The 72,089-nt window shown below is 46.5% G+C and overlaps 1 protein-coding gene across 1 annotated transcript; it reads right to left on the bottom strand.

Moving 5' to 3' along the window:
* Positions 1 to 12,571: 12,571 nt before the first annotated feature.
* Positions 12,572 to 60,535, bottom strand: ZSWIM3 (zinc finger SWIM-type containing 3). Its single transcript, XM_078651899.1, has 2 exons — positions 60,201 to 60,535; positions 12,572 to 16,900 (listed from the first exon to the last, which is right to left on the bottom strand). The coding sequence occupies exons 1-2, from the start codon at positions 60,353 to 60,355 to the stop codon at positions 13,849 to 13,851; spliced, it is 3,207 nt and encodes a 1,068-aa protein (XP_078508025.1). The 5' UTR covers positions 60,356 to 60,535; the 3' UTR covers positions 12,572 to 13,848.
* Between the last annotated feature and the right edge of the window lie 11,554 nt (positions 60,536 to 72,089).

Genomic DNA, 72,089 nt, shown 5'->3' with positions numbered 1-72,089 from the left:
GCGGAAAAAAACAATCTATGGATGGAGCCGATGCCCATGCGCACTAACACCAAGAGGAGGAGTCATCTATGACGACAAAGACTTCTCCAGAAGAAAAACAAGTGCAATCATCCGAGCCCAACACCAGATGGCGATCTATTCATAAATGTACCATCTGCAGCCCATATGCCTCGAACCTTGAAATTTCAAACTAACTAGAGCACCCAAAAAGAGTTCTGTAAAAATTATGCTAAGCAAAGTCGTTACTATGGCTGGCAAGGCCCACGTGTGCTACTGTAGGATAAAGGGTCAGGGGAGGAAGGCAACTCTAATCTGATGCGCGGTACAGCGCTAAATGCCACGTCACAGAAGCTTTCATGTAATTTGAACTTCTGGCGTCAGGTAATATTGCCCAGCCTGTAATGTCGCAAACATGACAAAGGCTGTAACGTGTACTCTGACAAACCACATGCCACGGCTACAGCCTCTCCCTGAACAACAAGCCTGCATCTTATTTACCAAGACTATTTACAGGCATGAAATGGGAAACCTACGGACGGCCCTTTGTTACACCGATTTAAAAGTTGCATTTTCCTTGAATCGCAAGTATACTTCAAGTTGTCTTGCATGGAACAATGCGGTCTGCCTCATTCGCATGAAGTCAGAGCCCAGAATCTCTCAAACTATGTAGCGTCAGGTAATATTGCCCAGCATGTAATGTCGCAAACATGACAAAGCACACGGCCTGGTGGCCGTGAAAGTAAAAGTACCGCCGGCAGGCCGGCCGTGGGCAGTGAATAATTAGCGGAGGAGAAATGCGGCTGGTGGCACAGGCGGCGGGGCAGCGGAACCCTTTCATGTAGCTCACGGCCTGGCGGCCGTGAAAGTGCAAGCAATTAGGGGGGAGGAGAAGTGAGGCCAGCGCGCACTGCGCACGCTGGGGAAGTCTGTGGGAGGGAGGCTGATGGCTTTGATGTGGGAAAATGCGCGTGCTTGTGTTCACGTGATTTCACGTGAACTGTTTGAAATCCGGCCCTTGGTTTGAGAACTTATTTTGCACACTAAAATTCTCCCCTATCTCCATTCCTGCGGAATGGGATAGGCTCGACCTAAAAAAGAAGGACCTCTATACTACTACGTCGGTATGTTTGGTGAAAAGGGGTAGTTTTTAAAGCAAGTCACCCACATTGTCCATCTTTAAGCAACCCAGAATGGTGCTGTAACTGTCGAATGGCTTGTGATTGCCTTCTGTTAGCTCTCAGAGGCGTGAGGCGTCAGTAGGATACAGGCCACTGGGAGAGCTATGTTTAGCAGGTGAGGTTTTCAGTCACTGGTGTCTCCAACACTCCAAGCTGGTCATGTGGTATGACACCTGGTTTCTTTCACACTTCGACCTGGAAACATTTCATTATGTCTTGTTAGTGTCTGTAGTAGTTCTGACATAGGGAAATGTAATGTAGACCACCCAGGGGCATGATTTGGAGAGAGCAGGGCTTATTGGGTTAAACTATTGTTGGACTCTGGCAGGTGTTTCTCGACAGAGAGCACTGCAGAAATGCACCTTTGATGTTCCCGTTTGGCCAGGATGCGAGTAAAGAGCTGAAGGAATGGAGTCTGTTTACTTTGACGTCACATATTACAGCCCTAAGTCGCAAACTACTAAATATAGATAATAAAACCTAAACTAAACATACAAATTAAACAGAAATCACACAACAGAAGGGAAAAGAAAATACATGCAGTAGGAAACAAAAAGAACTAAACACATCAGGAAGAGAAGAAAAGTAGAAGGGAAACAAGGGCAGTAATGGAAATAAAAAGGAAATGCAACAAGAGTGTAAAACAAGAAATTAGGTAGAAATGAGACAATGGGGGAGAAAGCAAGAAAGGAAACTAGAAAGAAAACGCTTTGGTTTGTCAATAAAAATATTTTTTGCAAGCTTCATTACAGCACTGCACAGGTACAACATGGACAGCGGCAGCACAATCTTCCCTTTGTTGAACAGCAGCAAATGTGCCTAAGTAGCATCACACCGGTCAGTCCTTTTTAGATCTTGGTTCTAGACCACGCATGCGACGTCTCAAAGAGACATGTTGCATATACTTTGTGGGCTTCAGTCCACCCATAGGCTTCCCATTTGCTGGCTTCATCCTCGCTCTTATATTCTTTCACTATTTATCCATGGCATGCATGCGTCATGCCTCAATGTATTTCGCCCTCTCGGAGAGCATGGACTACTTACTACTAGACATCCACTGTTTCCATTTTAGGAAGTGTTTTAGGACCTACTTTTTTGGTTGTTTTGAACACTTAATACAAGAACCCATGTTTTCAGTCGTTCAGAGTTCCGTTTCTCTCAACACGCCTGTAAATCTTGTTCTCATCTCATCACATTTGCTCTGACTACAAACGGAGAGGTTTTTTTTTTGCTTATCTCCTGGTGTTGGTTGCCCGTCCCCAACCCCATCCCCTCCCTGGAATCACTTTAGATATGGAAACTATGTCCTCGTCTAGGCATGTTAAAACAGGGTGAATATCCATAACCAAACATAACCCAGACAGTGGGTGTAAATTAAGACTGCTTCCATTTAGCAATAAGTGCAGGAGGCAGCGCTAGGTTTAGGTTCTGCATTAGAATTTTTTTTTTTGCTGTAACAATACCTGCCAGAAATGCAGGAGACATTGATTAACAAAAAACGTTGCCACGGGCGCCATCATCATTGCTGTTTTAAGTCACTGTTTCTGCTCTATGGTAATGTTTTCCTATTATGGTGGCCATTGTTGCGTCCCCTGTAAATACAGCGCCAGTCAACTGTAATCCGAGGTTTACCCACATCTGTACACCATAAAACAAGAGAGGACTTTTACAGAACCCTGAAAGGAAGTGGCTCTTTTGAAAGCAATGTCTCACAAATTCTTAGAAACCAGTGTTGATAATGTGCACCTGAAATTAAACAGAAAAAAACAATATTGTCTTTTGTAATATAATGGTATTTTCAATTTAACTCCTTGAAATTTTAAAACCCAATTCTTTTATTTCTTTCATGATAGTTTCTGAAAAATAATAACCGAAAATCTCCAGTGTAGTGTAAAATATCCTTCACATTCTAAATGCAATGCAGAGCAATGCCACATTCTGCATTTTCTCTTTCAGAGGCCGGTCTAAGCATTGAAGTGGTTTCCATTCTAGGTATGGTCAGATCAATGGCTGAACCGTGACCCTTCCTGACCCACATTGCATACAACAATGCCAACACAGTTGGATTAACAGGGTTAAGGTGTTGAGCCGAAACCCAGATGATTATATGTCCTCATCCAGATTTGTGAACGTGTTTGCACTGAGCATTTATCTCAGAGGTTGTTGTGCTTTACCACTGCCTCCACTTTACAAAAATTCTCCCTGGCAGGCACGTACCTTAAATACAGTACAGAATTAGCTATTTGCGAAGCTGTCCTTATTGAGCACCATGCCCTTTCCTTGTGTGCGCCTCCGTTTAACTATACTTCGAGTATGTGGTATATATTAAGCCCCACGCCAGGTCCTTATTCGAGGCCTTGGATTTGAACATGCAGCCGTAACAGTCTTTTTTTTGGAGGAGGGATTAATCTATGCAGGGTCTGTTACGATTTTGCCCTATACAAAAAAATGTATTATATATGTAAGTGCCTTATTTTGCTATTCCTATGCTTGGTCAGCTTTGCATGTTTACTTAAAATTAATCAGTAAGGTTATTCAAAGGAATTTGTGCTTACTTATTGCCCTTCAGATACAAGGTGCCCAATTAGTGGTGGTTCAGTTTACATTTTTTACGTTGTATGCTTCAACATGTGTTTGAAGCATCCACTTTATTTCAGTAGAATAGGGTGGGGCAGGCAATTACTATGGTTGCTTCAGAGACCCCACCCAGGTTCTGACATTGTATTTTATTAGTGTATGTATACTAATGCTTTCCTACTCATTGCGTGGCCCAAAGCACCTTTTGAGTGGTTATGGAAGGTAGCAATGCAGTTTGTATCATCTACAGGCGTTTCCAACGAGTAGCTTGTGAGCTACCCGTAGCTCTTCATCTCCTTGTGAGTAGCTCTCCTGTGTACAGCCCAGCCTACTAATACAGAGCTATAGCTTGGTTGAGTTATTATATGTATACCAAGATTTAAAAGTACACACTCAAAATGAAAGTGCGAATTTTCAGAACTCAAAAGCCGATGTTTGGAGAAAAATAGTTGAATTTTAAAAATGTATTTAAAGCAATTATTTGAGCTGGAGAGACTACTCACATAATTTATTTGGTTTGCAAACTGCTGTTGAAATCACAATTGCAAAGTAGCCAATATAATGCATGCCTCAGTTTAACAGAACGCTACATGTTTTGTTAGTATTAGAATCAGCATCTGTATCAGCCAGATGCCTTGTGTAAATACCCTCGGCTTAAGGAATCCGTACATTTTGGTACTTATGCTCTCAGTTTAGTTTAGTTGAAAGGGAAAGTAACTGCCAATTTTTGGACCCTTTGTGTTGTTAAGTAACTATTTGCACCAGGATGCTGGGAGTATATTAAAGCACAGTGGTTCGATGTTCTCCAGTCACTTGCTCTATCCCCTTAGTGCAAAGGCTGCTGTGATTCCAGTGAGCACCATGTTGCGAGGTCGTGTACATCCAAAAATAGCATTTCCCTTTCCTTGTGTGCGAATGTGTAAAACATCTAGACACATACTTTCCCTAAATTTGGTGTATTGGCCATGTGTTGTTAAATACTCAGTAGAGGTCTCAAGTACACAGTGACATTGACAATGCCAATAGCTCTCAGATTGCCGAGAACTACAGGCTTTGCCGATGCTTGTGTTTTTTTTGTGTTTTTTTTTAAAGCCTAGGGCTTCCCATTGTGGTACTTACATTTGTTTTCCTTTAAACGTGGAAAGGATAGGCTCAAAGATTCCAGTGCTCCAGGTTAAAAATCTACTGCTGGCTGAAGGTTGAGGTGAGCAAGTAAGGCTTGTTCGTAATGTCAGACTTTGTTCTATGTGGATAGACGAGCCAAAGACACACAGTGTCCAACATTACAGATACTACTCTTTTCTAACGCCAATGCAAATAAAATAAAATTTAAAAAAACTACTAAGCCCAAACATGACAGATAAACACATGATCTGAAACAGTGCTTTCATAATATTTGGCTGCAGTAAGGCTGAGCCCCAATGTATGCGTCTCACAGCAGACCTGTAGCACAAGTTACTTACCATCTGTAACAATATATTTGTAAGAAACATTAGTAGTGATAGATTCCTTACCTTAGAATTACCTCCAGGCGTCCGACTGGATCCGGAAAGTTTTCATCAGCAGTACCTTTGCGCGTCAGAAGGTGGCGTTGTGCGACTGTGTCTGGCTTTGGCGCCATGGTCGCCGAAATGACGTTGCGCCAACTACTTAGACGCCGCTGTCAGTTCTGTACACGACTTTCAGCGCCAGGAACGCTGAGCCATGCATGATACTGACCACTGGTGCCATGAAACTAGGGCCCTGGAAGGGATGACCTTACCCCTAGAAATCAGTTTGCAGAACAGGGGGAAGATGAGTGGGGCAGTAAGGAATCTATCACTACTAATGTTTCTTACAGATATATCATTACCGAAGGTAAGTGACTTGTGCATCTTAAAGAAACACGTAGTGACAAAGATTCCTTACCTTAGAATAGATACCCCAGCAATACCAAACCCGGTGGTGGGTCTGCGAACCAAGATCACACCAGAAAGTCCTGGAGAACAAAACGGCCACAGAAGCCATATCTCCGGACTTGGCTGTCCAGGCAGTAGTGCTTGGTAAACGTGTGCAGCGAGGCCCATGTAGCTGCCTGACAGATGTCATGCAAGGGAACTCCCCGTCCCAAAGCAGTAGTGGCTACCGTTGCCCTGGTAGAATGGCCGCGTAGCCCCACCGGAAGCTCCTTTTGAGCCAAAGAATAACAAGCCTTTATGCACAGAACGACCCACTAAGAGAATGGTCCGCTTGTGCACGGCCCGACCTTTCTTGGCGCCCACGTAGCCAACAAAGAAATGGCCATCCACCTGGAACTGATGTGTACGGTTCAGGTAGAATGAGAGCACACGTTTTGGGTCCAGACGGTGGAGCCTCTTCCTCTTTCAAGGGATGCGAAGGCGGAAATAAGGTGGGCAAAGTGATGGTCTGCCCAATGTGAAAGGCAGTAACGACCTTTGGCAGAAAAGATGGACGAGTCTTTAGAACAACTTTGTCCGGATGGACAGAGAGAAAAGGAGGTTTAGAAGAAAGAGCCTGGAGCTCACTCACTCTTCTGGCAGAGGTGATGGCAACCAGGAAAGCAGTCTTTAAAGTGAGAAGATGAAGAGGACAGTTGTGAAGTGGCTCAAAGGGAGCATACATCAGATATGTCAGAACCAGGTTCAAGTCCCACTGAGGCATTATGAAAGGACAGGAGGGAAAAGATGAGTAATGCCTTTCAAGAATCTACTTACAACAGAGGACTTGAAAAGGGATGGCTGATCTGGAAGCCGTAAAAAGGCAGAAATGGCTGAGAGATAGCCCTTGATAGTGCCCAGAGTAGATCCCTGCTGGGCCAAAGAAAGGAGGAATAGAAGGACCTCTGAAAGAGGGGCAGAAAGGGGATCCACAGCCATTGCTGTGCACCATGCCACAAATTTGTTCCACCTGCAGGCGTATACCGTCTTAGTGGAAGGACGCCTGGCTGCCAAGATTACATCATAAACTTCAGTAGGCAGGTCAAAAGATGTCAACTGCTGCCACTCAATCTCCACGCAAGGAGGTGGAGGCTGGACAGGTTCGGGTGGAGGACCGTCCCCTGTTGCTGCGACAGAAGATCCTCCCAAAGAGGCAGTCGGATCGGGAGACCGATGGCCATGCTGAGTAGCTCGGGATACCATACTCTTCGAGCCCAGTCCGGAACCGCAAGAATGACTTGATCTTCTTCAGCACTCTGGGTAGAAGTGGAAAGGCGTATAGTAGACCGCAACTCCATTCGCGACTAAAAGAGTCGCCTGGCGAGTGCCGCCTTGGAAACGCGCATAACTGATGACATTACACATTTTCTTCAGTGGCGAATAGATCTAACCAAGGCTCTCCCCACTGCTGAAAGAGACCTTTTGCCACATCAGAGTTCAAACGCCATTCGTGATCCATCATGCACTGGCAGCTGAGTTAGTCTGCCCTGGCGTTCAGAGAACCTGCCAGGTGTTGAACCACCAGGGAAATGCCCTGGAGTTCCAGCCAAGTCCAGAGGCGCAGAGCCTCCCGACATAGGAGGCACGACCCCCACCCCGCCCTGTTTGTTGCAGTACCAAATGGCGGTGTTGTTGTCCGTGAACACCTGTACCACTCTTCCCCGAACAGAGGAAAGGAATGTCTTCAGTGCAAGCCAGATCGCCAGAAGCTCCAGAAGGTTGATGTGGAGCCCGGACTCCGCCGGAGACCAGAGGCCTCTGATCTCCGCCTCTCCCATGTGGCCACCCCATCCCAGAAGGGACGCGTCCTTCTCAACTGTGTGTTCTGGGTGGGGAAGGTTGAGGTATCTGCCATTGACCCAATCGCGATTCGTGAGCCATCACTGCAATTGTCGTGCAGTGCCCTCCAAGATCTGGACGTGATCGGACAGGTTGCCCGGATGCTGTGCCCACTGAAACTTCAGGTCCCACGGCAGAGCCTGCTTATGCCATCTGGCATGATCCACTAGCAGGATGCAGGAGGCCATCAGGCCCAGGAGCTGGAGGGTCATCCTGACCGAAACCCGGGATAGAGGCTGAAAGATCGGAATCCTAGCCTGAATATCCCAGACTCGCTGCTCGGGTGGATGAACCCGAAACTGCCCCGGGTCCAGAACCGCTCCGATGAAGAGGAGCTTCTGAGAGGGAATCAGGTGAGAATCGACATGTTGATGGAAAACCCCAGCAAATGCAGGAGGTTGCAGTCTACTGCCAGGGGCGAGCCCGCCTTCAATAACCAGTCATCGAGATAGGGGAAGACTGGAACACCTGATCTGCGCAGATGAGCTGCGACCACCGCCATCACTTTCGTGAACACCTGAGGGGCACTGGTAACCCCAAAGGGGAGCACGGTAAACTGAAAGTGCTCGTGGCCTACCGTGAACCATAGGTAACACCGGTAGGCCGGCCGGACGGGGATGTATAGGAGTCCTGCAAGTTCAAGGCTACCATCCAGTCTCCAGGGTCGATGGAAGACAAGACCTGAGCTAGCGTCAACATCTTGAACTTTTCCTTCCGGAGGAAGCGGTTGATGTTCATGTGGTCCAAGATAGGATGCAGGCCCTTGTCCTTCTTGGGGACCAGAAAGTAGTGGGAATAACATCCACAACCTATTTCTGGCCCAGGAATGCACTCGATGGCCCCCTTAGCCAAGAGGGCCAGGACTTCCAGCTGAAGAAGCGCAAGATGGTCCCCCAACATGCGGTGGCACTGAGGTGGCATGGCTGGAGGTGTAGTCTCGAAGGGGAGGGAGTAGCCCCTTCGGACTATTTGCAGCACCCACCTGTCCGAGGTGTTGTTGCGCCACTGGGGAGATGATGGCGAATCCTGCCACCCACTGGCGTTTGATGGGCCTGAAAGTTCAGACTAGGAAGGCTTTGAAGTGCATGCTGCGGGGGTGGAGGTGGACTGACCTGCCCGCTGGCCCCCGGAACCGCCTTGGCGGTTCCCACATCCGCACTGAGGTTGCTGTTGCGCAGGCCTGTGGCTTTGAAATGAAAGTGTTGGGGCGCCCCTTCCGTGGCCACGAATGGAGCGAAGCGCAGAAGGCGGAGGAGGGAGAGTGGCCAACAGGCCCAAGGTCTTGGCTGTAGCCTGTGCGTCCTTAAAACGCTCCGAACGCACTATCCTCTTTGTTGCCAAAAAGGCGAATGCCATCAAAGGGCATGTCCATAAGTGTTCTGGACATCCCCTGAGAAGCCAGTTGTCCTCAGTCAGGCGTGGCGCAGAAGCGCCACCATCATGGAAATTGCCATGCCCAGCGAGTCGGCGGTATCGAGGCCACAACTAATGGTGAACTTAGCTGCATCTCGCCCTGCTGCTATAGCTTGGGAGAGTACTGTTCGGGCTTCCTCCGGAGAGGCAGGCAGTACCTGCGCAACCGTGTCCCACACAGAGTGGGAATACCAGCCCAAGAGGCATGCAGTGTTTACCGACCGCAGCCCTAAGCTGGCAGATGAAAACAGCTTCTTGCCAAGCTGATCCAGCTTCTTGGATACCCTATCCGGAGGTGCGGAAGGGAACGTGCTCTGGGAAGCAGAGGCTTGGACGACCAAGCTCTCAGGAGTGGGATGTTGGGAGAGGAAGAGGGGGTCCCCCGGAGCCGGGCGATGGCGTCGGGCCAAGTTCCTGTTCACAGGAGCCCCTGTGTTGGGCCTGGACCAAGTACCCAAAAGAACGTCATTAAACTGCAGCAAGGGCACCGAAGAGGCTGCACCGGCTGAAGCACTTCTGTCAGTGGGTTAGTCCTGATGGCCACTGTAGGGGGTTCCATTTTGAGTGCCTCGGCTGCCCTAAGCAACTCCACTGTGCAACTTGCTCCCTCCTTCGTAGCCACGGTAAAAGACAGCATGCAGAGGACAGGTGCGGTCTCAAGACCGCTGGCATCCCCCAATTCCTCTGCCCAGTACAGATCATAGTCACACTGTTGTGTGAAAGGTCCTCAGACCCCTCCCAGCCCTCCCCTTCCTCCAAAGTCTGCGAAACAGGCTAAAAATAAGGTGGAAGGACATGGGGAATAATAACCCCATCGGCGTCGGAATCGGCATCAAGCGACGCCGATCCGGCACTGTGTCCGGTTCGGGGCTGAAACCAGGACAACGTCGGAGGTGGTGCTGCGGGGGGGGTCGATGTTGGTGGAGATGTTATGAGGTCAATCGGCGTTGACCGGGATCCAAGCCCGGATCGAAGGGGGTCCTGGGCTGCCGAACCCGCCGGCGATGGGAGGGCAGGACCCCAGTCGGGCCTGGAGGTGCACCGGCGGGGCCAGGTGGCCTAAAGAGTCGGCCCATGGCAGCAAGAAAGTCTTGCACCTGAGCAGGCGTTGCTGACAGACCCAGAAGTGGCAGGTAGGCCGGCAGCGATGTCGCAGGCTCCGCCGGAGCCGCGGCACCACCCACACCCTCAGCCGCAACGAGCGAGGAGAAGTTGAAGAGCGACAACGCTTCTGCGACTTCTTTTTGGAATGCTTCGACTTATCTGACCCAGAGTGCGAAGACTTAGAACCAGACGAACGATGGGGACAGCTCTACAACCGGTCCCTCGAACTCCCACGAGTCAGGGACCTTGAGCTGCGAGGAGCCGGGGAGAGACTTGGAGTCGTGGTTGCGCCCCAGACAGCAGAGACACACGCGCTGCGATGTCCGTCACCGACATCATGCGGTGACACTCCCCGCAGTTCTTGAAGCCGGGCATCCGTACGACACCTGGAGTCGATCGACTCAAAGAATTGAGACAAAAAGCCTCGAAAAACTCAGTCAAAAAGTGACTGGGGGTACTTGCTCTTCCCGGATCTGCGCTTGCTGGCGCGGAAAAAGAAAGAACTGACAGCGAGCGAGGGTGGCGGCTAAGTAGCTGTCGCGACGTCATCTCGGCAACCACAATGCCAACGACGGACGTGGAGCCGCACAACGCCACCTTCCGATGCGCAGGGGTACTGCTGACTAAACCTTTCCTGATCAAGTTTGACACCTGGGGGTAATTCTAAGATAAGGAATCTATCACTACGTGTTTCTTTCAGCTATTCTCAGCAGGATGTTGGTGTTTTTTTTGCTGATTGTTGTAATTGCAGGCAGTGTGGTGCTGACCAGTTCGCTTTACTGTTTGTTAAGCCAGAGAAAAGCAATGAGATTAACATAAACATTCTCTCCAGCATTCGCTTATATTGAACGTTGTACTTTTTTCAGGAAAGAAACTGAGTAATGTATGTATATCCTGTAATACTTTCACCCCACCCCTCTCAAATAATAATGTTCGTACCGACACCTGTCATGTGTGTTTATATTGTACTTTGAAATTCCGGTATACTCCCTGCTGTGATACATATTGTGCATATTTTATTTTTCTTTTGTAACACATTTTTCATGTTAATGCTGTTATGAATTCAATGCAATAAAATTGAACTATCTTGTACTTTGGGCTAATCATGGACGATTATCTGCGCTCCTCTGGTGCGGTCCACTTAGTCCTGTTCCCCGGGTCTGTACAATTGGTTGCTTGCCTGTGACGTTGTTGCACCGATCTTTTAATTCCTGCTTGATGTAGGAGCAAATCGTTTCCTTGTCTGTAACTATTAATTATAGATTATGTACTTATAATCATGACTCAAACATGCCAACATGCTTTTGCCACTAGCTTAATCAGGGCAAGTCTGTTGCGTACTATTGGTCTCACTCCTTGGAAGCGTCAGTGTCTAAAGAGACAATCACCACTGAATGGATGCCGACACTGAAGACAGATTTGTCTCCCTCGCTCATACAGTCTGTCCGTTGTGGTGCCCAGCTGCGCCCACCTTGGCATTTCACAGAACACGAACAGGAAATGCTGCTTCCAGCTCCCCAATCTTTGCTCTCACAGACACAACTCACTACTTTCACGTGTCACTTTAGCATGACACACCCATCCCCTTCCTGTATATGTGACTGAACACTTCACCACATTACAAGCTGCTTCTTTTACTACGTTTAACAGAGAGGTTGGGCACTGACAAAGCCAATAGGTATCGCTCTTTTTTCATGATAATATGAATTGTCAGCTTGGTGTAGCTGCAGGGATAATTATTCCTGTACAATTGCTCAGCGCATACATGAAACAAACTCTGTAAATAGTGCCTTTTGAGCTCAGTGCAGAAAAGTACTGCAGAATTTAAATAGTGCAGTTTTCATAGGGTGCTCTATTAAGTATGGTCAGGTATAGGCGACTAGGAGAGACAGACAAGACACTGTCCCGCTGCACCCACTTCCCTCAACCCATGGCTGCACAGCACCCAGTATAATGTGCTGCATGACCACACACATACGGTCTAAAAAGCAAGACCTATTGGCTATGCCAATGCTCATTATTGTTTTGTGACAGAGAAGTGGAACAACTTTGACCGAGTGTGAGAAGGGGAGCAAGTCCTCCTTCTGGAAGGCAAAGCAAGACTACCTTTCCATGAAAGCAGTCATGAGTTTGGTTTCCCTTTCTTTAATGGCATTAGAATTTTTTATTAAGACAGACTGTGTCTCACATTTTCAGCTCAAGTGAGGATGCAAAACCCCCATAAACACTGCTTGTGGAAATTCGCTACATATAGCTAAAATGTAGACATTACACAGGTTTTAAGTTCAATGACTTGAAAAGAGACCTGCTCCACAATTTTAAAGAAAAGATCCACGGGTACTGTGTGCCTTTCTCTGGACTCTGTGTGGTGCCAACTAGCAAGGTGACCAAGTATCGCTGAAAGAAATTCCAGATCCAGTCTGGCATAATATAAATTTAACAAAAGGTTATCCAGTTGAAATCCATCATACGAAAGGCTTGTAAATTCTAATCTTCAACAGAACAAGACACGGAAGCAAGAAATAATTTCTGTACTTCATTTTAAATCACTTGCTGGCACATCACATGCAGAAAAATGGGACACAGCGAATGAACGTAAGACAAATCAGAAAGATCAAGTGAATGAACAGTGGGGATGATTTACCACATTCACAGCCCAGTCCTAGGGAGGACTAGGATTCTACTGTTACTCCACCCATTTTTTCCGAAGTTGCTCATCCTGCAGTCTTTTGGCATGGGGTCATGCCTACAACCCCAACTGGCCCATTTCTCTGAAATTAATGCACAGGTGACAGCCAACAGTTAATAAATGTTACATCATTTTAAATGTACTTTGCAATATTTAAAACTTTGCTTACCAACAGTTCCAAAATACATTTGTTTGGTCAGCAAATACCAGAATAGAAGACTTGCCGTAGCCCAGTCCCCTAGGCAAAGAATATGGCTTTTCCGTATCCTTCACTACATTAAATAAAGATACAGTGTACAAAAACACATAATTGTCCTTTTATCCATGGGTATGACACAAGCTCACCAGCCCTCATTTTCAACAGGAACTTTCTTACTCGAAAACAACTGAAGACTTGTGTGGAGGGCCCTCCCAGCATGAGATGCACATCTGGCACCATATGGTAATCCATTTTTACAGCAGAACAGTAGGATTTCACAGTCATATGTAAAGTCAAAGTGCTGGATTGCAAAATGAGGAACTACACATCGGTAAAACTATGCAAAACTGCGTGGGAGGAAAGCAGAGCTGCAAGTTAAAAAACCTGTGAATAGAAAGCACAGTCCTGGTGTTTAATTTTCGGTGTATGGAATCAGAGAGATCACCGACATAATCTATAGAAGGCATGTTGTGATGCATCCCTAATTTTAATTCAAAATCTTCTGAAAAACAAGTCTTTGCAAGTGTGTCTATATAGAAACAGTGAGAACGGCAGTGAAAAGGGTTAGAGAGTAACAGCACATTTTCAGGGGGATGGGGAATAAAATATGGTCCATCCAATAGGCAGGGAGCCGTAGAGTAAAAAAAAAAAGGGGATAAGACTTGCCATCCCTTAGGTGCCATGGCCCACACATCATTGCTTGTCTAACAAATACCCTCAAAAATCCATTCTAGTGGAGTCTTTATATTAAAGATGTGAATGCCACGTCTCCTTGGCATTTATGAAACATGTACTTTGGTCATCTGAAGGCATGTTTATCTTTCCCCACCAGTGCCTTCTATCAGAAATAAAACAGGCTCACCATTTCAGTGCAGAGATGTCCGCCCCTATTCAGGCCTGATCTGCAGGTCATTACCCAACCTTTCCATAATCCTGTATCCTCCAGAGCAGAGGTAGCTCCCCAAGATTGTTCATCTTCTTCTCCTCCTCCTCCTCCACCGCAACACCATTTTCTACTGGTTTTTGGGATTTCTTCCACATGGCCAGTATTGAATGAAGGGTGGAGCACCTTTCCTTCAGCTCAGGTCCCTCACATTGCATCAGCAGGTTTTCTAGCTCCTTACTCAAGCTCTTAATCTTGGAAAAACGTGCCTCACCTGCCTTTTGATTGATGGCAGAACACCTGATGTGGCCTAGAATATCCTGGTCTGCCAAAGTGGGATGCTGATACTTTCTCTGCCATCGTGGGCACACCATATCATCTTCCACTGGACGATTATGAACGTGCAGGATGGTCAGAATATGGCGGCAGGGAAGTCTATACCGTTTGTTGAAGTAGCAGCTGCATGTTTGACAGTCACGGCTAACCTCATGTATGTCCTCGACAAGCTTTACAGAAGTGGCAGCTTCGAACATTTTAATAATGCGACTGGACGTCTTCACCACCTCCCACTCACTTAGACATAGTTGATATGCCACCTCTGTGCAGGTTTCCTTTAGGGCATTAAGCACAGAATCATCATCTCTGAGCAATTGTTGATGGGGAAAGTGAGAGGGCACGGGGCTGTGCAGCAGTTTTGGTTGATGGCATTCTGGTTCGGGCAACTGGGTGTCCAGTTTTAGCTGCATGGATTCTTGTTCTGGTAGCAAGGGTTCCTGTCTGGGATGAAGAGGTTCCCATTCAGGTGGCATCAGTTCTTGTTGAGGCAACCGAGGTTCTGGTTTGGACAGGAATTTTCCCAGCAAGGGATCCCAATCGTTCAGTAGTGGCTCTAGTTTAGGTAACAAGGGTTCTGGCTGGGGCAGAGGCTCTGATTTGGGCAGCAGAGAGCTCGATTCAGGCAGAAAGGGGTCCCATTGCCTTAAGGAAGGTTCCAGTTTGGGGAGCAGACCTTCTGATTCAGATAGTAACGGTTCTGTTTTGGGCAGCAAAGGTTCCAGTAGCGGGGATTCTCTTTTCGGCTGCAGGGAATTGGTCTCAGGTAGAACAGGTTCTTGTTTTACTAGAACAGTGGGTTCTGATTCTGCAAGCATGGGGGAATCTTGTTCGGGCTGCAGAGTGTATTCTGGTTCAGGCTGCGCTGAGGTTTGTGATTTAGGCTGCAGTGGCTGTTCTGGTCTGGACATTGATGATGCAGACTTTGGCAACAGCTGTGCCAGTTTAGGCAGCAGCACAGAAGGGGAAGGTAAAGAGGAAATTCTCGTGCTAGACTTTGGTGGCAGGACATCAGGGGAAGGTGAAGATTTGGTTGTACTACTGTCCTTGGGTTTCCGGCCTACTTTCTTGGGAACTAAGTTTCTATGAATTAATTTTGTACTGTATAATGAACCCTGATTAAAATTCTCTAAACCTCTGGAGTTGAAGCAATCTGCATATTCCACAATGTATAAGATACTGTTTTCCAAGGATGATTGTTTGCTGTAGACACTAGTGATTTTGTGAGTAATCATCTGCAGACTGTCCATGTAGGTGCTGCAAGAATGGAGTCCCTTCTTGACATGCATGTACCAGAGCATTTCACAGGAGATCCAATGTGTCTCTATGAACTGGTGAAACTGAGGATCTAACAACTGTTTTAGCATCCTAGATAGGCTCTGTCGGTTCTCATTAGAGGGAGAGAAGACTACATCTCTCAGAGTTATCTCTAGGTATTCCCGGAAACCTGACAGCGCCCTGACCTTCTTCTCAATAAGCTGCACTGTGTGATAAACTGAAAGCAGAACTTGTGATGCTGGGAATATTTCTTGTAAAGTAGATTTGTGAGCAAAGGTTGCATCTGTAAAAATAACTTTTACTTTCCAATACTCCGGGTTGAATTGAGCGAAGACATTTAGCATTTTGGACATACTTTCTGCAGTCTCTTCTTTGAGCACTGCAAAGTGCACTACCTTGCCGACTCGCTCCTTACTCTCCACTAAGAATGCATAAAGTATGTAACCACACTTACTGTGAACACGGTGCAGCAACAGGCTCTCTGGAAATTTTGTGAAAAGGGCACACATTTTGCTGGTCTGGAAGCTAAGCATATCAAGGTTTTCCATGGTATCCGTACTAAATGAGGCAAGGGAGCCACTGTCAATTCGCAATAATTCTTTAACGCCATTTGTTACCCGTTCAAGCGAGAAGCTAGAGACCTTTTCCTTTGAAGACAAAGAGACGGTATTTGATTCAACTGGAGAAGCTGGGCGGTTACCAGATGGAAGAAGCTTTACTTTTTGCTCAATACAAGTGGTTTCCAAACATAGGTTTTGCCCATTCCTCTTCCTTAGTAGTCTTTGAGGTGGGCTTTTGTCTGGCCCCAGTGCACAGTCCCATAAAGGAGAAGATGCACTACCATTTAGGGACTCCTTCTGATCAATAGGAGCATGAATGCTGTTGTGCTCTTTGTTCACCTGGTTGTCCACAGGCCCAGGTGACCGTTCTTGTATTGAAGAAAAAATGCTGCTTTCAAAAAGGTTATCACCTAAGTCCTCGTATGTGCTGTTGCACTTAAGTTCTTTGATCGGTAGAGGGTCCACAGGATCCTTCGGCAGAAGTTTCCTTTTAGTTGATTTTTGAGAAAAGGTTGAGTTGCGTCTTGATGTACTTTCTTCATTTGCAGTAGTAGATCTTTTCCTGGTCTGCAACACCCCTAAACCTGCATGAATACCAATGCGATTACGTTTTTTGATAAGACAATGTTTCACGGGTGTTCTTTGTCGCAGCCTCTGAATGGGTAATTTCCGAGGTGAGCTGCTGTGGAGCTGGTGTGAAATTTTTCGTACTTTTGAAGTTGCTTCATTCAATTTTGGAGAATCCTTCAGGCCAAGGTGGACATGGTTGCTGTTCTGTTCCTTGATCACCAGACGATCCAATTCCTCACTGTACTCCAGAACAAGATAAGCTGGACAGCCATTAGAGAGCTGCTTTTTCTTCTTATTGTTGCTCTGTGGCTCAACACATATATATTTCACATGAGTAAACCTGTAGGACAAACCAAAAGAAAGATTAAAAATGCAAATTTGCAGCATTTAATCCTACAACTTGCTCAAGTGATGCTTTGCATAGCCCTCCTATCGCTTCCCAGTACATGAAACAATACTACTCCTATGACATACTTTTCAAAGCAATTTATTACACCTTTCAAGTCTTGACATTTAAAAGTAAAAAATATGGCAAGTAGAAAGTTGAAAAGTGGAATTCTCTTTTTATTAAAATGATAATGTAACATTATTACCCAGAATTCAGATATACACAGGAATTTTACTGTGCGGGGGAGTGGATTTTCTAGTATACATGCTATGATGTTATGACAGGAAATGGTGATTAGGACCTTCTGTCTCTACCAGGAAGGACACTTTTCTACTTGTTTAAAAAATGGCACACAATACTTTGATAGGAAAAGTATGAGCTAGGGTTGTAAAACTAGTAACACATCTTAGTGTTACTAATACCAATCTGCTCTGTTTTACATTTTGTCTTTTTGCCTCTGGCTTCCATCAATGGTAGCTCTAGTTGCTGAGTAAGGGGCAGAGGAATAAAGACTAATGGGTGTGATAACAGTATAGTCAAGCGCCACAGTAGCCCCTCACCCAAAAGTTATACCACCATAGAGCCAATAGAACGCCTGCCTGTGCCCATCTGGGCTAGGTATGGCCCCTATTTATACAGTTAGACCCATCTATGACTGGAATTTGTAGCATTATGGTTAATCTTAGTCTTTAGATAGCTCAGAGGACTGAAAGATTCAACTAGCTACGATTCACGAGCATTTACACACCAGAACAGGAGAAATAAATAAAAACCAACTGTCCCCAAAGGGGAACTGCCCATCATACTCTTTTACAGCGTTTCCAGTTTTTTGAAACAACTTGACCACTAAGCCAAGTGAATGTTTAGTAACCCCTTTATAATACATTTCTACACCTGCAAGTGTACTTTTTATTCCAGCCTTGTTGAACATTGAACACAACAGTCTTTCTGTGTATAAACAGTTCGGAACATGTACATAACTTGTGTTCAACTGCCTTCCTAAACTGGTCACCGAGATGTACAATTGTGTCTCACTGGAAGTTTGGAGGCATACACTTTCGAACTGAAGGCTAGGGGAACCAAATAGCCAAAAAATCCAGCTGCCTAACCGTAGGTGTAAAAGTTCAAGGTATATTACTACTGTTTTTAGGTCTCGCCGAGCCAGCGCATGCACTGCTCCAAGACATTTAGCATTGGGGTTTTCAAAGTGCTGCCACAGCAGGCTTTTGGTGGCCTAGTGCTAGCGTGCACGCGAGCAGCCGCCATCTGCCTCCCTTCCAGCGCTTCTCGACTGACTGCACTTAGCTGTGTATGATTCCCAATGAAGCTCCCGCAGGTGCACATCACCATCCTATCTCCCTCAATTATAATATACGTTTTTCTGTTGTGATGTCATGAATTGATGGGTCTTTCATGGTTTATGTCCCTTAGCACATATTACCGAAAGACATACAATCTTTAATTATTTATGCAACTTCAGTGATTGTTTTTGCGTGATTACTTGGTGATTTTCGCTAATTGAGTTCTCAATAGCAATCTTGAGCACTACCTGCTTTTGGGCATGGTCATATTGCACTCAGGGTTTCCATCTATTACTGTTAATTAAATCCTGACCCTACTCGCCACTAAAGAGCTTCTCTCTCTTGCAGACACTCTCACACAGACACTCTCTCACGCAGACAGACTCTCGCTCACAGACTCTTTCACTCACTGACTCTTTCACTCACTGACTCACTCTCTTTCACTCACTCTCTTTCACTCACTGACTCTCTCACTGACTGACTGACTCGCTCACTCTCTCACTGACTGACTGACTCGCTCACTCTCTCACTGACTGACTGACTCTCTCACTGACTGACGGACGGACTGACTCTCTCACTGACTGACGGACGGACTGACTCTCTCACTGACTGACTGACGGACTGACTCTCACTGACTGACGGACTGACTCTCACTGACTGACGGACTGACTCTCACTGACTGACGGACTGACTCTCACTGACTGACGGACTGACTCTCACTGACTGACGGACTGACTCTCACTGACTGACAGACTGACTCTCACTGACTGACAGACTGACTCTCACTGACTGACAGACTGACTCTCACTGACTGACAGACTGACTCTCACTGACTGACAGACTGACTCTCACTGACTGACAGACTGACTCTCACTGACTGACTGACTGACTCTCACTGACAGACTGACTCTCACTGACAGACTGACTCTCACTGACAGACTGACTCTCACTGACAGACTGACTCTCACTGACAGACTGACTCTCACTGACAGACTGACTCTCACTGACAGACTGACTCTCACTGACAGACTGACTCTCACTGACAGACTGACTCTCACTGACAGACTGACTCTCACTGACAGACTGACTCTCACTGACAGACTGACTCTCACTGACAGACTGACTCTCACTGACAGACTGACTCTCACTGACAGACTGACTCTCACTGACAGACTGACTCTCACTGACAGACTGACTCTCACTGACAGACTGACTCTCACTGACAGACTGACTCTCACTGACAGACTGACTCTCACTGACAGACTGACTCTCACTGACAGACTGACTCTCACTGACAGACTGACTCTCACTGACAGACTGACTCTCACTGACAGACTGACTCTCACTGACGGACTGACTCTCACTGACGGACTGACTCTCACTGACGGACTGACTCTCACTGACGGACTGACTCTCACTGACGGACTGACTCTCACTGACGGACTGACTCTCACTGACGGACTGACTCTCACTGATGGACTGACTCTCACTGATGGACTGACTCTCACTGATGGACTGACTCTCACTGATGGACTGACTCTCACTGATGGACTGACTCTCACTGATGGACTGACTCTCACTGATGGACTGACTCTCACTGATGGACTGACTCTCACGGACTGACTGACCTTCACCCTCCTGTTATTTATTCCCCCCATAACAACAAAAAACACAAACAAGCAACCAACCATTGGGACAGGCAGATACGAGTTGCCAGCATTGAAAGGACAAAAAAAACTCAAGGCATTGTTTTTAATATGGTCGTTTAGTTGTACATAATGCATTTTTGGTCATATCTAAGGTAACAAAAATGCTTCCGACACCTTTATTATAACTTTCCAGCATGCTGCAAACTTCTGTACCGGGTAGCTTAAAGACATAGGTAAAGTCAATATCTCTGGCTAAACACTTATAGGTTCTCAAAGATGAGACCTATTGGCTATGCCAATGCTGGTTTCCTTTTAAATTTCAGCCAAAATATCGGTTAAGTAATAGGAATCTTTCACAGGATTACTAAAGTACATCTTGGAGAAACCTAATGGAGGTGTATGTATGTGTGTGTATATATATATATATATATATATATATATATATATATATATATATATATATATTATTATTATTACAGCAAAAGTCCCAATATGAGAGGAGCGGCCACAAGCTGGTGCAGGCGGCGAGGTTCGGGACACCCTCGCAAATCACTGAATACAGCAAAGTTTCTTCAAAGGAAGACGCCGCACACCACCTCAATTATGTGACTTTTTTGTTTATTTCTTGTAGGTTCCCCACCTACGCGTTTCAGACAGGTAAACTGTCCTTGATCACGGTTACAGCAGGACGTTTCCGCGACCTGGACACGGCCGCTTTTAATTACAAACAATGAGGTTGCACTTTTACCGAACTGTGGCCGCTTCAATTAAAATGGAGTCAATCTTCTGTTGTGAGACGTTTCTTCAAAGGGCAACCTCATTGTTTGTAATTAAAAGCGGCCGTGTCCAGGTCGCGGAAACGTCCTGCTGCGACAAGCGGACTTGGTGTTTGAACTTTCCAACACCGTGGAACAGGAGAGCCAGGTTGAGCGGCATGTTAAAGAACAGCTTGGTGAGAGATGCGGCTTCTGCCCAAACCCACATGGGTAGTACGTTGGAACAATTTTGGGGACAACACGGCACCCACTGGGGATATCAACACAAGGAAACCACAGGTACCAGCATGCCTGTCGGCAGACGCCCACAAGGGCGGGACCTAGTATTCATTAAGGGTTCCTTTGAATTGCCGTCATGTTTTGTCTTCACTTTGCCCGTGATCAATAACACAGGAGTGTTCGAAACGCGTAGGGCTTTAGTGCATTGAACTGTGGGGGAGACTGCACTTTTACCGAACTGTGGCCGCTTCAATTAAAATGGAGTCAATCTTCTGTTGTGAGACGGTTCTTCAAAGGGCAACCTCATTGTTTGTAATATATATATATATATATATATATATATATATATATATATATATATATAATATATATATATATCCCGATTTAGATCTAGGGGGTATGGCGAGAGAATACTGAATAACACTCTCAATAGAGTCAGGAAAATAGAGAGACAGTCCCGTTTGAACAATAACCGTGAACAGGTCAATCGTAGAGGCTTGCCAGGTGAGAACAACAAGGGTAAGTTTAGAGTCATAACCCCCTATTCAGCAGGAGCGGAAAGCTTTAGAGCAATGCTACGGAAGAACTGGCATATTCTCTTAACTGATAGCGTGCTCAAAGAAGATCTTCCAACCCAGCCACTCCTAACCTTCAGCAAAGCCAGATCACTAGGCGACATACTGGTGAACAGTCATCTAGAGAAAGTGCCCCACAATACCCTAAGGGAGCAACGAGGCTTTTACCCCTGCGGCCGCTGCAAAGCGTGCGCGGGTAGTAAACGCGTCCTTTCCTATGTCATAACAGAAACTGGCAGGAAAATGTATATAAACAAATTCATTACCTGCAGCACACAGTATGCTGTCTATTGCCTACAGTGCCCCTGTGGCTTACGCTATATTGGGAGCACGATCAAGGAGACCAAGCTCAGAATACTAGAGCACATGCGAGCCATCGACAAAGTAGATCAGACCTATCCGGTGGCTCGCCATTTTGCGGAGGCCCACAATCGAGACCGGAACAAGCTTCAGTATTTCGGCCTTGATATTGTACCCCCGAACATACGTGGTGGTGACCGCTTACGCAGATGGAGGAGACTTGAGTCCCGATATATTATTGATCTCTGTACTAAACATCCCAAAGGTCTTAACAGTGGGGAGGAGATGGCCTTCCATCTGGGGAAATGAGTAGAGAATAATACCTGGTAGCCACTATTCCAAGATGATAGTCTATCCTAATGAACTGCAATGAGAACCTCTTATTATCATCGTATATGGAATAATTACATACCAATGTACATAATAGCTCTGGAACTTTTGTCTGAATTTTGTCATGTATATATTAATTATGTGAGAGACTCTTCACATTGCTATATGACTGACAGTATATGATTGTCTTACAACCTCTTATTATGAATTTAAGAGACATCGTATATGCTTTGTGATCCAGATCAAATGAATTTTTAATTTGACTGGGAACAATATATGGACATATTACAAGAGCCTCCTGCACATCTAGTTTCCACTGTATATAATAAGCACTTTTCACTACTTGTGTTCTACTATGGACTCACTTTATAATGTCAATATGAAATGTGAACTGCGTGTTGTGAATAACTACACATGTCTTTCTGCTGCTGCACGTGACGCATCTCACTGTACACATACCCCACTTTCCTCTCTTAAGTTACTTTGGAAGTCACTTATTCTTTTGTTTATAGGCGATTTGGACCATGTATCTTATATGGGGACATTAGCCGATCCACGGCTGTATGTTTTTGTCTTAATCATGACGTTTTATTCTGACACGCCACACATGGAATAATGCGTATGCCCATCTGTGGGCTTAACCACTTGATTACATTCTATGTATAATGTCAATCTGTGTTATATATATAACACACACTACAAGATGGCCGCACCTATTCCATGTGAGGTGAAAGTCCCCTTGTTTATGTCCATGCCTAATTGAATGTGGGAGTGATCATTATTTGTTTAAAACAATGTCGGAAGTTAACACAGTGCATCACACACTGACGAAGGCAGACCGCCGAAACGCGTCTGTGTGCACCCCTCCGCTAAATAAAATCTAGCGCGTTTAAAAACTTCATCCTCGAGTGCGGTCTTATTCTTTCCGTGAGTTGGAGGGATTTGGAGCGTTATATATATATATATATATATATATATATATATATCTATTACCCAGTGACAATCTCCACTGGATAGTTACAGTTAAGATCGTTTCCAAAGGAAAAGCATTGTTTTCCTAATAACTTTGGCGCTGTTTGACAAATCTACCAAACAAGCATTTGCAATGCAATAGGTCTCGCAGCATTAAAGTTTGAGTTACTGGCATTGTAAATTACAATGCTTTGCATTATTATTTTTTTTTAATTTGCAATTGGTATATAAACATTGTTTGTGAGTGGTTAGCTGTTGCTAACAGACACCCTCACAGACCTAGAGCACTGCACGGCTCATATAATCGAATATGCACTGAAATCGGAACGCTGCAATGCTGCAATGCTGATTGAATGCATAGGGCCCAGGGCCCAGGGCCCATGCACACCTGATGTGCAGCCGAGGCCTACCTTACAGAGGGCCCCACAGAAATTAATCAGTGATGCCACAGGCCATGGTGCCAAGTAACCCGAGAGCAAACATTGTTTCACATGAGTGGATGCCTGTCATCAGCTGTGGCCCAGCACCACACTGGCACGAAATACAGCACGCAGGCCTAGAATTCGGCATGGCCTCTTTTGAGAATCATTCTGGATCCAATTAGAGGTGCTAAGAGGTACTTATGATTAAAGTCACAGGAAAGCAGCTTTGGCATGCCGGGGAAAAGCCCTATGAAGTTAAACTCACACTTTGTTTTGCTTTTTGCAGTTTTATATAGCACAAACTCGACCACTCACTCCGGTCAATCGCACTATCTTGCCAAGAAACTGAAACCTTGTGGTAGCTCCCGGCAACTTTGGAGCACTGACTTCTTAGTACTTAAAATTCCCACTTATCCAAAAAAAAAAAAAAACACGGCGGACCCTGAAGCAATCATTCCCTGGGACTCAATTAACATGTGGAAATACCTCAGGCATATGTGCACTAACTCTCAAAGGCTCTGACCACAAGTTCACCATAAACTAAGTGCTGGCGCTGGAATTTATTTATTTATTTTATTTTGAAAGTTTTATATAGCGCGGACAAGATCTTTGCAGATATCAGAGCGCCTTACACAGAAGGGGTACATGAGGGAACCTAGTCAAACAAGTAAGTCAGACGAGCATACAGTACACATAAGTACGGGCAAAGCCAATCATGTAAATCAGTAAATCAATAATACTAGTAATGCAAATATGCAGCGGGGTCAAAACAAGTAATACAGATCGGTGCATATTCTTAAGGAGACCGAATTAATAGTTCAGGTGTATTTTGCCATGAGGATAGCTTTCACTTCTTTCTTAAAGAGTGTAGTGGAAGAGATGAGCCTAGTTTCGGGGGGGAGTGAGTTCCAGATTCTGGGTGCCATTCCTGAGAAGGAGCGTTTATATGTTTTTTCCTTCCGGAATCTACGGGGTTTCAGCAGAAGATTGTTTGTGCCTCTAGTGTTTCTAGCGCCGCCAGAGATTGTCAACTTCTGAGTGAGGTAGCCGGGAGAGTTCAGGTGTACCGCCTTGTGAGTCATGCAGGCGATTTTCAGATGTATTCTGGCTTCAAAAGGCAGCCAGTTCAGGGATTTCAAGTCAGGGGAAATATGATAGTGCTTTTTTGACCCAGTGATGAGCCTCGCTGCAGCGTTTAGAGAAGCTCTTAGGGGTACGGTAGTAGTTAGAGGGAGTCCGCAGAGGGCGACGCTGCCATATTCTATTCGAGGGATGACTAGTGCTTGTACTGCGGTTTGGAAGTCATTGGCTGGGAGGAAAGGTTTAAGTTTCCTCAGGGTATTGATTTGGAAATTCGCTCCCTTAGTTGCCTTGCTGATGTGTTGCTGCATGTTGAGATTGGTGTCGAGGGTTATGCCTAGAGATTTTGCTGAATCCACGATGGTGGGTTGGACATTGAGTGCCGTTAGGTGTTTGAGCCAACTTTGAGTGGTGGAGATCTTCGCTGGAGGTGAGATCAAAAGGAACTCTGTTTTCAGAGCATTGAGTTTAAGATGATTATCGGCCAGCCAGGATTGGGTGCTTCTGATCGTTGAGTTCAGCAGCAAAATGTCTTTGGGGGATTGTAATTTGAGATATAATTGGGTGTCATCGGCGTACATGTGAAAGTGTAAATTGGATGCTTGTAGCAAGGTGGTGAGAGGTTCCATCACTAGGTTGAACAGAGTTGGGGATAGGGAGGATCCTTGGGGGACGCCCAGCGTTACAGGTACTGGCGAGGACATCAGGTTGTTGCTCTTGAATTTCTGCGACCTGTTGTGGAGAAAGGAAGTGAACCACTTGACAACAGTTCCAGATAAACCCATTCTTGTGCTTAGTAGTTCGAGTAAGTTCTCATGTTTAACGGTGTCGAATGCTGAAGAGAGATCAAGAAGGATGAGGAGGCAGGTGTCGTTTTGGTCTAGCATTTGAAGTGCGTCGTCAATTATGTGAGTCATAGCAGTTTCTGTACTGTGTCCTGCTCGGAAGCCTGATTGATGAGCATTGAGGAGATCAAATTGCTCAATGTGTTTAGTCAATTGTAGTTGTACGCATTTTTCCAGCAGTTTGGCGAGAGTGGGGATATTAGTGATGGGACGGTAATTGTTCAGGTCAGAGGGGTCGGCTGTAGGTTTCTTTAGTAAAGGTGTGACTTGTCCAACTTTGAGGGAGTCAGGTATGGTTCCTTGTTGAAGTGAGCCGTTGATAATTCTAGTCCAGAGTGGGAGAAGCAAAGGGGCAAAGTCTTTTACAGCGTTAGCAGGAAGGGGGTCTGTGAGGTGATTGGATGGTTTCAAGGTGCTGAGCAGTTTGCCAATTTCCTCTTCAGAGTATGTGCCAAAGGATGACCATGTAGCATTGTTTTTTTGGTTCAATGGGTGCTATGCAGTGGGGTTTGGAGTAGAGGCTTGCGTCATTGAGGAGATCGCTCTTTATGTTGTCAGTTTTTTGGATAAAGAAAGCGGAGAAGTCTTCACAGGAGAGAGCTTCGCGCACAGTGCTGAGTGGTTGGGGTTGTTCCTTAGATTGTGTTTTGATTAGCTCAAAGAGTTTTCTCGGACGGTTTTTTGCTTGGTCGAGCTGGAGGCTGAAGAAGTCTAGTTTTGAGCGTTTTATTTTCCTGAAATAGGCGTTTCTCTTTTTCTTCAGAGTTTTTAGGTGCAGTGCAGAGGGAGCTGATCTCCAGGTGCGTTCTGCCATTCGCAGGTCTCGTCTATCCTCATTGAGACTTCCGTCATACCATGGGTTGGAGATTTTAGTGGAGACTCTTTTTAACTGCATAGGTGCAGCCTCATTTATTATTGAGGTCATAGAGGTAGTGGTCAGTCAGTGATTGAACGTCCTTAGCGCCGGGCGGTGGTAGTAGGAGATTGCATCTGTTAGGAGGCAGAGAGCTTGGGTTGAGTTTTTTCAGGTCTCTTTTCCAGACTTTGGGCTTGGAGGATTGAGCCGGGTTAGATTTAACTTTTACATTGATGAAGAATGTGACAATATGATGATCTGACCAGTCACAGGGTTGGATAGACTAGAGTTGGATAGAGTCCTTTTTGGAGATGATAAGGTCGAGGATAGAGCCTTTCTCGTGGGTCGGGCTGTTGCATATTTGGGTGAGGTCAAGGGCGTTGAGGAAACTTTTAAGACTATTTACCACCGCGTCATTCCGATCGTTCCAGTGGAGGTTGAAGTCGCCAAGGTATATTTGGGTGAGCTGCCGTCCGGAGTTGGTTGAGATCATATCCATGATTTGTTGGGAAAAGGTGAGGTTGTCTCTGGGTGGGTGGTAAATACTGTGTAGAGAGCATATCGGTTTGCCCCCACTGATATTGTCGAGGCAGATGTATTCACAGGATGTTGGGGATGATATGGAGGTGGATTTGCCTTTCAGAACGGAGAGGTTGTTCCTGTAGATGCATGCGATTCCACCACCTATTTTGCCTGGCCTGTCAAGTCTAATTATGTGGTAATTAGGTGGAACCAGAATGTCCATTATAGGTGACGAGGCTTCAGTTAGCCATGTTTCAGTCAGAATGATTAGGTCGAGGAGATCAGCGATGGCGGCGGAATGTTTCGAGGCCGATCTGCAGTTGAGGAGAGTGCATTTGATACGGGGTGTGTTGAGGGCGGTAGAGGGTTCTAGAGAGAGAGGGACTTTTCTAAGGTTATTGGGGTTGGAGATTCTGCTGTTTAGTGTGGGGGGTCTAAGGGAATTTGAGTGTATCGTGGAAATGGTGAGGTGTGTGGTGGATGTGTGATTTTGGGGGGGATGGGTCATACGCACGGAGGAGAGTGAGTATGTCGAGGTCCGAAAGAGGGTTGCAGGGGCGACGAGGGCGGTTGTTGCGATTGCTAGCAGGGATTGAAGTCCAGTGTGGGGAGTGTTGAGTGAGGGAGTCAACCGAAGAGGTGGGGGAAATGTTGGGAGGGGAGGTGGAGGTGGGTGAGGGGTTGCAGGGGCGACGGGGCGGTTGTTGCGATTACGAACAGGGATTGAAGTCCGGTGTGTGGAGTGCTGAGTGTGAGGGTCAACCGGTAGGGTAGGGGACATGTTTGGGGTGGAGGTGGAGGTGGGTGAGGGGTGTATGGGGTGTGTGGAGAGTAGTTCTTTGATGCTGTGCATGTCTCCTTTGATCTGGATGAGGGTGGCCATAATCATGTCCAATGTGGGGTAGGTGTTGGAGGTGGGGGTCGAAGGTGGATGACTGACCAGGGAGATGTCGTGCAGGTGGAGGGGTGGGCTGGTGTTGGTGCATGACTCCGTTATGTTAGTGTACGAGATGGTATTAGGAGGGAGAGAGTGTTTGGGCGGGTGTGGTGTGGATGAGGTAGGGAGGAGGTTGGTGGTATGAGTGAGGGCATTGTTGGTAGGCGGAGAGATCAAAGTGGAGGATGGGTGTATGTTAGTGGAGCTGGGGGTGCAGGAAGGGTAATGGGGGCTGAGAGTGGGTGGGGAAATGGGATTGGGTGGGGAAATGGGATTGAGATGGTCCTGTTGTGGGGAGGGGGGAGTTAAATTAAGAGAGGAGGTGTGTTCTGCGTAGTTAGTTAGAGGGAGGTGGGGACTGAGAATGGGGGGGGAATAGAGGGTGGGAATGAATGTTTGCGACTGGCCTGGTAGCTCCCGATGAGGTTATGACATACAAGAGTCTCATTGTGGAATAACCACACAGATCCAGTGCTACTGGTATAAAAAAACCAAAAGCCTTACTCAACTCCATGGACAATTTTGCTGACATCTACTACTTGCCGAGTGCAGCTGATAACTCAGAGGTGGGGGGGCGCAGTGCGTTGCTTAGGAGGACAGTGGGGTGAGGAGTGTGTCGGTGGGAGGGCAGGCTCTGGAACATATTGCGTGCATGCTATAAAGGGGGGTGGGGGCAGCTCACTGCACACGCACGAGTGAAAATGAGAAATCAAAACCTAAAACCGAAACCTACAAGGCGCGCAGCATTCAGAAGCATGGCAGCGTCGGATTCCGACGCGCGCCTTGGGATTGGGTCGCGCGCGTGAGCTGTCTACGTTACAAGCTCACACGCGCGACCCAATCCCAAGGCGGGCGTCGGAATCCGACGCTGCCATAGACCATGCTGCGTGCGTGGTTAGCTCTGGTCTCCCCTCGTTGTCGGCTTAGCCGACAGCTATAGTTCTCTGGCGAGAACGCGCTTCGCGCCAAGACCTAAAAACATGTTATCCACCTCAGGTCCTTCTGGGAAAGTTGCAGTGTGATCAGCACTGGCCAATAAAAAGCGTTGATGGGGGTGTGTCCCTAAACACGTTTTTCTGATTCATGTTCCCATAGAAAATTATGAACCGCTACAGCCCACACTACTGAATGGATTTACGCCACATTTGGCAGAAAGCTCGATCTTGGTCCTTACAGCATGCTTTTTTGTGATTAAGTGTACATCCTTCAGTAGTTTGAGCAATAAAGGCCCAAAAACGTTGCATATTTCATTCCCCTGTAGACCAGCAGAGCCAATCTAAAGCAGAGATCTGATCAACTGCCACCACAAACAACAATGTGGCGTGAACCATCTCAGGGCCTAATCCTGAGTCCTACAAACAAAGCAAATAACATGTGTGAGGGGGCGCTCTGCGTTGGGCCTAAAACTTTTTTCTTCTTTAATTTATTACGAATTTGTGGAGGATCCACAAATCTGCAGCAAGATTTAAGAAAGAAAAAAAAACAGGGCTCCTATACCGCCTTCTCTCTATTCCCACCCAGCTGGAGCAGTGAAAAACACCTTCTCCCGCCAAATGGGAGCAATGCTGGAAGGGTGCATGCAGAGAGCCAGCAGGCTGCATGGGCCCTGGGCCTCCCACCTAAGCCCCAAATAGTGCATGGCATGGCCGCTCCCATGTAAATCCCTAGGGATCCGACTGCTGGATCAGTGAGGGAGGCCTGTGCCTTCTTCAAATTAAAAAAGGAAAGGCCATATGGAATGGCTTAGGGAGAAGGGTCGCCTGCCCACCTCAGATTAAAAATCAAATTTAAGAAAAAGAAAGCATGGTAATAAAATACTTTACATTTAAAAAAAATAATAATAATAGAAATTCACTAGAAAAACAAAAGGTCAATTTAACGTTATAGGTAGGTGAAAATGTAAATTCAGACATCCTGTTTTAAATTAACAAAACTGCTGAAATTCCGCCAGTTCTAGTTATTTAAAGTAAGTAGAACTAGTGCCCTCGCCATGCACTGCTAATTACCCCATATATTAATTTACTCATGACATGATCCATGACATCACTGATAGCATGACTGCAGAATCAGACATTACATAATTGATGACAAGATTTGCATCCAGGGGTACGAATTATAGTGACGGGGGCACGAGTTATAGTTACTTTAGAGCACAAGCTAGTGACTTGAGAGAATTATAATTTGTGAAATTAAGTGGCTTTGTTAGCTTAAAAGGGTATGTTTTAACAGACATTTTCACACAACTATAATGCTACTTACGGTTAAAGTGGAGTTATACGTGAAGAAGAATAAAGAAAATAATCACAAAAGCAGCCCACTGACAGTTGCCTATCACAAGCAACTTACAAAAGTAAGATGTACTGCCTATGACCTCAAAAGATTTCTTCACTGATAAAATCTGAAATCTATAGAAGTGCAAGTTATACTTATAGTAGAGAGAAAGTGGGAAACCCAATATACCCTTGGAGGCTTGGGAAATGTAACCATAGAGAGGTAACTGTGCCTACAAGGGATTTCATTCAGGAAGCTTAGTTAAACCATTTAAATAACTGACTTTGTTGTTAAGCCCCAAAAGGCGGGTAACTCATGAACAACCAGTATGTCAATTAGCTTACTTTCATAACAATGAATCAACAATAAAGAATTCCAAAAACGGGTGTGAACTTCTCAGATTATAAACTCATTTAATGTGGATGGACAAATAAAGGGTACATAGAAAATACTGATAGAACACATTGACCAAGGTTGATGGGCCGTTTGAGAGATTGGGACCTTCAAGTCATTAGTGTCAACATCTATTCCAGAATGTTAACAAAATGGAAAATGAATCTGAAGTTAACAGAAAACAATTCCTTAAATGATAAATCTCTGAGGGGAAATAGATTAGCTTGTCGACGTTTCGGTCTTGGTGGCAAATATGTCCGTTAGACCATCTTCAGGACGATGAAAGTAGAGTAATGATTGACCCTTATGTCTGGTCACACAAATGTATAGAGCCAGGTGAATCACAGAAATGTTGTGGGTTTCCAGGTCACATACACAGGAATGCAGGCTTATTCAACAGCTTGGTAATGTCCCTACGAATGGGCATAAGAAACGCAGTCCAAATGGATCGGCTACAAGTGACACTCGCTTCCGTCAAGTTACACATGTAGTCAAAACACTCCTCGGGGATACCGCTGGGACTCCAAAACGGTCCATCAACCTCTGTTCAATGTGTTCTATCAGTATTTTCTGTATACCCTTTATTTTTCCATCCACATTAAATGAGTTTATAATCTGAGAAGTTCGCATCTGTGTTTGAAATTGTTTATTGGTGATTCGCTGATATGTAAGTAAGCTAATTGACATACAGATTGTTCATGAGTTACCCAAGTTATACTTATGTCTGATTTCCTTCTTCCAGCACCTGGTGAATTGGAGGTTGATAATATTCCCAAACACCATGCCTCTTAAATACAGATAATGTGATAATATCTTTATAACGATGCGTCTAGTGAACCAAGTTGCTTATGGGCTTTCAGAGATGAGGCACTGGAAAAGAGTCTCACCAGGTTTTCTAAGAAGCTATTCGCTATTAGGGTGAATGTAATTCCCTAGACATTGGAATCTTACAACCCAAGCACCTTCTGCGACTGGGTTTGGTAAAATGCAATTCGCTGGTACGATGTTAGAGATTTCCCACCCCACGGTTGTGTACCTGCTGACTTATCTTTAGTTAGAGAGTTTCATTACTCTCCAAGAGCACTCTTCCCTCTACTATGTTCATACTTTTCTTAGTTATTCTCTTGGTGAACATGTGGGGTAACTTTAGTTCATGTTTTGTTTTCTACAGACAACACTTATTGAGGTGCATTTTAATTGTGGGGCATTAGATAGTACTATTAAACCAGGATATCTAAGCCTCCATCCTGACCCCTCAAACTATTCATAGGAGCTTAACAAAACTGGCAGGGTGTACTTTTTACTTTTGTTAGAACAATGTCTCCTTAATCTACGGAACACATCTGATCGGTCTCTGTAAGGTTATCAATATATGCTTTTGTTAATTTCACAGGATCAAGTCTTCTGGACTCTGTCACATTTTCCATTTGAGTAAGGTCAGAAAAAATGCTGCTTGATGTTTTCAGTACACAGGTCGTCTGCTGGATAAGCAGTTTTAAGGTCTTGAAAACAGATCTTAACTAATGGACTCCACATTTGTTTCAGTGTTGATTAAATTAGAGACAGAATGCGTACAATAGAGCTCTTTGATGCCAACAGCAGAAAAGAAAGTCATCTTTGCTTAACCACAAATTTGTTTGCTAAAATCCTCTTTCAGTCAGTCTTCCTAATGGACCCCGCCTGTCACAGTCGAAAGCCGATAACTTGGACCTCCCCTTCCCTTCTCATAGGCGAGACAATCTCCCAATTGGCGTCTCTGAAGACTGCAGGTCCAGATGGGTTCCTCCAAGAGTGCTACGCGTCCTACCGAGACCAAGTGGTCCCCTATCTCACAGCCTTGTTCCACCATGTGGTGGGGCTTCCCCCCCAGAGACGGACATGGCCACCATTGTAGTCATCCCTAAAACCCAACCGCCCTAGTCGTCTCGCGCGAAATATCGACCGGTCTCCCTGATCAAAATTACAGTAAGTCTACGCCGCAGTTTTGGCTCAATGCCTCCGCCCACTCCTTACCAGACTGATCCATCCGGATCAGTGCGGCTTCATGCCAGCGCGAGCCACCAGGCACTGTCTACGGTGCCTCCATCCGGCACTCGCAAACCGTCAGGCACTCACCCCCTATTTTCCTTGTAGATTTCAAATAGGCCTTCGAAACGGCAGACTGGCATTACCTCGATGAAGCACTTCTAACGATCGGCATGGGTCAACAATTCAGGTGTTTTGTGCACGTCCTCTACTCCAATCCTTGAGCCAGAGTGCTGGTCAACGGTTCTCTATCTGAGATGTTCCCAATCTGGAGGGGCAGGAGGCAGGGCTGCCCCGTCTCCTTTTTGCTCAGACGATGGAGCACCTGGCATGCTTCATCCGCGCAGATGACTCGATCCAGGGTTGGAGGTGGGGAAGCCATCACATGGATAAAAATCTCATTATATGCAGAAGACCTCCTGATTTTCCTCGCTGATCCGGCCCGCTCTGGCCCCAGAGGTCTCCAATCCCTGCAAAGCTTTGAGAAGGTCTTGGGCCTTCGGCTGACCACGCCAAATCAACTCTCGTGCTTCTCCACGCTTCCAGGGAATGTTTAGACCGGCAATCTAATATACCTATTCGACAACAGTCATTTAAATATCTCAGCATATGGGTTGCTCTACTTCCTGAACTGGAATGGGCGCTGAATGTCACCCCACTTGTCAAAAGGACCAGGAGGGATATCAGTCGCTGGCAAGCCCTACCACTCAATCCACTCGGAAGGGTGGCACTAATTAAAATGGATGATCCTCTCCCGCTTCCTATATATTATTCAAAACACTCCCCTCCACTGACCCCATAGCTGGTTCCGAGAGATCGACACATTGATAGTGCGATTTTTATGGGAAGACCGTGGATGTCCCTTGACCGCTGCCATATTCTAGGCTTCGATGGAGGCATGGGCATGACAGACCTGTACCTATATTATCTGGCTACAAGGCTGCTTGTACTCCATGACTGGTTCACATGGGGATGGTCTGACCCGGCTTACCAAACCGAGCTCCGAGGCATGGACTTCCCTCGAATCCAAATCCTCATGTACAGCTCCCCAAGACTCTCCCAGCGGTGACTCGAACGGTCTTCCTGGCCTGGCGTTCGACCCTCGGGTCATACACGTTGGGGTTTTAAACTGACCCAGCAAACACCGCTCTGGCAAGGTACATGGCTCGGCGAGGTGGCGGCACTAAGAGGGTTTATACATTGGGACCACATTGCAATCTCCCAGCTGGGTGATGTGTGGACAGAAAACCACATACAAACTTTTCAAGACCTACAGAGTAGCTTCTCCCTACACACCTCACAATTCTACAGATGCTTACAAATTCGACACACCCTCAGTCCACATATCTCAACAGGTACCACACTCCCTGAATTCAGCACTCCAGAAGCACATATCATGATGGGGAATCTCAGGAAGGGAGGCATATCACCCATATAATCACACCCTCACAAACATCCCCACATTTCTAGACCCGCTTAGAACTCGCTGAGGGTTGGCTGGGTCCCCTTGAGGAGGAGGAGGACTGGCGGGATGCTCTGATGGCCCCCAAACTAATCACTACCTCATCCAGACTCCGTCTTGTCCAGATTTATTACCTCCACACCGGATATATTACTCCAGATCGACTGAACAGAGCAGGGCTGCGTGCCTCACCTGAATGCACATGATGCAGGCACCACCCAGCAGACTTAGTCCATATGGTCTGGTCTTGCCCCAGCCTCACAAGAAATGGTATAAAATAGAATCGGAACTTACACACATTCTGGGCTGGCATGTACCGCATGATCCCATGAGTCTTCTCCTGGGCGTTACTGATGGTCAAGGTGGGTCCTGCGCAGACAAACTATTCCTGGTGGCAGCCATCATGGTGGCTAAGACAGCTATGGTCTGGGCACAATCCGACCCCCTCCCCACTAGAAGGTGCCAAGGGGTGGACTCAAACCCTTTGAGGCCAGGGGCTGCTCAGCCAAATACCAAAGCATGTGGGAAATATGGACAGACCAAATGGGTTAACGGGGGCGAGAGGAAGGACGCCTGGTCTAGTCACACTATCCCCCTTGTTCTTCATGTCAAACGTTTGTCCACTGTGCTCAACGTATTTTTTCAAACCTGATGCTTTATATTGTTATGTGTGCATACTTACACACTGTGCCGACTATACTACCAATCAATCAATCATTTGTAAAGCGCACTACATACCCATGAGGGTCTCAAGGCGCTGGGGGGGGGGGGGGCGCTACTGATCGAACAGCCAGGTTTTGAGTATCCTCCTGAAGGTCAGCAGGTCTTGGGTCTGTTGTAGGCTCAGTGGGATGGTTGTTCTTCAGATGCGAGCGATGGTGGCGAGTGAGAGGTCGGCGGAGCATAGCTGGCGGTTGGGTATGTAGAAGCAGAGCAGTCTGTTGAGGTAGGCTGGGCCGGTCTTGTGCAGTGCCTGGTGTGCGTGGGTGAGGAGCTTTAAGGATATCCTCTTGTTGACGGGGAGCCAGTGCAGGTTTTTCAGGTGGGGGGTGATGTGGCCGTGGCGTGGTACGTCGAGGATCAGTCATGCAGAGGCGTTTTGGATGCGTTGCAGTCGTTTGATGAGCTTAGTTGGGGCTCCTGCGTAGAGGGCGTTTCCATAGTCTAGTCTGCTGCTGACGAAGGCCTGGGTGACTGTCTTTCTTGTATCGGTCTGGGTCCATCTGTAGATCTTGCGGAGCATGCAGAGGGTGTTGAAGCATTAGGAGGAGACGGCGTTGACTTGCCTGATCATTGAGAGCGTTGAGTTGAGGATGATTCCCAGGTTGCGTGCGTAGTCGGTGGGTGTCGGGGCTGCCCCCAGTGCCGTCGGCCACCAGGAGTCGGCCCAGGCTGAATGGTTGGAGCCGAGGATGAGGACCTCCGTCTTGTCAGAGTTCAGCTTCAGACGGCTGCTCTTTATCCAGTCGGCGACGGCCTTCATTCCTTCGTGGAGGTTGGCTTTGGCGGTGATGGGGTCCTTGGTGAGGGAGAGGATCAGCTGAGTGTCGTCGGCGTAGGAGATTATGTTGAGGTCGTACTGTCGGGCTACGTGTGCGAGCGGGGCCATGTAAATGTTGAACAGCGTCGGGCTGAGGGAGGACCCCTGGGGTACGCCGCAGATGATCTCGGAGGCTTTGGAATGGAATGGGGGAGACGGGACGCTCTGGGTTCTGCCGGAGAGGAAGGAGGTGGTCCAATCCAGAGCCTTGCCTCGGATCCCAGAGGCGTGCACATAGTGTGCGGTGGCAGACAGTGTCGAAGGCGGCAGAGAGGTCTAGGAGGATGAGTGCTGCTGTCTCGCCGTTGTCCAGCAGGGCCCTGATGTCGGTGGTGGCAATGAGGGCAGTCTCAGTGCTGTGGTTGCTGCGGAACCCTGACTGGGAAGGGTCCATGATTCTGTTTTCTTCCAGGTATCGGGTTAGCTGTCTGTGACGGTTTTCTCGATGACCTTGGCCGGGAAGGGGAGCAGAGAGATGGACCGGAAGTTCTTGAGGTCTCTTGGGTCTGCCTTAGGGTTTGAGTATGGCGTTGATCTCAGCGTGTTTCCAGATCGCTGCAAAGGTCGCGGTCTCGAGGGAGAGATTGATGACGTTGCGCAGGTGGGGTGTGATGGAGCTGCTTGCTCTGTTGAAGACGTGGTGCGGGAATGGGTCTGACGGAGAGCCGGAGTGGATTGTGCACATGGTCTTGATGGTGTCATCGATGCTCACACTGGCCCAGGCTAGCAGGGGGTTGTGGTCGATGGTGTGCGGAGGGTCTGTTGTGTTGCTGTCTGTTGGGGCTGTCTGGGTGTTGAAGCGGTCGTGGATGTCTGCTATCTTGCGGTGGAAGAAGGTGGCGAGGGAGTCGCACAGGGCTTGCGAATGCGGGATGTCGTTGGTGTTGGCGCTGGGGTGGGAGAGTTCCTTCATGATGTTGAAGAGCTCCTTGCTATTGTGTGCGTTGTTGTCGAGGCGGTCTTTGAAGGAGGTCCTTTTGGCTGCCCTGATGAAGTGGTGGTGGTTGCGGATGGCGTCCTTGTGTGCTGCATGGCTGTCTGCAGTTTGTTCACTGTGCCATTTCTTCTCTAATTTCAGGCAGGCTTGCTTGGAGGCTAGGAGTTCTGGGGTGAGCCAGCTGGCCCTCTTGCTGATGTCTCTGTGGGGGGTGTTTAAGCGGGGCGCGGGTGTTGGCGCAGTCCCCGATCCAGCGTATGAGGCTGTGGGCAGCGTCGGTGTTGGAGGGTTCGGTGGCTGAGCTGAGAGCGAGGTTTGCGTGTAGTTGGTCTTTTGTGCTTTTGCTCCAGTAGCGGCGGGGGATCTGTTGGGTGTGGTGGGTTTCTGGAAGGTGAAGTGGATGCAGCGGTGGTCGGTCCTGAGGAGTTCGGTGGTGTGGCTGACGGAGACGTGCGGGCTTGAGAAGAAGACGGGCTCGAGTGGATGGCCGGCAGAGTGGGTGGGCATTGTGAGGAGTTGCTTTAGTCCGAGATTGGAGAGGTTATCGATCAGGGTTGTGGAGTTGTTGTCATTCTCATGGTGAAAGTTCAGGTCTCCGAGGAGGATGTAGTCAGTGGAGGTCAGGGCGTGCGTGCTTATCAAGTCGGCGATGGGAGTCGCTGAACTGGGAGTGGGGGCCAGGAGGTCGGTAGACGAGGGTGGAGTTAGGGTCTGTGTGGATCTGGAAATGCAAGTGTTCGGCGGTGCTGAGCAAGTCGTCGGTGCTAGCCGAGACCCTGATGCTGTTCTTGTGGACGATGGCTCCTCCTCCTCCATTGGTGCGGTCTCTGTGGGTAATCTTGTAGCCGTCTGAGAAGGCTATGGCGATTTCGGGTGCGGAGGAGTCGTTAAACCAGGTCTCTGTCAGAAAGGAGACGTCCGGGGATGTTGTGTCGAGCAGGTCCCAGAGCACGACGACATGCTTGCGTGCGGAGCGGGTGTTCAGTAGTATGCATCGGAGGTGGTTGGGGTCTTTCTTGGCAGGTGGTTCGTCGGCTTGGAGGCTGGTGTAGCTGCAGTTCTGGCAGGTGAAGGGGCTGTGTGTGCGTTTCGGGGCGGCCTTGAAGCAGGTGTGGCTCCGTCCGGAATTGAGAGCGTGCAGAGTGCTGGCGTCATAGTGGCAGCAGTCGTCGTTGCGGGGGCCAGGGGGTCCAGGTGTGGACGGGTACAGACGGGCTTGCCTTAGGCGCAGTCGCGCAGTGGCCGGCATATATGGGGAGGTGGGAGGGAGGAGCAGCTGGGAGGCGGGGGCAGCGAATTGGCAGTGGACAGTCAGGGGGGCGGGCCGCAGCGGTTAGGGACAACGAAAGTAATAGAAGGAAAAAGGGGCACAAAATCGAGGGAAAAGACGAGTGGCACAGAAGGTTAAAAGGGCACAGAAATACCGGAAAAACAAGTGGCACAGAGGCAAAATACAGAATACCATGTCTTTGTTCTTCAAAATCAATAAAGTCGATTGTCAAAAAAATAAGTAAGCCGGAGACTCACATAAGGTATCCTAGGTGGAAGGCCTTTAAACTCCTCTTTGCATGCCTCAAGTGAAAATGTACGTCACTTTTAGTACTATGGCTTATGATATGTGCTTATTAATATCTGCTCCTTATGTACTGTTGAAATGTGAGAAGAGATTAAATCTCGATTTTTTTCAGCCATTACCAACAGCTGACTTTGGGCACAATTAATCTATAAACCATAGTAGTTTTCTCTGCTCCTAGCAAATACTCAGTGGAAATGGTTTTACTTTTCCCAATTTAAAAACTTTGTAGCAGTTCTTCATCACTTCTCTTTTCTATCCATTTTGCAAATTCGTCTCTCTCCAGTAGGTCAATGTGAGCAAAGAAATTATTATTGGTTGATTTCGTGGACTGGACCTGTATGACAAAATACCAACATGGTCACCAAAAATGCTTGCTAGAACCGTATACAGTTCAACTACTTACATTAAACATTCCTCTCCCTGAAGAGGCTGTTTAAGATGCTGCTCAAAGTGCGACAGATTGGAGGCCAATCTTTACCACTTAGTGTGGGCCTGCCCGATAAGAAAACAGTTTTGGGGCGTTATAGCATCATTGGTATTAGAAAGAATGATTAAGAGGTAAGAAGCGACTTCAGAAGTACACCTGCTGGGTCTAATGCAATGATCTTAAATAAATAAAAAAACGGAAGTAGATTGGTGTACCTTGCATTTGATTTATGTTAGTGGAGAATACAAATTAAGTGGAAAGCGATGGCGCATTGAGTATAACAAGCATTTGCAATGCAATAGGTCTCGCATTGACAAGAGTTTAAGCTATTGCCAATGCAATAGCTTAAACTCTCACAAATGTGAGAGACCTATTGCATCTCTAGTCCCTTTCTTTAGACAAGCCACGTCTAAAGAAATGGGTGTGCCAGACATTAAAGCGAAACCGCGGCATGGGGGCTTTGACCAAAAAAAATGCATTTCTTTGTCAAAAAAAAGATTTTTGGGGGGTAAAAATGCCCATGCCTCGCTTGCACTTTAATGTTGGTGCGCACCTTTCTTTAGACGCGGCTTGCCTAAAGAAAGGCGCGTAGCCTTCATGAATGTGAAAGCGCTGCATGGGCGCTAGTAAACACAAAAAAAGTTCATAAATAAGTAAGCGCGGCTGCTATACTTAAAGCGGACCTCGCTACTAAAATACATTTAAACAAGCATTTGCAATGCAATAGGTCTCGCATTAGGAAAGTTTGAGCTATTGTAATGACAAATTTTTTATTTATGTGTTGGCTTTGAAAAAAGCAAAATTAATAGCTTTGTCATTTACAATGCCAATAGTTATAACTTTCACAAAAGTGACACCTATAGCATTTGTAATGCAATATGTGTTGTGTTTACGTGACTTAGATGTATTGATATTACAAATAACAATGGCTTTTAATTTTTTTTAAATAATCAATACTTAAATAAAAGTTATCGTAATTTATAATGGCAATAGCTTAAACATTTGTAAATAACTTTTGTGAAGATTATGTTCAGTGTATTTTATTGTGACGAAAATCCAAGAACAGAAGTGAAATAGTAACATCTTTTTGTGACATTTGTAATAAAGCTTGAAATATTGAGAGAACATATTTGAACCAGTTGTTGTTGAATGGTTGCACAGATTGATGCGATAGATAGACAGAGTGCGGGCGATAGATAGACAGAGTGCGGGCGATAGATAGATAGACAGAGTGCGGGCGATAGATAGATAGATAGACAGTGCTGGCGATAGGTAGATAGTAGATAGATAGATAGACAGAGTGCGGGCGATAGATAGATAGACAGAGTGCGGGCGATAGATAGATAGGACAGAGTGCGGGCGATAGATAGATAGGACAGAGTGCGGGCGATAGATAGATAGGACAGAGTGCGGGCGATAGGTAGATAGACAGAGTGCGGGCGATAGGTAGATAGACAGAGTGCGGGCGATAGATAGACAGAGTGCGGGCGATAGATAGACAGAGTGAGGGCGATAGACAGAGTGAGGGCGATAGAGTGAGGGCGATAGAGTGAGGGCGATAGAGTGAGGGCGATAGACAGAGTGAGGGCGATAGACAGAGTGAGGGCGATACCACATCATCCGCAAGACCACCATGTACTGTACTCATGTCTATTTGGCTGACAAATGTAACTATTTCTAGCAGGTCTCAACTCACAACCAGGACATTGCCAGACAAGAGACAAAATCCAAGAATAAACTCTTAACACGTTAAAAGCACCTTTCCTCTCGACTCATCCAACAACTCCCCTTCTTTGCGGCAAACGATCTATGATTAATCTAGGACACCGGCGAGGACATTGCGCCACTACCTTCGGCTATGTTCTTTGCTGTGCAGACACCTAAATACACACAGAGCATCATCCTTAACAGAAGGAACAGTTCTGAGTCCGAAGCAATTGGCTGCAGAAGTGGCACATAATAGGTCATCGAGATTTCAGGTTTTCCTTTATTTGAACATCACAAAGTAGTATGAAATTCACCACACCCATGAAAAAACTTTAGTCTTTCAATTCCAACATTTCATCCACAATGAACTTGCAGGCATGATCTTAGACAAGTCTGTAAGCTATTTGGAAGTGTTTTTGACAAAAGTGCAGGTTTAAAAACCAGTACTGCAATTTCAAAGTTCAATATAGAACCCTTCCTGCCCGCTACAGTTTTCATATTTATTGGACATGTTTTTTTAGATACTAAATTCCCCCGTTAGCTAACTGTAAACAAGGAAACGTGCACCTTATCCTTTATTGATTCTATTAGGCAACAATACAACCATTCCTCGTTTGATAGTTATGCTATTGTCCCACAAATTCACATATGAAGGTGTTCTCTCTTCCTAAATGTCAGGAAATCTCTACACAAATGAGTTGAAAGCTTACAAAACTATCATTACACATTTGTGCACTGCCCATAACAAATTCTGACCAGACAGTGTAGTAGGGAGTGTAAACCATTATTTGATAGTTAGCGACAATTGTGTTTGGTTATAGTTTGATATTTATAGCCATTGCTTGAATGGCAAGTCCAATGGGTAAGTGAGGCTGTGAATTAATTTTATGTTGATTGTAAAATGTAATGAAGTGTGGGTGAACACAGTCATGTTGGCGATATGATCTTTTTTGCTTTTTTAATAAAAGGATTATCATCGAAGAGGTCTATGGGTGCATCGGAGGTAAAAAAATGGAGGTGGCAGAGACACATTCCGTTGAATGATAGGTATGGGGGAAGAGTCGAGGACCAGCCCAAATTTGGGGACATACTTTGCTCTTATTCGTTCGGACCCGAGAGTGTAAGGCATTTATTAATTCCAACGATGGCCCGGGGCATAGCAAAGCAGAAGTTGTAGAACCAGTGCCGCTCCCCATGCGACAGTTCGAACTAACTTTCTGACCACATGGTAGCATCAGCTCTGAATTGCGACAGTGTAGATCGCTTGGATTTGTTCTAGTAGGGTCAGTTGTAGGTTTTTGTAGATGGACTCTGGATTGGCCATAAGAGGCTTTGGAGAAACTACTTCCCGGGACAAAAGTTGATCAATGTACAAATAGTATTCGTTTCAATACATAGAGAATCATGGGCAGAGGCAGGCAGCCTAGATATACACCGATAGTGTCGGGGGACTCTCTGAAAATGTGTTTAACCAGAGCCAATGATGAAGTTCCTGCCAAGTCTGGTTATAAACAATTCCTCCGTCAATTTACAGAGGGTGTGGTGCGTAAAAAAAAAACCAAAACAAATATATAAAACTAAACTGGATGAACCCACTAGATGGCAGTCGTGTGCTAAGCAAATCAATCAACAGCGGGTTCATGTTGCAAAAGGATTTTTCGTAACATTTCAGGACTCAAAAACAGCATCATCAAAACAACGGATATGTGGAATAAAAGACAAAAATAACTAAAAGAATTTCAACCCATTCTCTGTGCTGCAAATCAAACCAAGCGAGAAGTGGTAATTTTGATAACTAGACATTCATTCTGGCTCGGGAGTTGAATGGAGGGGCAGATGGCATATTAGGGGATGGGAAGAAGAGGGGTGGTGCCACACAGAGTATAACTGGAGAGTTTCACATAGATGGGGAGAGCGCAAACGTACGGCCTTTTTGTGGCGGCTCCTCATGCTCGCTTGCTGCTCGACATCAGGGCACAGCTGCATGGATTAGCAACTAGGGTGGAGGCACATAGAGGACTGAGAAGAAACTTGGTGGCAGTTTGATCTAGCTGCAGGGCTTTTAAGTGAGATTAAACAAAAGCTCTCGGCATTGCGTGGCGGGAGGGGGCGGGGGGGAGCGGATTCCTTTGAAGTCTGATGGGGTAGGGGAGCGGATTCCTTTGAAGTCAGACGCCGAGGCTCAGACAAATGGTGTGCGATGTGCAAGCGCCTGGCTCACATGCACTGTACCTTATCCGCAGTTTGGGTGCACTTTTGAAAGCCTTACTATAATCTCACCAAACAAGCATTGCTAAAGCAATGCTGTAGACGAGACCTAAAAAGAAACGCGCGTGCGTAAGACCACCTCTTCTGCACCTACTCTTTCTTGAAGTACCTTAATGAGTAGATTGTGGTCAACAGTGTCGAAGGCAGCCGATAAGTCCAGGAGTATGAGTAGGGAGCATTGGTCCGTATCGAGTGACTTGTGTAAATCGTCAATGACATTAAGGATCGCTGTCTCTGTGCTGCAGCCTTTTCTGAAACCTGATTGGTGGGGGTCTAAAAGGTTGTTGCTGTCCATGTGTTGAGTCAGTTGGAGGAGAACACACCTTTCCAGGATTTTAGCTAGGCATGGAGACAGGTTTGAAGTTATTCAGATTAGTGTCCAAGCCCTTTTTTTTAAAAACATTTTTTTAGTATTGGCCTGACTTGGTCAACTTTGAGGCAGTCCGGTAAGTTCTCAGGGATCTGTTAATGATCTTGGTCCAGAGCGGGGTTATGGAGAGTTTGAGCTTTTTGGCCAGTTGGGCCGGTATAGGATCCAAGGCGTGTGGTGAGGGTTTGGAGGTGGAGATTATTTTGACTCTCTCTCTGCTTTGGAGATGGGGTTGATGGATTTCCAGTGTTTTGGGGGGGGGAGCTTGGGTGTGATAGCTGCTGTCCCGGGGACGTGCTCCTGTAGGGGCGGGGGGTGGGACGGACTGCAGTTGTCATCTAGGGAGAGCTCAATATGGGTGATTTTGTCGTTGAAGTTGGTGAAGTTATCACACAGTTCTTTGGAGGCCTGAACTGAGGATGAAGGGGGCTTGGAAGTTTGTTGCCTAATGAGGTTGAAGAGTTTCCTTGAGCCTGTTTTTTGCGTTGTTTAGAGAATTGCAAAAGAAGGAAGTCTTTTAGTTTTTGATACTTTTTTTGTACTTCCTGTGCATTGATTGGAGTTGGTTGCAGAGGATTGTGGATGGGTTTTTCCGCCAGAGTCTTTCTACAACTCTTAGTGGTCTTCTTTCGGAATTAATGTCGGTGTTAAACCAGGATCTAGATGGGGTGTTTCGGACTCTTGTTTCAAGGGGGCTATTTCGTCGAGGATGGCAGTCACAGTTGTTTTGTAGTGAGAGGTGAGTTCGGTTGTGGTGAGATCCTCTGTGGAGATGGGAAGGAGAGAGCTTACCCTTTCCTCCAGGTCAGCCAGGGAAATCAGAGTTAGATTCCTCACCCAGTGGGGGTTCTGCGTCGGGGACTGGCCTAGGATTGTTTGGTTGATGTGGAATAGGATGATGTGGTGGTCAGACCAGTCAACTGGCAGGATGGGGTTGATCGTGACTGTCAGGTTCGGCAATAATGGCATCCAGGATTGGTCTTCTGTTACGGGTTTCCTCTGCGCAGTGTTGGGTAAGGTTGTTGTTGTGCAGAAGTTTGTTCAGGGTTTGGATCAGCGCGTTGTTTTCCTTATTCCAGTGTAGGTTGAGGTCACCTAGAATTAAGTTGTTGGTGTCTCGGAGTGAACAGTGAGTTATCAGGTCGGACAGGTGTTCGCCAAATACGGTTATGTTGCCAGGAGGATGGTAAAGGAGGTGGCAGAATAGTGTTTTGTTGTCGCTTGTTAGACAGTCAAAGGAGTTGGAATTGAAGGTGTCAGTTTCCGTCACATAGATGTTGTTCTTGTGTATGATTGCTATACCCCCTCCTCAATGTTTTTTTAGGTCTCGCCGAGCGACGCTCACCTTGGCAAGACCTATTGTTGTTGGTTTCTTGGCCGAAGGGGGACAGGACATGTGCATGCGTAGGCAAGACAGGACATGTGCACACGTTCGGCTCGGCTCCCTCGACGCGCGCATGGCATGCTTTCGCTTTTCCTCCCTCCGGCGTATCAGCACAACGAGTGTACACCTTTCTCCTTACATCTTTTCTCCCAAAGGCTACACTGTCATCCTCGTCTCTCTGCTCATTGGATGCCACGTATGTATGTGCTTTGAATACTCCTGTCCTTGTTCTTTTTGATATACACGCTCACTGTAGGAGGGCAGGGATTATGATTGGGCTGCCTTACTATGTCCATGACGCTCACATGGACGAAGTCAGTCTGATCTACTCCCGGGAGATGAGTGCCCCTGTCTACAGCCATGGAGTTATGTTCCTTTGCTGGACAGCCAGGGTTCCGAAGGTGGAATCACTGTTGCACCTTCCCTTGAATGTTCTTTTTGATCCTTCATGACGGGAGCCCCATTGTGGCCCTTCTCAGACATGTGCATCATGGCTCTAGATTGCTTGTCTTGGAATAACGCCCACTGCTTCACCTCAGTGTTTCTGATGCATAATTTGAGCCTGTGGTTTACGGTGCTTGGCACCTGCATTTAACTGACAAATGCGGGACTAATAAGAGAGCTACCACATGGTGGATCTGTTTGTGAATTACAGAGATGAGCACAACAACAGTTGCATTTTAAGCAAATAGACGTAAAAACAACTAATACCTGCCTCCAAAGTCATTCGTATAGCTTTAGGGGGCCTCAAATAGCTGAATTGTCACACTTTTAACAGTATGATGACTAGTTGATTAAGTACTGTCATTGGCAGGAGCAGTGGGGGTGCAAGCTGGAGTGGCCTCCTGACAAAGGCACTGGCTATTATTTTTGTACATATTAAGCACTGCCCTTTCTTTAAACTCCTACCATGTAGTCCATGTACTAATTTCCCAATCGAGCTGGTGCTGGCAGTGCTGAAGGCCTCTATGGCCGCGTGGAGGTCGCCATGTTGTTAGCCATGTTTGTAGTCTGGCACCCTGGGAGACTCCACTTGCGAGAGCACATTTCTCCCTGGCCCCAAGCCCTTTCCCTCTACTTGATTGGTTTCCCAAGTTCACATAACCCCAGCTTGGAATACCAAAGACTTAAACCAAGCAAACCTCACAGACAAACATACACAGCACATTTTAAAGTGAAATATTGCATTACAAAGTTCAGTGAACAATAATCACGAATCATTGTTTCTACAAAAAAAAATTCTGCCAAGTTATGGACCTTCGGTTACTTTGAGCTCACAGTGCCTGTTATGAGCAGTCGTTGTTATCATGCTTTAGTAGCAGACCGGAAGTGCTGCGAGTTGTGAAATAACTTTACTTTTTATGATTGTGGGAAGCCATGATGCGTATTACTGGAAGCCGTCAGTAGGAGAGGAATTTGGGGAAACGATTCCTGCCTCTTTCATTTAAACTGAGAAAGGGGCTTAATTTGCCATAACGTGTTGCATTCTAAATAAACCAAAAAAAGTGTATTGTGTTTGAATGCCTTTTACAGTCTATTGTGTGTCACTTTATGTGATATTACAAATCACACAGAGATGTGACTCATGACCTCTGTATGGCTTTTCTATTGATAAATCCCACAATAACACCTAAACCCTCTCCAGTCTTTTCACTGCATGTACGTAACTAAATGGGGCTGGGTTTGCCTGGAAAGGTTTAAATACATGCCACGTATGAAAATCTTTTACCTGCAGCTGGTAAAGAACACAAGTTAAGGAGATGATAGCTTTCACTGGAATGCCACAGGCAGGATGTTTAGGCCAGAGACATACCTAATGTTCAGGAATGCAGAAGGGTCTTTTTGACATGGGTATGAACTGAATTTGCAAAAATCCACAGAATCTCACTCAGAAAAGCACCTCTAGGTGCCCATGCTTAAGTCAACGCACTTTGGAAATTCCCTCATTTTGGGGTTCACGCGTATTCACCAGTACTACACTTGAAATGTAAGATGTTTCAGATTTTTGATGCAAGAATCTTTATTTTATTTATTTAATTTATTGAGTTCCTACCCTGCATCTCTAGACCATGCGGATTACCAGCCTGCACACAGCCAGCCGGTTTAGATTTGGCTATTTATTTAAACCAGTTTCACCTATAGATGAAAATGTTTTAATTATGGAGAAATCTCTTCTCCTATACCCCAAGGGCCCACCTGGATCATCGCACTTTCAAACATTCCTTCTCCTTCCTTTTTTGGTGCATTTTCACTGGGTGCACTGTTTTCGTAATTCATACAAAGTACCACCTTTGTGTGTGTTAACAAGATGTTGCTCTGTCACCACCCTAAGACGCCATTATCCTTGTTTATTTCCCACCCCTCACCCTGGCGTCCTCCTTGCCTACGAAGGCAAACGCTTCCATACAAAAAACAGATTTCTGTGCAGAAATTAAGATTGTGTGTGTCAGGGGCCTTGTGATTAATACTATGACCTGTTTCAGGGGTGATAACTACTACATAATGTCTATATAAATCAGATCTGCAACTTTGATCAACCAGAGGATAAATGAAGGTGCGAATCTGGAAAAGGCGTTCTCTCTGCATACTGAGTCGTGTGATCTTTGGGTACCACTCCATATGTATGTGTACACATGATTCTCAAAGGATTGTGTCTACCTATGCTCACCGCAAAGTGCTGCAGACCTCTGGTGGGAAATTGAGTAGCGTAAGACAGATTATACAGGGAGAGGTCCACTAACACTCAGACAGGGAGAAAAGCAGTATTGTGTATGTATCATATAATCAGAGTGTGCTAATATGAAGAAGCATTGTAGTAGAGGGGCCCTTTTATCCTATAGTTGATGAGGCTCTTTCTTTCCATATTCCTCCACCTCCACATAGGGAGCCTTCTTTGTGATCTGGAGCACTTTGCGCTTCAGCATTCATTATGTTTTTTCCACAAAATGAATCCATGTTAAATCAGCATCATCTTTTGCCACATGATGAGGATTTTAAAGGAACGTAGAGTTTTAAAATTCCTCTAGAAGGGGCAGAGAAAATGGTGAGGCATGCTGTATTAGAGTATGCACTTGAAGCTTTGCTCACTCTCCGCCCATATTTTTCATTGGCTTGTGAGTTTGTGCTTTGTAAATGCTGGCTTCGGATTCAGTAAATCGGCTTGTTAGTCCTAGTACCGCCTTGTCTTCATTTGTTATCTCCCATGAGGACCGGGCCTTTTACTTCTGTTACACCATGGGTACTCACAAACTTTCTCTCGGGGGCCAAATTTACAGTGTGGTTGGTGTCCGAGGGCCGCACCAGTGGGAGCGGGGTCAGTGGGCGGGGCTAGAGCAACAAAAAAAAACTGACCATGAGGTTGATCACTGGTCACTGCAGCGGACGCCTTTGTCCACTGAGCCACCAGACCCGGCATACACACATCTCTCTCGCTCTCTTTCTCTGTCTCCCTCTCCCTCGGTCTCCCTCTCTCCCTCTCCCTCTGTCTCCATCACTCCGTCTCCTTTTCCCTCCCTCCCTCTCCCTCCGTCCGTCCGTCTCCCTCTCTCTCTCCCTTTCCCTCTCTCTCTCTTTCCCTCCCTCTGTCTCCCCCTCCCTCCCCCTCCCTCTGTTTCCCTCCCTCTGTCTCTCTCCCTGTCTCCCTCCCTCCGTCTCCCTCCCTCCCTTTCCCTCCCTCCGTCTCCCTCCCTCCCTTTCCCTCCCTCCCTCCGTCTCCCTCCCTCCGTCTCCCTCTCTCTCTCCTTCCCTCACTCTCCCTCCCTCTCCATCTATCTCCCTCTCCCTCCCTCTGTTTCCCTTTCCCTCCCTCCCCCTGTTTCCCTTTCCCTCCCTCACTCTCCCTCTGTCCCCCTTTCCTTCCCTCACTCTCCCTTTCCCTCCCTCTGCCTCCCTTACCCTCCCTCACTTTGTCTCCCTCTCTCCCTGTCTCCCTTTCCCTCCCTCTGTCTCCCTTTCCCTCCCTCTCCCTTCCTTTCCCTCCCTCACTCACTCTGTCTCACCCTCTCTCTCTCTGTCTCCCTCCCTGTCACCCTCTGTCTCCCTCTCCCTCTGTATCCCCCTCCCTCAGTCTCCCTACCGCTCTCTCTCCCTCTCTGTCGCCCTCCCTCTGTCGCCCTCCCTCTGTCGCCCTTCCTCTTTGCCTCCCTCTCTCTGGCTCTCTTCCTCTCCCTCCCTCTGTCTCCCTCCCACTGTCTCCCCCTAACTGCCTCTCTCTGTCTCCCTCCCTCTGTCAACCTGTCTCCCTCCCTATGTCTCCCTCTACCTCCCTCTGTTACCTTTAGATTTATTTGTAATGCATAGTTACCAAGAAAGAGTCCTGATGCTGAGACCAAGCTAGAAGGAAGCATCTTTAATAAGTAGATGGGTTTTTAAGAGTTTCCTAAATTGTAACAAACAGTTTGCAGTGCAAAGGGGAAACAATTCCAGTCCTTAACTGTAGTGACAGAAAATGTATATCTACGCATTAGTGAAACCGGGGTTCTGAAAGAAGATTGGCCAGGCTTGAGCAGAGAGTTTGTGGATGAGTATAGCAAATAATGGAGTACACATCGAGCTATGTACTTTGCTAAATAAGGATTTATGGCAAATACTAAGACACTTCAACACACCTCTCTTTCGCATCGGTAGCCAATGAAGATCGAGAAAGTCGCTGAAGATCTCCCTCTGTCATCTCGCCCTGTGTGTGCGTGTCAGCCCCCAGCCCAGGCTGAGACAGCTTCCCCTGAACGCACACACAGCCCCACCCGAGCACTTCACAGCTCTTCAAAAGACCATTTACATGTTAATTAAGCTTTGTTCTATTTCACCTCTTAGCGCCCCTGCATCTCCACTCTGACGATCACTGCTCCCCGGCCCCCACAGAGCAGAGTCTCTGAGAGTCCGGGCTGCTGCAAAAGGCAGTGTTTGCTGACACCATTTAATTTTGTTATTTAAACACAGGTACGATGTGTCTGCACGGTCCGCGGGTCGCCAAGGAAGGCTTGCCGGGGCGCTGGAGGCCCGCGGGCCGTACTTTGAGTACCCGTGTGTTACACCATCTGGGTTATTTAGTCCACAAGCACCATTTCAGCGCGCCATGCCTGCTTTCACTTTTCAAGCAGCCGGGAAAAGGGTGGCTGTCTATTTGGAATAACATAGGTCTCGTATTTAGGAGAGTTTGACCTATTTGGCATTGTAAATGACAATAGATTAAACTCTTGCAAATGTGGCATCTATTGCTTTACAATTTTTTTTTTGTGGGTCGTTTCCAAGCGCGAACCAAAGAGGTATGCAGTTCCTAATATGTGGTGCAGGTGGAGGTAAGTGATCTCAAAGGTGAACCCCAGTGTGTAGACATTCACAAAAGACAGGAAAAGAGTATCCTCCTTTCGGCAGAAGACCCTCACACACCAAACAAGTAGGTGTCTTACTTCATCATCAGGTCTTCTCCTACTCAGGTCGGCGCTGCAATTGACCCTATCAGGCACCTGTGACGGGGCCTACTTGGTGGAGATCTTTATTCCTTTAGCCGTTTGGTGCAGTGCGTGCGAGGGCCCTAGTGTACGATTGTGGTGTAGGTGGGGATAATGTGTAAGAGTGAAAATTAAAACCGGGATTAGTGATCCACTCAGAACAATTTTAATGAATTGTGGTCACTACCCTGGTTAAAACTAGAAGAACGCACACTCCCACTCTAAGGTATGTGAGAATATGTGCTGGTGTAATAGGTCAACGGATGTATGACGTTACAACGCATACTTTTACCACGCCTACCATTACCACGCAATTTTTACAACGCAGAATCCATTACAACGAAGTACCATTACCACGCATGTATTTACAACGCATATACCTTTACAACGCATACAATTACAACGTAAGTATTGGTAAGTATATAATATTTTTTTTTATTTAATTTAATTAAAATTAATATAATGTAATTTAATTTAATTTAGTAATTTAATATTAATATAATGTAATGTAATGTAATGTAATTTAATCAATTTAATTTAATGTAATTTAAATGTAATTATATTTAATTTTTACCCTGTACCCTTTTACCCAAAAACCCAAAACTGACCCTGAACCCTAAAAATACCCCTTTACCCAAAAACCCCAAACTGACCCTAAACCCTAAAAATACCCCTTTACCCAAAAACCCAAAACTGTCCCTAAACCCTAAAAATACCCCTTTACCCAAAAACCCAAAACTGACCCTGAACCCTAAAAATACCCCTTTACCCAAAAACTGAAAACTGACCCTGAACCCTAAAAATACCCCTTTACCCAAAAACTGAAAACTGACCCTGAACCCTAAAAATACCCCTTTACCCAAAAACTGAAAACTGACCCTGAACCCTAAAAATACCCCTTTACCCAAAAAACTGAAAACTTACCCTGAACCCTAAAAATACCCTTTTACCCAAAAACTGAAAACTGACCCTAAACCCTAAAAATACCCCTTTACCCAAAAACTGAAAACTGACCCTAAACCCTAAAAATACCCCTTTACCCAAAAACTGAAAACTGACCCTGAACCCTAAAAATACCCCTTTACCCAAAAACTGAAAACTGACCCTGAACCCTAAAAATACCCCTTTACCCAAAAAACTGAAAACTGACCCTGAACCCTAAAAATACCCCTTTACCCAAAAACCCAAATAATATTTTTAATAAAATAATATACTTACCAATACTTACGTTGTAATGGTATGCGTTGTAAAAGTACCTGCGTTGTAAATACATGCGTGGTAATGGTATGCGTTGTAATGGATCCTGCGTTGTAAAAAATGCGTGGTAATGGTAGGTCGTGGTAAAAGTTGCGTTGTAAAGGTTGTATACCTAGGTCAACAGGTTTCTTGCCTGTTATCTATTAAAGGCAATTCCTCATGACCAGAAAGGGATCCACCTACACTTTTTGGTGGTGGTCAGGACCTCAGTGAAGTATATGCATGACCACCCGTACAGCACCCTAAAAAGTGGTACTGGCAGATCTATACCCCAACCCTGTTTGAGTCGGGGGCCAACGACATTGTGTGCTGGTAGAGGCAGACACTAAGGTGTAGTGTCAGTTCTGAAGTAAAGGACCTTCCGTATCCCTACCCCTGCTCTCTACCAGACCGGGTCGCCCCATGCCGCCCTAGCAATTATTAGAAGTCACCTCCCTTTCTTTAGATGTGGCTCGTCTAAAGAAAGGGGTGTGGGTGTATGCAAGTGCAGCATGGGGCACTTGGAAACAAACAATATTTGCAATTCAATATGTCTAGCATTTGTGAGAATTTAAGCTATTGACATTTACAGTGTGAAAAGCTCAAAGTCTCGTAAATGCGAGAACTATTGCAATGCAAATGCTTGTTCTGTCTTTGTTAAGGATTACAAAGCCTGGGGGTACCAGCATGTCCATGATTAGGGAAGATAACTCATTTAGCCATGTCTCGGTGATGAACGTGATGTCGATGTCATGGGTTTGGATCGTTTCTGCCAGCTCGGTTGCATGCTTGATGGCTGATCTGCAGTTTATGAGCATGCAATTGGTGGAGGTCTCCCTGTTTGTGTTTCTTCATTAGGGGGGCCCTGGGAATATTAGTGAAGAAAGATCTGGATGGGGAGCGGTTTCTTCTAAATCCAGTGAGGACCTGGATCTTGGTGTGATGGTGGAGGAAGTGTCATACGAGGAGGCAAGATCTGCTGCATCGCTCGTGGACATTGCAGCTCTTGTTCTTTTGTGTCTGGTTTAGGAGGGGTTGGAGTTCCAACTGGGCCATAGAGCCTTGGAGGGCCTTTGATGTTTAGTGCTGGTAATCGTGAGAGTCGGGTGGGGGCGTTGACCAGGCTCTCGGAGTGTGGTGAGGTTCAGTAAGATTTCGTTGAGGCCCAGGATTACAGTTTCTAGGTGGCTTACTAGTAGAGCGAGACGGTGTGTCGTCTCCTCGGAGGCAGGGGTGTTCTGGGCGGGGTAGTCTCGAGAAGGGGACAGCTTGTCCATGCTATGTTGGATTTAGGTGTTCGTGATGCCAGAAATGTCACTGTGAGTGGCCTTTGGCAAGTGGAGCGAAGAATCATGACGTGATGCTAGCGTCCTCTTGCAAGTGGGTGGAGAGAGGGCTCTAGGAGTCATTGACTGGGGGTTGGGGTCGCTAGTTGTTAGTTGAAGTGGTAGTGTTGGTGGTGGGGGTAGGCATCGGTCGGCCTGGGGTTGGAGAGACTAAGTTGTGACATACCTCCGGTTTGTATTGGAGAGGTGGTATGTACTGTATGTGTTTGGTGGGGGGAGGTTGGTGTCTGGGGGTGGCGTTGTTGGCATAGGGTGTGAGATTGGTTTGTGATAGCTCGTGGCGGGTCGATCTGTCAAAGGATAAGGAGTTGGGCGGGGTGACGCGCGTGAGAGGGGATGATGCGTAGCAAGGGGGTGACGTGCGTGAGAGGGGACGATGCGTAGCAAAGGGAAGAGGGAATCAAATGCATATAGGTTGTCGTTGTTGGCTTGGGTCAGGACTGTGCCGTTGGGAGTAGATGATCGCCGAGGTGTTGCCACTGCACATAGGGCGGTTAGGGAATGAAATCGTCAGTTTGCAGCTGTGGGGAGTTTTAGTTGTTTTGTATATGTGGAGATGTGATTGGGTAAGGAGACTGCACTTTGCTTTGCTGTGGGATACATATAGATATATACACACATACATACACACATACACAACTGGAAAGGTCTTTACATTTCTCCACAACTGCTGAATGGATTTACACCAAATCCCAAAATGCCACTTTCTTGGAACAACATCTACCTTCCTGACAAATTTGTTGTAATTTCGTTCAACCGTTCAAGCTGTAGCAGTGTCTAACTACACTATGGGGATTAACATAGGAAAAAGCACTTTTAAGCACCCCCTAATTCTCTGCCCCCTCTTGACGGGTACCACAACTTTTCCAGTATCCTGAGAGCTCGTCCGTCTTATTATACAGGCGCACCCGCCTGTGTCTTGTACAATCCTCGGGCATCGCCATTTCTCCCAAACAAGTTGCCGTTCTCAATTTTTCCACTAAGGGACTTCCAGCCACCTCCCACTACCGCCCTGCTTTACATCCTTTGCCATTGCAGCGTTCCCACTACCACCAATACCCGGCGTCCTACCCGCTCACCTCCCGGACACTGGACCTCAGACACACGCATCCTTGGGCGCTCTACACATACCGGCTGCAACGTCATACCCGCCTTGACTTATTCCACGGATTACTCAGCCAACAACCCATTTGTTCGGGGCTCCCAGGCCCCACCCGCTTCTGACAATCGACGCGGGACTCTATAACAGGTTTTGCTTTCATACAACTCCATCCTATTGCGCTTGGCACACCCCGTACCGGGTTGGATTTATCACTGGTCACATGGGGCCTGCTCTCCTCTTGTTTCCAAACACGGAACAGCCCTGAAGAGTCACAGGATCACTCCTTGTGACGAAACACGTGTGGGCTGGTTGTTTGGTTTGATACAGTCGTAGCCTTGTGATATAACAAAAGACTTTTTTCAAACATACTCTGGTGTTGACCGCCGCATTGTTATTACATGAGACACGCATACAGTAACTGTGCGATATCCTTACTACGTGTGCCCAGGACTGTGCTCATATGTTGTTAAATTGACAAGGAGGAACCGCAAGAAACATTGATCTTGATTCCTGACCGATATATATAGATTTATTTATATATATATATATATATATATATATATATATATATATATATATATATATATATATATATAAGAAAATGGGTAATATTCCCTTCTGTAATCATTGCACTCTGCATGAACTGCACACGTAATTGCCTTAGATCACAGAAGGCTACATTGCAAGGTCACATGTGTGCAGACCTTGACAGTTGCCCATAAACAGCCTATAGACAATGTCACTGAGATGCATTGTTCAAAAACATCTCTCTTTGGGGATATAAGGAGCTATTTTTCTAATAGTATAGCACGGTGACGGGTGGTGTTATTTGACATATTGCACAATAATGAGGCCTGTGTTTTTATCTTACCAATATTTTAAATCTATATAGGGTCACTTTCCCTTGAAGTATTTGCACTGAACAAGTCTACATCTTCTTGAAGCATTACATGCTCACATAAAACTGTTTCTATTTCAGGCTACGATAATTTTTTTGGTGCACGTTTCCTTAGTCCATGTTTATTATGTATTTGAATCAGAGAAAGTTGAGACTGTCCCCTGATGAAGGCGCCCCAGCCGAAACATGTGTAGCTTCCTTCAACCGCCAGCCTTCCAATGGTTTGCAGTTCATCCTCTTTGTCCATTTGTATGTCCAATACATAATGAAATCAATCAGTTATTTTTATGTATTCAATATGGTTGTACATGTTTTTCATGGATATGTGATTATGTTGCAATATGTTTTATATATTAATATCAGAACATCTATATAAAAATGTATTTTGAAACTGATTAACAAGAAATTCAGTACACAACAAAAATCCACTGAATGAAGAGTTTTTTGACAAACGTATACACTTTAACATAGTCAGTCATATGTATACATTTAATGCACGTGTTTTATGTATCAATTTTGATATGTAGCTTGAAATTCTATGTCAGGACAGGAGGCTCCGATTAGGCTTTCTCATTTCTTTAATGAAATGCTCAGCAGCCAATAAAAATAACCAAAAAACTACATTTCCCATGAACACTAGGGAATGATTATAGAGACTACAGTATAAAAGGTCCCAACATTAGTCCTTCTTCCTCTTTCTTTGCTGCTCCGCAGCCAGTTAAGTGCTTTATCTATATTTGCTTACTTATGTGTGCTTGCTGTGCCATTGGTATTTCTTGCTTGGGTTTCAGCTTTGGCGTCTTGTAGCGCGCTGTGTTCACGCTTCATTGGAGCGCTCCTGGCTCCGCCTGTTTGCTGTGCAAGTTTCGGCTTCTTTCGCCCGTTCGGCGTTTTTCCTCCCGGAGCGTGTGTGCACCTCCGTTTCAGTGTCCGGGCGCCTGTTTGTTGCCTGCGGACCTTGTGGAGCGGGAGTAGGGGTTACCGACTCGCGCGGACAGCGCTGTCGGGTATTGTGTCAGGCGGCAGTGTCGCGCATGCGCGCTGCTTCATTTCCGGCTTGTGTGTTGTTCTCCTCAGAGCCGGTTGAGTGATGAGGTCGTTCTTTCACGCCCATGCCCACAGCCTGTTCCAATTTAACCCCGTACGACGCTGGAGTCCTGTGAGGGCTTCGGTTGATACTTATTGCATAGGCACTGCCTAGAGTGTATTTTGACTGTGCAGGCTTTGCTCCCTCCACGTTTTACATCGTTTGGAGTCAGGTTTGTGCCTGCTCTTTTGGAAGCCTGCTGTGGGGTTCTCACACTCCCCCTTGCATTGTGTTTTGACACTCTATATTTCCTGTAGTCATCTTGTGGGCTTTACTTGATACCCTTGTGTATCATGGCAGGTTACTATGACGCTGATGATAACTACTATTATGGGGATGAGGATGAAGGCTCTTTGGAGCATAATTTGGTGGAGGAATTGGACAAAGGGGTCCAACAATCTGTCAAAGCACTGGTGCGTGCAATTAATCCTCTCAAGCGACATTTAAATATGTATGCGCAACAGCAGGGTTGGTTGCCTGCGCCTAAAAAATCCACGAAGTCTCCTGTTGATCCCCATAAATCTGATTTTCCAGAAACTGGCTAAGACATTGGCGGCTGCGCCTTCCAGATCTTCTGCACCTCAGGATACCGATGACTCTGACAATGCTCATTCTTCTACTTCTTCAGACCATAATTCTCCCCCGCCCAAAAAGCGAGTCTGCAAGGAGCATTTTGTTGACGCTCCAGAACGACCTCCTGTGCTGACTTTTGAGCCCGCGGATATCTTGCATCCAAATTCATCTTCCTGGTTGCCCTCGCCTGCAGTCGCGGCCTATATTCAGGCTCACATTCGTCAGCCTTTTGATGCAACTGTTCGTGCTAGACTCCGTTCTGAATGCCCGAGGCCTGATCTCGCTGATCGTTTGGCTGAAACGCCGGAAGTCGATCCCATGATGGTCACCTACTTAAAGAAATATGCTAAGGACCCAAAAAAGGGCCTTGACCGGTCTTGCCAAGACAAGTTGTTGGATATGCTTGGACCTCTTACCAAGATTCTGGATCTTGGATTCCAGGCGAAGGAGGCCTCAGCCCTTGTGGATCCGGACGAATTGATTGAATGGGCACAGAGGGCAATCTGTCAATTGGGTAACACCAATTGTGCAGTGTCCGCTGAACGACGCAGGTCGATTCTTTTGAAATTAGACCCGAAACTGGCAGAGCTAGCGACTTCTGAGTCTGGTCCGGAGGCGCAGGGTCTCTTATTTGGGCTACGCTCCGGCTTCTGCAACATCTGGAGTGGTCCATCGGTCATTTGCAATCTCTCGGGTTTCTGATCAACATTCCGAAATCGGTTTTGACTCCCACTCAGTCTATAGATTTTCTGGGTTTCAAGATAGACTCCGTTGCTTGCCAGCTCCTCTTGCCCGGCCAAAAGATTTGTTACATCAAGAGGGAATTGACATCTGTTATTTCCAGACAGACTGTCATTGAGATCCTTGGCACGTGTGGTCGGTCTGTTAGCGTCTTCAATTCAGGCGATCTTTCCGGGTCCTCTACATTACAGAGCAATGCAACGTCTAAAGATCCAACATCTCCGGAAAGGTCTCAGGTACTCGGACCAGATTCCTCTGACGGAGAAAGTGAGGTGGGAGTTGCAATGGTGGCTAGACCACATGGAGGCCTGGAATGGTCGAGCCCTATTCGGTGCGTCGCCGGAACTGGTGATAGAATCCGATGCCAGTCGATGGGGTTGGGGAGCCCGTTGCGGACCTGTCTCGACGGGGGGTCGTTGGTCCCCTCAGGAGTTGTCTCTCCACATAAACTGTCTGGAACTCCTAGTGGGTTCTTTTGCGATCAGGTGTTTCTCTCCCCTTCACACCAGTTGCTGCATTCTTCTCCGGATGGACAACGTGTCCGCAGTCCGCTATGTCAACAAGCTGGGCGGGACTCGGTCCAAAGTGTTGGCGGAGATAGCCAAGGATTTTTGGCATTTTTGCCTGCAGCAGAGGATCACTGTTATTGCGGAGTATCTTCCGGGTCGCAACAATCAAATTGCGGATTGGCACTCCAGACATCTTCGGGATTTCAGCGACTGGAGGCTTCACCCTCGAGTGTTCCGTTCCATTCTTCGGCGTTGGGGTCAGTGTCGCATAGACCTGTTTGCCTCTCGCCTCAACACGCAACTTCCGCTATTTTACAGTTGGAGACCGGATCAGTTGGCTCTAGCCACGGATGCCTTTCTCCAGGTTTGGCCGTCGACTCTGTGCTATGCGTTTCCCCCATTCATGATGCTCCCCAGAGTTCTGGCTTACACCAAACGGTTTCGAGCGGATCGGATTCGGATTGCTCCGCTCTGGAGGGCTCAAGCGTGGTTCCCGGTTTTCCTGGAAATGTGTTGCGAGCCTCCTCTCCTTCTTCCCCCGAAGTGGAATATTTTGCTGGATCCTCTCGAAGATCCGCATCCCCTCATTCTGTCAGGCTCTCTCCAGCTGCTGGCGTGGCGGATCTCGGGGATCGCTGAACGATCCCGGGCATTTCTAGCGACGCTTCCAAATTCATTAGTGAGGCATGGTCTCCCAGTACTCACAAACAATACAAAAGTGCTTGGAAGCGGTGGTGTGATTGGTGTGCTCAACAGGAAGTAGATCCCGTTTCAGCGGATATCTGTTTGATCGTTAATTTTTTGGCGTCCCTGGCCTCTTCAGGTCTGCCTTATAGGACAGTCAATAATTTTCGTTCCGCTATTTCAGCTGGCCACATCCAGATTGTTGGCAAGCCTGCTGGTGAGCCCCCCTTCATTTCCAAATTGCTTAAAGGTATTCAGCTCTCGAAGCCTCCCACTTCTAAGTATGTCTCTTTATGGGATGTTTCCATCATCCTGCGGTTTTTGGCGGCCTGGCCTTCCAATCCATTGTTGTCCCGTAAACAATGGTCTGCTAAGTTGACCATGTTGTTGTGCCTTGTGTCTTGTAAATGTGTGTCGGATGTCCGCGCATTAGATCTTGCGGGTCGCAGTTTCACACCTGAGGGTGTTACTTTTCGTCTTTCTAGACGGACTAAATCTAATACTTCTTTCATTACTTATCCGTCTTTTCCCACTCACCCCAACCTTTGCGTTGTGCAGTGCCTTAAGGATTATGAGGTGAGTACTACTTCTTTACGTTCAGATATGCAGGGTCAATTGTTAATTGCCTTACAGAAACCATTTCGTCCTGTCACTCCAGCTACTCTGGCGCGTTGGCTTATGTCCGAGGCGGGCATTGATGTATCTGTGTTTGGTGCACATTCTGCACGTGGAGCAATGGCTTCTAAAGCTTATTCCATGGGTGTCACCCTTTTTGACATTATGAAGGCCCAGATTGGTCTTCTGATTCAGTTTTCAAAACGTTTTATTACAAACCAATTGATAGCATTGCTTCTGTGGTGGTGGCTAAGCTTTGAAAAAGCATAATCGGAGCCTCCTGTCCTGACCTAGAATTCAAAATTTGCAAACATACGTGACAAGAATTTTCAATTCTATTAAGGACAAGGAGGCGAGGGTTATCCCACCCATTGTACTGGATTTGCATTGTAATGTACTGTAATCTATTTTACTGCTGTTGCAAATCTCTCTTATTCCTTGTTCCCCCCCCCTGGATTGCATTTGACTCTCTTGCGTTATTTGGATGTTACGGCTATGTATCTCTTTCAGGTTCAGACCCGAAGTAGAGTTTGCCGACTTCCGCCCGAGTTTCATCTTTCTCCTGGTTCACGGACCCCGAGTTCTTCTACTGCCTGCTTACAGTTCCTTTGGATTGCTGCAGCGTGTTTGGAGTTACTATTGTTGTTCTAAATTGGATTGCATTCTGGAATTGAACTGTTTCCTCGACAAAGAAAGAGGAAGAAGGACTAATGTTGGGACCTTTTATACTGTAGTCTCTATGGTCATTCCCTAGTGTTCATGGGAAATGTAGTTTTTTGGTTATTTTTATTGGCTGCTGAGCATTTCATTAAAGAAATGAGAAAGCATAATCCTCGCCTCCTTGTCCTTAATAGAATTGAAAATTCTTGTCACGTATGTTTGCAAATTTTGAACTCATAATCACCTTTAAGATGCTCACCCACGCACACAAGGCCCTCCACGGCACCGGACCAGCATACCTGAACAGCCGACTCAAATTCCACGCACCCCAAAGGACCCTACGATCAGCCCAGCTTTCCTACGCTGTGGTCCCCCGCACCAGAAAGACCAGATCGGGAGGCCGCTCCTTCTCCTTCCTCGCGGCCAAAGCATGGAACGCCCTTCCGCTCCACCTCAGACAGACAACATCGCTCCCCATCTTCGCAAGAAACCTCAAAACCTGGCTCTTCGACAGACCCCCTGCTTGATGGAATGGAACCTGCACCCCCCCCAACCCCCCCCACCCCTAGCGCCTTGAGACCCTTACGGGTGAGTAGTCGCGCTTTAACAAACTCGTGATTGATTGATTGACAATCTATAATTATTGAATAACTTGCATTAAGTATCTTTCTTTCCCCCTGGTGCTATTTTCCCTGTGGCAAGCAAGTTCTATTGTTTTTTGTAGGGGTCCCCATTTTCCCAAATATAGTGCTTTCTGTCACAGGATGGAACTTCGCAGCGCTATGAAAACACGTCACTACTCTCCGCTGCAACAACCAGAATTAAACGAACAGCAACAGTTTAAACAACTCAAAAGGTATTGATTCGAACATACATTTATTTTTCATTTATGGTCTCGGGGTTATATTTTATATACGTTTACACAAACGGTGAAAGGACAACAAAATTGTTGCGTCCCTGCTACCACTGCACTCAGGATCGTAGTTCACATACTTTTTTCTAAAGCACCTCCATGTCTGGGTGAACAGCAAAATACGTCGAAAAGGCGGTCATTGAGGCCCCATCTCCAGGGGAGGTAGGCACACTACAGCTAACAAGTTTGTGTGTGTCCTGAATGCTGAATCCGCCCGGCTAAGACACTCGACTGGGATGTGGGCGAGGAAGTGTAGCTTTTAAAATGGTGTCAAACATATAAGACAGTACTTACGTGATTTCGTCCCTGATGTAGGTTCCATTTTTTCTGTTGTAGTATCTCACGGTTACACAGTTTCGTAAACCATACTGGCATTTTGATTCCTTCTTGAAAGACCCAAAGCTTTCTTTAAAGTCGTCGTAGTCACGGAAACAGTTGCCAACTTCCATAACAAAACGCTTTCAGTGTTCAACGTACCACCGCCTCATGGGGGCCAGGGCACAGAGAGCGTAATGTGAGTTAGCATAGCAACACATTGGGACGACCATTCAGCCCGCTACTTTCGGACATCCGCAAAGCCCAGCCCAGCGTCTGTAAACTTTATCTCTTATTGGACACCATTTGTCGTTATATAAATACTTCCGGGTCGTATAACAGCCAACCCGACGGTTGAACATATTCTATTTTTCCTTGGCACTCTGTGGACTAGTAATGTGTAAAAAGATATAGGATTGGCAGATCGCTGGCAACTTAACCAATCAAAGTGCGCTGTAATGAGCTCACGAGTATTCATTGGCTATTGAAGTCTGCACGTGTAGCTGAGGTTTACATCACAGCAGTAATCTTCCGCCAGGTAGTGGGCGTATACAGTTTGGTTTGGAGTCAATTCGGTCTAGGAGACAGAGTAACTCAAGCGATATTAAAACTTGAAACGGGTGATAACATCTGATAGCGTCCTAGGAACACCCGCTGCTCATCGGTGGGCGTATGGAGGAAGGTGTTTATTACCGGTTTCCCGCTGCGACTTCTCGAATGGCTGAGTGGGGAGTTCACAGCTTATAGCCGACCAATCACTGCTGAGGGAGGTGTTGTTACTGGTTTCCCGCCGCTTCTTCTCGAATTACTTAGTGGCAGTTCACAGTCGGCCTATCGCTGCTGTCGGCAGTGATACTAAATTATGCAGGGCTCTGGGCACCTGTGACCTTTTGAGAATATGACGGCTCTGGGTAGTGGAGGTGAGCATGTTTAAAAACAAGCATTGGCATAGCCAATAGGTCTCGCCTTTGGGACCTTATAAGTATTTAGTTATGCAGCACAATATCCTTACTGCAACGACATTAACTGTTGCATGGCTAAACACTTATAAGGTCCTAAAGGCGAGACCTATGGGCTATGCCAATGCTTGTTACAACCTGCATGCCAAAGAGGAGGAAAGTGAAGGAGCGAATACAAGAGAGAAAGAATGGAAGAAGCAATGGCAGATTGAACTCAAGTGGGGGAGTGAGTGAGAGAAGAGAGAACGATAGGAGAGAGAATGAAGGGGGAGAGAGAGAGAGAGAGAAAGAAGGGGGGAGAAAGAGAAGGAGAGAAAGGGAGGAGACAGAGAATTAAGGAGAGAGAGAGAAAGAATAAAGATAGAGAATTAGAGCGGGCGAGAAAGAGAGGGAGAGACAGAGAGAGAGAGAGGGAGGGGGAGAGAGAGAGCGAGAGAGAGAAAGAGAGTGGGGGAGAGAGACATAGGGAAGAAGTAATGCAAAAAAAGTAATAGCCAATGGAATAAACTTGTGATAGTAATTTCCAAGAAACAATCCCAAATTAAATTTGGAAAATCCCTTAAAACCTGGCTATTTTTTTCTTCAGAATATTTTATGAATCTTCAGTAAATACAGTAAAAAGGAAACCCCTACAAAATAAACATAAGTAAAAATGCAGTCTGTTTGTTTTCCTATTTGCGTGTACCTTAAAGTAATCATAGTATGCGAGCAAACAGGGAAAGATCCGATACACAAGTGTAGGGGCATTTTGTTACAGCGATTTCTTGATTGTATGCCTTAGCAATTGTTAGAAATGGACAAGTAGGAACAAATGGAAAGTGGTGGGCATGGCTGACCAACGTGACTAAATACAACAAACCTCGGAGAGCAGCGCATGCCTGCTACCAGGCTCAACGTAAAAAAAAAGCAAAAATATTTGGATCATGGAGAGGAAACCCCAATCTAGTGTTCTTTTGATGCAGCCCCAATTGCCCAAGCAGTTCAGAAAAATGCGTGGTTGCTGTTCTTACTGTCAAGGCTATGTCGTTCCAAAGATTGGGGCTGGCAGCAATCAGTGGGTGGGAGCGAGTGTAGCGCAGGTCTAGCTTGCCAAATGATCTGTAGCGGATAATAAGTAGGATTAGGATATGTGACTGACCAACAGCAGGGGCATGCTTGAAGAGAACCAGAGACGAAATTACTGGACGAGCCGCAAGGACTCAAGTAGGTTGTAGCGGTGTCTAATGTAATCAGACCGAGGCGTCTTAGGGAAAGAATCCAAGTGTGGTGGCGGCAAGCTGGGGAGGAGGCACAGCATTAATGAGGGTATGCGAGGCGCCGAGGATGGCTGCGTGAAGAAGCGCGGGGGACTTACTTAAAAGACCGCAGGGGGCCATGCACGAGGTGCTTCAGGTCCCATGTTGCATAAATCACCGGGGAGGACAGGCTCTTGACTGGCGTGTGTGTGTTACAATTTCTAAAAGAATGGAAGACGATTAGTGGTAGATGTGATGAGCGCAGCAGGGGATGCTGGGCTCAGCCGAAATTACTTATAGTGGCGCCGGGTTAGTGAGCGTGGTGCACCGGAGGGGTTCGGTGTCACCGAGGGAGAAATCCTCACAAACTCTTCTACAAGGGCGGAAGAGAAATAGGGAGGTGCGGGTGGAAGGCACATGAGTGAGTCGGGGCAGAGGCCGATGCACATGTGCAAGTTAGTATAGGGCATGGTGTGCACCTGGGCCAAGCTGCAAGGGCGCACAAGAGACACCATGTTGTGTAGTAGAAGGATGCCGTAGATAGAGGCATCTGAAGTCAAATAGACATGGAGAAAGGGCTGTCGTGAATAAGCAAGTTAATTAGAGGGGGCAAAATGCATTACATGGGGAGGGATGCAAAGTATACAACGGGCGATGCAAGATTGAACAAGCAGAAACACGAGAGACGGCCTGCGGCCGTCAAAGTGAAGTGGACACGGCGGGAAGGGGAGGGGGCGGAGCGGGGAGAGCGGCATGAGGGTGTGAAGCAGCAGGGGCCTGAGACGAGGCCGCCTTGCCTTTGATGTGGTAATGCGAGGCAAGCGGCTGGTGGCATTGTGCACGCGCTTTCACGTGCACTGGAAGAAATCGCCTGGGAATCGCCTGATCTCGGTAAGCTCTGTTTAAGCCGCAATAGATCGAGCTCCCGCTCTCAATGCGCATGCGCATTGAGATAGGTCGCTCGACCTAATTATGAGAGATGTGAGCTGAGCAGGCATACAGTAACTGCATCCCCTATAAACAAAACAACATTTACATTAAATTACAAAAGATGATCAGAAAAACAATCGAAACACTAAAATTAAGGTCACTCATTTCAAGGTTGATGATCTACTATGTTACTCTTAAGTACATTGATTTTGTGGATCACATACATGAAGAGTTATCCAACCTCTTGTTAGCTGCCTCTTGTAGACCTTCCTTCCCCCTTGCAGAGTTCTATTTCAATCCACACTCATTTTACTCATTCCTTCCCATACACACTCATTTCACCGGTTAGGCTATCCTTTTGAGATTTCACACTTTTTCTATCATTTAACTGGTCAGCATTACGAAGGATTTTGACACCCCTCAAAGGGTCGGAAAACTGACTAACCATACTCTCCATGGTTTCTAAACCTTCAACCACATTCCTCCATTTTTGTTGACTAAGAAAGAGCTTCTCTTGGAATTATAATGTTCTTTATACCTGTTGTGAGTACTAACAATTCTGTTTCTTTCTTCATCTGAAGATGTATTACGTCAAATCTCCCAACCAGTCAGAATTACTCTTGGTACTGGCACCTTTTCCATGCATGACTTCAAGAGGTTACTCCTGACACATTATTGGCCATAGTCTTGTAAGTCCACACCGTTTTTTTCATCTGTAACTTTCAATCCTCATTATTGCTAATGACAAGCTTTATAGCGCACTTGAGCACTCTATTAAAGCACTAAATCATTCCATTTCTACTAGGATTATACATGGGTGTAGTGTAGGGTTCAATACCAACTCTCGAAAAAAACATTTTTTGCTTTACTAAATGTGAACTGTTCTCTTTTGTCACTAATTACCTACATAGGTAGACCCTTATCAACAAGTTGTTAATCTAGAAACTTTTCATACAGCATCTGTGTCCACCTTAGAACTTTTGCCGCGAATCGGACCTTTGTTGCCAGTCCTTGTTACTGTTGGGGGACCTGCCAGCTGCACCGCCGGAGTGTTTCTGCCGCCCGCCGCTGCACCACTTAGACCTTTGGTGTGGCCGCAGTGAGGCGCGTGGGGACAGCGGGACTTCAATCCCCAGAATCCCAGGCAGCCTGGAGCCGCGCATGCCTACATCACGCTAGGAGGGCATAAATCCAGCGACAACCCCTGTTGAGCGGGGAACTTTTGCCGCGAATCGGACCTTTGTTGCCAGTCCTTGTTACTGTTGGGGGACCTGCCAGCTGCACCGCCGGAGTGTTTCTGCCGCCCGCCGCTGCACCACTTAGACCTTTGGTGTGGCCGCAGTGAGGCGCGTGGGGACAGCGGGACTTCAATCCCCAGAATCCCAGGCAGCCTGGAGCCGCGCATGCCTACATCACGCTAGGAGGGCATAAATCCAGCGACAACCCCTGTTGAGCGGGGAACTTTTGCCGCGAATCGGACCTTTGTTGCCAGTCCTTGTTACTGTTGGGGGACCTGCCAGCTGCACCGCCGGAGTGTTTCTGCCGCCCGCCGCTGCACCACTTAGACCTTTGGTGTGGCCGCAGTGAGGCGTGTGGGGACAGCGGGACTTCAATCCCCAGAATCCCAGGCGGCCTGGAGCCACGCATGCCTACATCGCGCTAGGAGGCGCATAAATCCAGCGACAACCCCTGTTGAGCGGGGAACTTTTGCCGCGAATCGGACCTTTGTTGCCAGTCCTTGTTACTGTTGGGGGACCTGCCAGCTGCACCGCCGGAGTGTTTCTGCCGCCCGCCGCTGCACCACTTAGACCTTTGGAGTGGCCGCAGAGAGGCGCGCGGGCACAGCGGGACTTCAATCCCCAGAATCCCAGGCGGCCTGGATCCGCGCATGCCCACATCGCGTTAGGAGGCGCATAAATCCAGCGACAACCCGGTCTCGCGGGATGCCGTGCGAAGCCCGGGCAAAATGCGGGCCCTCTGTGGCCCTCAGAGGCCTGAGGAGACTGGACTGGGCCTATACCCTAACGCAGACGTCTTCAATCTGTGGGGCGCGACCCCCAGGGGGGCCGTGGAGTCACAGGAAGGGGGGCGCGCATTCCCCAGCCGAGCGATGTGCCAGAGAGAGCATCGCACTGGGAGCTGCTCCAAAGAGCAATCCTATTGTGCACACTTCACACCAGCTGATGAAGGAGGATGGGTCTTGGTGACAATGACATTAAGAGGCAGTCAGGCTCTGCAGGAGGCAAGTACTAGCTTAATTGACCTCGTGCTGGGCCTGTTTATGCACTGCATCTACAAGGGAAGGTGCGATCTGGGCTTGGAGGGGGGGGGGCTGGTGCAGGCCGTTCTCAGTGAGGGGAAAATGGGATGGAAATCAGAGGCCAGAACCACCCAACTTCGAACTTTCCTTACCTTCTGCTGTGTCGAAATTTGTCTTTTTTCCTGTTTTTTTCACCTAGTCTATACAAATACTTTCGATTTTCGATTTTTTTATTGTGGTGCATAAAAAACCTGTACTGAAAAGGCATTTGACACCTGGTGCTAGAATATTTATATTTCCTTTTAAATAAATGTTTGCAGATTACTTGTAAGATTTATTTCTATTAACTTTTAATTTTTTATTCTTTGCTCTCATTGAGGGATAATTCTGCCAAATGTTATATTAATACAGTGCAATCGTGCGTCCTTTCGTGTAAAGAAGATGGTTTCTGCAGTGAAAGCACTCGCAAACATATTTAAATAGCCGTTCCCCTACTTTATGGAAAAACACAACCCTCCTGGGACGGTTATTTCTAATAGTTAATATGCTTTAGCTGGAGTGTCATTCAAGGAGTGTCATGTGCTGTGAAACCTAAGGCCACAGACAGTTAACACTCAGGGTGCAGCAGCTTGACTGAAAGAAATACAAACATGTGCTAGGTGAAAATGTAAATAAAGGGTGCATGAAAGCAGGTACTGGTTTTAATTGATTGAATCATTCAAAGCTTTGTGATGACACTGATGCATTCTTTTTGAGTGGTAGTGCAAAGAGAACAATTGAGATTTGAAGTGTGTGCTTTCAATTGTAATTGAATTTGTATAAAGCCTACTACCCCAGGAGGTGTTGAAGGGACAGTTTTGTAAAAATGAATGTACAATCTGGGTATTACTAAAATGCAAGTTTTAAATAATGACTTACATATTCACAGTGTTTTCTGTAACAATCTGTAACCTTCTAGCACAAAAAATGCACGTCACTATTCTCCACTGCACCATCAAAGAATCAATTATGTGGGTCCCTGGTTACACATAGACCTCTGAAGTGCATTAAACCAATAAATATGTCATAACGTACTATTGTGCATTTCCCACTGAGTAACAACTTTTTAAATGTATTTTTCACTTAAACTACCAGTTATTTTATACGTAGCTACCTGGCAGTGAAAAAACTAAACATTTTTACAGAATACACTGTTTAATAATATTTACCCACCGTAAAAATGATTTGCCACAGGAATTAAGGGAGTTTATGGTTATTGATGGAGAGTAACAGGTTCTAGAATATTTTGTCAGGAGGGGATCCTTACACCTAAAAACTTTTGAGGAGGGGGTCTCGGCATCAAAAAGTTTGAAGACCTCTGCCCTAACGTGTTGCCTAGGATAGTTTGTGTTCATCCTGCGGTCGCCTATCTGTCATGGCTGCGACACTTGATAAATCCACACTTGGCAGTGTAGTTGGGATTACTAAGGGTACATTAGATAACTATTTCACCAAGGTTGTTACAGATCTAGAAAGGGAGAGTGTTTTGGCTGAGCGTAGGGCGGAGCGGCGTCGCTCCATTGAATGTCTGAAAAGTAGACCTCTTTTGGATAGTTTGCATCAAACTACCCTATCTGATGCAACTACCCATATTGAAAATGAGGACACTTTATCCACTGATAATGTCCCTATACTCTTGCGTGACACGCCCCCCTCACCCGATTCTCCCACTACCTCACATACGAATATTCTATCCCTTTCTACTAACTCTATCATAGGTACAGATGCGATAGTTGAGCCACCCGCACCTATAGCTGAGACCGTTAGGAAAACTAAGGCTAGGAAACTAGCTATGCCCAAAGTCTATGGTCCGCCACCGACCAAGAGAAGGAAGAGGGGTGGTGAGCCGCAAAGAAGTAAGATTAGCCACTCTGACTTTGGTAAGACCATTAAGGCGAATGTAATAACTTCATCTACCTTAAAGGCCACTGCACCAAATGTCCAAACTCCAATGGCCCCTACGGACACAGTACCAATTTTTAACTCCCCCGTACTGACTGTATTAACCCCTACAGGTTTAGCCACCCCTTTACACTGTCCACCTAAGGAAGCAGTGTCTGCTATCCCTCTTGAAAGTTTTGAACATCTAATCAGGTCATTTGTTTTACCTATATTAGAGAGATTGAAGAGGGTGGAACAAAGGTTGGGGGATCTAGAATTGGTTATTAGTAACAATGCTGGATCACTTAAGGGTCCTGTGAAGCCAGTCTGACCCCCCGTAGTAGTATTGCCATCTCCCACTCCTGTTGTTGAGTTGGGTATAAATAAAATTAGTAAGCCTTCCAATCCAAAAAAACAGAGGGCAATACCCTCCAAATCGGTTCAACAAGCACTTCCATATGTTGTTAGCGAAGCTCCGAAGGCAGGGAATAATTCTTTTGTGAGAAATAAGGATAAGGAAAAGGAGAGGGGAACTGCTAGTCCGCCCAGGACGGAGAAGCGCAGGGGGCGACAAGTTGAATTACCCCCTGAAGCGGTTCCTTTTGTGGTTGTCCTCACGGGTGTTCCGGAACTAGAGGAGGTAGGAGGGAAGGGTTCTCCCAGTTAAAAAATAAAACTGTGCATTGGCTTTGCCAAAATCGACCACTTCCCTTTTATATTAATGGAGAGATTCTGCATGTCCGGCGACTTCCGTGGCTGGGAAGTAGTGTGAAAAACATAAAGGGAGATCTAATTGTCATTAACTTTAAAGATCCCGGGGCTGTTAGATACATACTAAATTGGACTCCAGGGAACGTTGGTAACTCCATCGTCCCTTGTGATCTGACTTATTTTTATCCGAGATCTCTAGTGAACCCTACACTCCATCCCAGGGTATTAACACGCCCACAGATTAAACCATCTATACCCTTTGACAACCGGTATATGATGCAGGCACCTAATTTCATGACTGCTGAAAATGTATTTGGGTGGGAAACTGTACCTTTCAGGAGCCATAGAAATGGTACTAGGAGGATGGACCATTTGCTGGGAAATGGGAGGATGGACCATCTGTTACCATTTACCCCGTTGGAAGTCACAAATAGGTTCAATGCCTTGTCAGGCTTTGACGAATGCGATTGACAAACGGGAGTCCCTACTAATATGCGATCTGCAAATGAGAGCCTAGATGCAAATACTAAATCTAGCCCTCTAATGCAAGTCCAGGCACCAGAACAAACTACTCAACCCATTATTGTTAATTCTCCTGATGACTACCCACCACTGAACTGCGACCCTGAGTTGGGGGCAGCTTTTACCACTTCCATTATTAATGACCTTTCTGGTACTTTGGACTGTGAACCACCTAAGCAAGATTTGTCTGCTGCCCATGTTAAAATTCTTTCTTGGAATGTGGCGGGTCTTAAGAATCAACTGCCCGTCCCAGAGTGGGGTTCTTTTATGGCCTCACATGACATTTGTATGTTGCAGGAAACCTGGGCGTTAAAAGAAAGTAGGGTTCAGTGCTTTGCAACATACGACATCTTGGCAAATATGGGTGAGAGGGGTAGGCCCTCGGGTGGGCTGTCTATATGGGTCGGCACGCACTTAGGAGCTAAGGCTTCTCAAATTCCAACTAATTCAATGGATGTCCAGTGTGTGCTGCTGAGTATGTTAAATGGGCCGGATATTGCCTTGATCAATGTATACTCTAGGCCAGTTAGGCGGGGCCTTGAGTCAGAGGCTATTGAGACCTTGCTAACCTTCATCCAATCGATTGATCCAACCACCGTGCTAATCCTGGGTGGAGATTTCAATTGTCATTTTGAGCCACTTATGGATCCGAATTTGAGCAATCCGGATGAGGTAGACTTGTTGTGGGCTATTCCTGAGCCATTGACTACTTGGGTCAAGGCATGGAACCCCCTGGTTCTGCAATTGCAGTCATTCTCGTTAGCAACATCATTGCGAGCCTGTAATGGGAGGGTGGACCCTGATAGACCAGGGAAAAACACGTTTAATCGATTAAAAACTAGCACCTCAGTAATCGATTACATTTTCATCGAGGCCAGGCATTGGGATAGGCTGCATGAGTTCAGGGTTATTGAAAGATCTGACAGTGATCATAATGCTTTGGTCCTATCACTTAAACTGGGGAGTTTTGGGTTGAAATGCCAAACTTTGGCTGAACATTACACCATTGTGCCTTTAATAATATCAAATTGTAGGTGCAGGGTCAAATGGCCAGACCTTCAGATGTCCACTAGTAAACTTGCCGAATTATATGAGCTTGCTACCCCATTCATTGAAGATATGGGGAAATTCGGCCACTTAGGCAGGGCATCTGAAATACACATCCAATTGGCTGCCGCACTCAAAGACATTCTGTACCCGGTGAGAAAGTTAAATCAGCCCCGTACTGCAACTTCTAGATGGTTCAACGCATCCTGTCGGAAGGCCAAAAAGGCCCTCCTTACAGCAATAAAATCCAATAATAGGGAGGAAATCTGGGCCCATCGCAGCATGTACAAAAAGGAACTTTGTGACGCCAAGGAGGAATGGGAGGCCTCTATGTGGGAGGAATTGGGATCCGCGCTTAGTACCAATGACTTCAAATCATTTTGGTCCATAGTAGCAACTAGACTTAGTGGTCATCTCCCTGCTTTTGCCTCGAATATTGCCCCTCTAATTTGGGAAAGCCACTTTTGCGATCTTTATGGCATTTCTGAGCCTGATGAACAGCTTGTTACTACCCTTGAACCTCAGCAATCTAAAAGCATTAGTGGGGCTGAGCGGGGACGGCTAACTACAGTTCCCTTATGCCCCGCCCCAGTCGAAGCTTTACTTTGGCTGAGGTAGAGACAGCTATAGGCAAGTTGATTTCTAACAAGGCCCCAGGTTTGGATAAACTGCCAGGGGATTTGTTTAGGATGCAACCGAAAATCTGGGCCCCCTATTTGGTTGTTTTGTTTAATGGCATTTTACAGGGAGATGATTTGCCCCCTACCTGGTTAGGAGCTGAAATTGTCCCTATCTTAAAAAAGGGTTGCCCTTTAACCCCTTCTAATTATAGACCGATCAGCCTAATTGATACATCTCAAAAGCTGATGGGGAGGGTCATCCTTGATAGGATTATAGGGTGGATTGAGGATAATGGGATACTGTCTATACTCCAGGCAGGCTTTAGGTCTGGCACCTCCACTCTTGATCAAATATTTCGCCTGCAGGTCTTGTACTGGAAGACAGCTAAGGTGGAGGGTGGCAGCCTCTACCTTGTGTTCGTGGACCTGCGGGCAGCTTTCGATCTAGTTCCGCGTGGAAAATTGTGGAGAGTACTAGCAGACCTGGGCCTCCCGCCCTATTTGCTAGCCATTCTTTCCAGGCTTCATGAAAATAACTTTGCCCAGGTGAGGTGTGGCACGCATGGCGAACTCACAGACCAATTTCCTGTTCAAAAAGGAGTTCGCCAAGGGTGCGTTTTGGCGCCAACGCTATTCAGTCTCTACATAAATGGCCTTGTGGAACATCTGAATGGTGTGGAAAATAACGATGCCCCTAAACTAGTTACAGGTAGAGTGCCCGCTCTGATGTTCGCAGACGACACTCTGTTGTTGTCTAGAACATCATCGGGCATTCAGAGAATACTTGATGGTTTTGTGGAGTTTTGCGACCTTCGGGGGTTGGAAATCAACTTAGGTAAAACTAGATTTATGATTTTTAACCCCCCTAAGCGTGTACGCCCAAACCCCGTCCTACATGGTACTTCCCTTGAAAGGGTTAAAACATTTGTTTATTTGGGTGTCACGTTAACAGAGAATTTTGGTTGGAACACCCAGATTGCTAAATCCACACTCAAGTTATCCCAGCTAGCGGGGGGCATAAGTAAGGTTTTTAGGGCGTCTACCTTCAGGCCAGTGTCCCCAGCCCTAGAGATATATTGCCGTCAGGCTAGGTCGGCAGCAACCTATGGGGCTGAACTTTGGGGGCACAAGCAGATACCGAAATTTAAAAAGGTGGAGCAGTCTTTTGTTAGAAATCTAGTTGGGTTACCATCTAGCACGCCATTGATCCCCCTTAGATTTGATCTTGGCTTGTTGCCAATAGAGGAGATCACTAGTGCTAGACCAATCATGTACTGGAAGAGGTTGTGGTCAGTCCCTGAATTGGATGCGTATAGAGCGGAATTTTCTGAGATCTTACCTCTTCTTAAAAACATAAAGATCCCTTAGCTCCAGCATGTTAGTGCTGTTAGTACCCGTCTAGGTCTTCCTGAACTGTGGGAAACCCCTGAGATTTTCTGCCTCGGGATATGTAAGAACGAACTTCTTTGTCAGATACGTATGTCAAACTATCAAGCACTAATGAGCTCTGCATCACTGGGGAAGCTGACATCTGAGTTCCTCCTAGTTAAACCAGAATCTAAAGTTGAGGAATTCATGGACCTAATTGAACCCCCAGTTACTCGAAAGTTGTATCTACAGCTAAGGCATGGCACTCTTCCAGTTAGGTCTTTTACATCTAAATG

The sequence above is a fragment of the Lissotriton helveticus genome, chromosome 7, assembly GCF_964261635.1.
Source record: "Lissotriton helveticus chromosome 7, aLisHel1.1, whole genome shotgun sequence".
Lineage (NCBI taxonomy): Eukaryota > Metazoa > Chordata > Amphibia > Caudata > Salamandridae > Lissotriton > Lissotriton helveticus.
This window is presented reverse-complemented; position numbering and strand designations above follow the sequence as displayed.

Bases quoted from the DNA above. Each gene is read 5' to 3' on its own strand.
- ZSWIM3 (XM_078651899.1), bottom strand. From the start codon at position 60,355: ATGGAAGTTGGCAACTGTTTCCGTGACTACGACGACTTTAAAGAAAGC. The intron at 16,901-60,200 runs GTAAGTACTGTC...TTTGTCCTACAG, and splicing joins TACATCAGGGACGAAATCAC to GTTTACTCATGTGAAATATA.